Genomic DNA, 72,089 nt, shown 5'->3' with positions numbered 1-72,089 from the left:
CTACTGATAACCAATCCCTACATTAAGTCATTTTTTTTTTTCTCATTTCTACTTGAGTCACTGGCCACCTTATTTAAAAATGATTAAACTCTGTCCACTGACTCAATATATACAACGCTTTTTCTGTGTGACTGGCACGGCTGACACACGCCACAACACGAGTAACCCCTGACCGAGTAACCCCAAACTAACTGAGTGACTCTTAATCGATTGAATAACTAACCCTTGACCAAGTAACCCCTGACCAAGTAATCTCGGCCACACTGTGTAGCCAACCAGATATGAAACTTTGTGAACTCAATATATGCTTGGAAAAATAATTTCTATTATGAAACAACATGATCATTGTATTAATATTGTATTTCGTATATCACAAATAGTGTCATATATTTTTTTTCCTATGGCCACTAAAACACTTGAAATTTAACATGTAACTTCTAAAAATAGGAATTTTTATATTCACATATAGCATGAATATATTCACATCTTTTTATAGACATTTGATATGTTTATCACAATTTTTTGTATGCGGCCGCTATACCGTGCGACAGGGGTTACTCGAGTTACTCGGTCACAGGTTGCTCGAGTTGTCGGGGTTAGTCAAGTTACTCGGTCATGGGTTACTCGAAAAACTCCTGACCGAGTAACTCCTCAAGTAACCCCTGACCGAGTAACTCCTCAAGTAACCCCTCGAGTAATCCATGAGGACCATGACCGAACCCCTCAAGTAACCCCTGACTGAATAACCCCTCACGTTACCCCTAACTCCTTAAATAACCCTTAACCAAATTCCTCGAGTATGTAACCCCTGACTGAACTCCTTAAATAATCCTGACCTAGTAACTCGAGTAACCCCTGACAAGTATATAATAGTGAAAAAAAAAAAATTATATGTACACAGATATAAGAGAAGTAAAAAAAATGCATATTACTCTTACATATCACTCATGACGACATATACAAAATATACAATGCATTTTCTATGCGACTGGCACACCGTGCGGCCGCTTGTAAAAAGAAATAGTAACGCCTATGACACCGCCAAGTTAACCCCTATTTTACTAACAGATTAGAGTAGCCCCCTTATTATACTTATTGAGTAACTCTTAAATAATTAACAAATAAAGTATCTCTTACAACACTCACAGTGTAACCATTATAACACTTACTAATAAGTAAGCCCTATATTTTCCTCAAAAAAAAAAAAAGTAAGCCCTATATCACTAATTGAGTGACCCCTATAACACTAACTGAGTAACCCTATGGTAGCTGCCCACATTGATGAATAACTAACACAATCAAACTTTTTATACATGTCGATGCAATAGTTTGACTTGGTTTTTATGTAATTAAATATCAATAAAAATTATATTCTTTTTAATTATAAAACCTTACATCAATATCTATTTAACAACTTAAAATGATAAAATATGAATTTACTACATTTATAAAAAAAAAAAAGTAAAATAAATAAACTACAATCAATGTTAATATTATATATAGTGAAAAACAAGGCTAACATGTTAGTTACAATAGAAAGAATGGAGTAAAAATTAGTGTCGAACTCTGCATTTAAAAATGAGAATTATAGTTTATATAGAATTATATATCAATCAAGTTTTTTACAATTTGTAGATGTTATGCATGAGTGTGTTGTGACTTTAGTTGTCGAATAAATGATTTGTTCATAGGTTTAGCAAAAGTTTAAAAACTTGTTATAATAATTCAGAGATTTCGCGTTTATGAGTTCTGTAACAAAATATTATAGAAAATGAATTATATATCACATGTATAATTTTTTTTAAAAAAATTAAGTATGATATACCTAAAATCATATGGTAGAAAATCAGTAAAGTCATTATAATTGGGATTTTTTAAAAAATAATACCACAAAAAAGTCACAATTTTAATTATAACACACAAAAAAAAAAAAAAAAAAAAAAAAAAAAAAAAAAAAAAATTATTATAACACCACAAAAAAATACAAAATTTTGATTTCACCACCACTTAACGAATTCCATCCAAGAATCCGTTAATGGGGCCCATAACAGACATGTGTCACTAACCTATTGGTTTAACAAAAAAAAATTAAAAAAAGAAAAATTTAAAAAAAAAAAGAAAAAACCCTAAACAACCAAACAAAACCCAATTCCACCACCACCACCAGCTGTGCCCCACCTCCGACAAACTTACCCAGGTCGCCGGTACCCTTGCCCACCAAAATCGGCGGAACCCTTCCTTCCCCTTCCCCGAAACTACCCCAGCTCCGCCCTACAGCTCCAACAACATCGAATTCGCGTCGAGCTGAGCAACCCTCGCAACCACCACCGCCACTGCAGACATCAAATTCACACCACTTTGAACCCCTTCCGACACTCCTCCAGCCATCAAACCCTCTTCTAACACACCCCCAGCCACCGAAAACCTCCTTCGACACACCCTAGCCACCGAAACTTCCCTCCTTTCCCCACTCAAAACCGATAGCCACCACCATATTTCTTCCACTCTAAAACAAAACTAGCTACTCGCGGTTGAGATCGGCCAATTTAATTAGGGTCGAATTTGACCACTCAGGCCCTAAATCGGCCGATTTCAACCGTTATTGGCCAGTTTTGGTGGTGGCTAAGGTTTAGGTGGTTGGGGGCTAGTGGTGGGCTTGGTGGCTGACTTAGGATTTAGTTTTTTTTTTTTTTTTCCTTTTTTTAAATTTTTTTTTAAACCAATATATAAATGACACGTGTACTTGGCGGGGTCCACAAACGGTTTTTTGGACGGCATCCACCAAGTGGTGGTGAAATCAAATTTTTCCGGTTTTTTTTGTGGTGTTATGATCAAAGTTTTTTTTTGGTGGTGTAATAATCAAAATTGCGACTTTTTTGTGGTGTTATTTTTAAAAAAAATCCTTATAATTGTATCACAATTTACATTTACTTTTTTAGAGCTGAGAAAACACAATCTACATATTTATAAGCTATTTACGATTCACAACATGTCTACATTATTCCTATGGCTACAGTAGACACCCAAATGTGTCTCCCCAAAACCAAACCAGTGATGAATACCTTTCATATCATTTGATAATCGAACGAAGTGAAAGTGTGAAAGGTCATGTGTTGCGGTTAGTTTTTATTAAAAATTCTTTCTTTCTGTTTTCGAAAACAACTCTATTTTATGAAAACAGCCAATCCGATTTAGTTTGGTCCATGACAAGGGTCCAATAATAGTGTAGTTGGATGGGGCTTGCAAAGAGCTTTCCAACGATATATTATAAGCCCAATTCCGATGAATAATGAGGAAGTTATGGCCAAAATACTAACTGGGCCCGGTTTGATCTTTAAATGTGGCCCAATGATCTAGGGGAGGGCCCAATGTTAATTATTATCCCTAAAGTTATTAGAATTGATTATAGTCTTCTAGAATTCTTTAGAAGGTTCTTTTTAATCCTAATAGAATTAGAATTAATAATTAGATTTTGATAAGTTTTACTTGGAATAAAATATTATTTTATGAAAAATACGATTTTAGTTTTCATACGGACTTTACAAATCGATTTTGATTGATAAGTGGACTCCGTGTTTGAAAGCGCGTAGAAATCCAGGCTGTCGCCACGCGACAGACCCTGTCGCCTGGCGACAAGGTCGGTTTTGCAGCGATAGAGTGGAGTTTTATTCCTTATCAAATTCTACCTATTTCCGGACTGTTTTCTTATAAATAGGGTCCTGAACCTCCGTTTTTATTAATCTACAATCAACAATCATCATCTCTCTCTTTCTCTCTCTAAAGCTAGAAGCTTTCTCTCTCTTTTTCTAAACCTTCCCTCTTACAAAATTCTGCATTCACGAGATCTAGAAACACCTAGCCGAGTTCGAAGTTGCCTTCGCCCTAGACGTGAAAGGTTATAATTTCTGAGGGTTTGGTCCCTAGTCTCTATTTCAGTTATTTGATTTAATTGTTTTGATTATTATATTTTCCTTGAAGTTACTAACGCGTGTATTTTGTTATTAGAAAGAGGCACGAGGCATCAAAGTATGTAATCTTATTGCTCTATTCTTGTAGAAAGCATGTTTAAATTTGTTTAATTCCTAGTATCATGTTAGGATGTTATTATTGCTTTCTAGTATCATGTTTAGGGTGCCTTTTCCTCTTTCCTAATATCATGTTAGTATCATGTTAGGGCTAAAGCTTTTATTTTTATTGTTTAGTGACATGTTAGGGTTTGTTATTAATCTTGTTAGTATCATGCCTAGGATCTTGCTATTATTATGCTTTAACACTAACATGAACATGATTATAATTGTTATGATTATAATGATGATTATTATTATGTTGCTTGGTATTTATTATTCATTGTTATTGCTTGATCACGCCTTTTATGCATGTTTAAAGGGAATTTGTACTTGTAATCACGCTTAATAAGATAATTAATAATCTTGTTTAGGGTTAATATGATTATAATTCAAGTGATCGCCAATAATAGTTGTATTTGTGCATTAAATTCAACCAACATAGATAAACAGGTTTAGGGTAAATCTATTGTTTGCATGTTAGTCAGAAAGCGCACATGAATATGAGAAGAATGAAGTAGAGGCCTATTATTAGGGCAGGTTCAATCTCTTTTAGGTTGGATTTGTACCTTCATCCCCGAACCCTATTTGGTTCCAGACCTTTTGGAGTTGACGATCTCATGGATCGTTAAGGGGTGTAATCTTCACCTTGTGAACGGTTTACAAGTTCCTAAAACTTGTTGGCGACTCTTTTGCTCTAGCTTCTTTCCCTTTGGACGCCACCATGCTTAAGTGTATGATCACAGTGGGGTTCAAGCTTGGGGTTAATGGCTTGAAATATTCCCTACAGTTTTTGGCGACTCCACTGGGGAGGATTTCTATTTTAAATCCTGAAATTTATTTCAGCAATGATTTAGAATGAGTGGATGAGACTCGAAAATTTCTAAGTATTTCATGTGCGTAATTTTGATTAGCATTATTGTCATATGCATAAAAAAGGTACTCATTGGATAGACCATCCGAAATGAGTCAAAAACATAGGATTTTTACACGTAGGAAATTTGAGAAATATCTTTCACAACTAGAATTGAAATAATGCTGCGAAATCTGGAAAATTCTAAGAACGTAGATACCTGCTGAGGCATGTAGGAACTAGCGCCTAGAAAACAGGGCTTGTCGCCTGTAAAGTGCTTCTGTCGCCTGGCGACAGGGGTACTTTTGCGGCGACAGTCCCTGTAGTCTGACGCCAAGTTCTTCCAATACCGAGCTAGAACTCTGCCTTCTTGTTTTGACCATTTCTAGCACTGTTGGCTCGATTCTACTTTCTGATTGAGTTTTTCTCTCTTTTCTGAAACCCATATGTGTTCTACATATGGACATAACCGTCTGGGGGTTCACGCTCCATCTACCCAATCGAACGCTCCTGGCAACGACGGGTACATCCGAGTTTGTGAATCCACCAAACCATGGAAGCAAGTTTTTAACTTGCGGGGTCCCATCCACTCGCGCCAACCCTTCCAAAGGTAAGGCTTCCGCGCGATGCATCCGGACTCATAACCATGGACCCTCTTTGACTAACCCATATCCTTGAACTTTAGAGAACTAGAGCCATGGTTAGGTTGCAAACTCATTGCATCATGTTGTGACTATTTGAACTACTTGTGGATTCTTTGCTTGTGCATACCTTATATGTGCTAACCGTTTGTTTGACTTGTGTTTAAGTCTAAATAAACCAATTAATGACTAAAAAGGACTTTGTCTAATTAATTAATTAATTAATTAATTTGACTAATTAAAGACTAATAAAGTAATTAATCTGACTTAGTACGACTGTAGGCATGTCCCCTTAGAGTAAAATTACTGGAAACAGTCCCAGATTAATGTTCCAGAAATGGCGCAGGAGTTTGGGCTGTGGCGCCGCAGTTTACTGTTTGTCGCCTGGCGACAAGCTTTAATCTTTGGCGACAGTTCTGTTGTTCCGGGGACAGTCCAGATTCTTACTCGAGTCATCACGACGAGTCTAATTAAACAGTTTTCTATTCAGTTCGATTATTAAAAAAACAGTACCTTTGTTAAGTCCTTAATTGAGTCTAGTCACATAGTCTAGCCGCATGGTCTTACACAAGAGTCTTAACATGTCACATACACTCACTAGTGTTAGCACACACTTTATATAATCACCATGACCATGTCTTAGGCTCATGCATGAGTCGGTTTTTTCCGTCATTTGAGTTGGGGGTACATTCTAGTCCTAATTTTTTTTTCATATCTCTCCATCTACATCATCTTTCCATTCTCTACATGCTTTCCTCATATCACAATATTCATTCTTCCTACTTTCTCCCATCCATTGCATGTTGAATAGAGTTGAGTCAAATAATTAACAATGAATATCCCTTAATTTTCCTTTCCACAGTACTTGGTCAAAGAGAGAAGAGCACTTAACCAAGACAACACTTTTGATAAATCATCACTTTTTTATAAAACAAAAGGGTTGTAGTAATGGCCGGCGAAAGAGAAATTTTATTAAGTAATATTAGTGAAAGCTCGTCAAGCCTGGAAGAGGATGTTCAGGAACTACGAAATACCGTTGTCGCACTTATGGGTGCAATAGAAGGACTAAAAGATTGGATAATGGTTATCGAACAGCGTTTTCATTATCAACACCATAGAGGCCATGATCACACCACCGAAGTATGTCTCGCTCTCAAAGATCGTGTTCAAGGCCTCATTAATTCAAGCTCCTTCATGTCCCTCCGCGCAACAAGAAGGCCCGGATTAGTAACAATAACAACAGTGGCTGCAAAGGAAAGAAGAGCGACTATCCTTCTTCTTCCGAAAGCACCTACTCTAGCAACAGTGTTGGTACTTTTGACCTTAATGAAATCTTAGCTATGGATAATCGAGGATTTAGAAAACAACTAAGAAAAGATTTCACCCCTATTGGAATTAGCTACGATGATGCTTTCAATCGACTCCATGCAAAGAAACTCATTACTCCTATTGGACCCATTCAAGATCCCCCACTTGAGAAAAGATTGCCTAGTTGGAACCCAAATGTACGCTGCAAGTACCATCAAGGTAGGGGTCATACTACCGAGAGCTGTTGGAAGATAAAGGAAGCAATCCAATATCTAATTGACAATAACAAGCTCCCTATACCTCCAGTCGGCAAGAAGACCGAGTGATGATAAGGCACAAGACAAAAGGCGAGCTTCAATGACAAGATTTCGTGACCTCTTTTTTCTATTTCTTTTTTATTCCTTTCCCCAATAAGTCTAGCATAGACACCGTTTTATTCTCCTTAGATTTATTTTGTAGGATCATTATTTCTTCCCCTTTTTAATAAAATGAGCATTTATTTTCTTGCATATGATCATTGCATTGCATTCATTAAAAAAAAAATAAAAAAAAAATAAATAAATAAAAAAATAATGTCAAACTAAGCACAAGATATACCAATGATTTGAGGCACCCCTTGTAGCCACATCATATCACCTTTCACCCTTCAAATATGCAATCCTTTTTTGATAAACCACTTTGAGCCTCGTCTAACGATAGACCTTTTATTTTTCAACCCATATCTACCTAACCTTGGGATGGGATGGTGTGCAACTTATGCAATTTTCAATTTCATAAAAAGCTTGAGTGACTTCAAAAGAATAGCAAAATAGAAACAATAAAAGTTTACAAAAGGGCAAGTGTTCCAATGTCTTTGATATGAATACGTCTCAGATTGCGTCTCTTATCGAGTGCTCGGTACCGTGCCTGAGAAACATGAATGCCAAGTGAGTGATAGACCGCATGATCGGGATTGCCCACGCTTATAAAAAAGAGATTTGAATTTGAAAAAATGATAAAGCAAAACGAGAGAGCAAAATATAAAGAGTTAAAACACTCAAGCATAAAAATACAAAGATTCAAAAGCAAGGTTGCACACCTCGGGGGCTTACTTAGGGTGTTGACCCTTTATCCCTTTCTTCTTCAAACCTTTAGCCTAACCACGTTACAACCCTTAAAAGACCTTTTTGAGGTATACACACTTGTACAAGGTTCGGCTAGAGCTACGTTTGGCCTGATTCCTAACGGATACGTAGGCAACCTCACATTGGGGTGCGGCCGTAATAAAAATGCATTCATATTTACGTTCATAATTGATCATATCAAGGGATTTCCAATACTCATCCCTAACCATGTAGAGCTAGACTTGAGGGCTTGATCCCTACATTATTAGCCTACCCAGCCTAAGAGTCACCATTATTTGACTCTTTTCAATATATTCTTCCATAACACTTAGCCCTTGCGGCCTAACTTTAGTGTCACTTTCACACACTACACAGATACATGACCAAATAGTCTTTCCCTTAGAAACCATTTGTCATGAAATCTTAACACAACGTTGGAGCATGCCTTGTCATAACAAAATCACTCATCACTCATCATTGCATCACAAAGTATGAAGTACTTAGCCTCCGCGCCTAAGCTACCTAAATACTTTCATCTTTAAGTCAACTAGGATAGTCTAAGATATTACAATCCTAGTACTGTGAGAGACAACGTTAACGGAATAAGCTTATTTAGCATGCACCATCAAAAACTTCGCTTCTTTCCTTTTTCGCGTCTTTCTTTTTCGGGAGAAAGTCGGTACCCTCCACAAAAATGACGGAAATTTTTGCTTTTTTTGCATTTTCGAGTCGCACAATCACATTATAATGCACACACGAGTCATGTACGTTGAGTCATGTCACCTCGAATTGAGTCTAACGCATGTGTCAAAACACATTAAGTCACATAAGAGTCACACACGTGTGAAAACACATTGAGTCAACCTCAAGTCAGTCAATCACCTTAGGTCAACCCTAAGAAAAACACCAGCAAAGTCTTTTGGCAATCTTTTGATTTTTACAGGATACAACCATTCAGCAAAGCTCCTGTTCGCAGCCAACCGAACGATCTCAACAAACATTCAAGTATCAAAGCTCTTTGTTCAGAGACGCGTGGACATAAAAAGCTCTTTGTTTAGAGACGCGTGGACATATCATCAAAGCTCGTTGTTCAGAGACGCGTGGACATAAAAAGCTCTTTGTTCAGAGACGCGTGGACATATCATCAAAGCTCTTTTTCTCAGAGACGCGTGGGCATATCATTTCAAGCTCTTTTGTTCAGAGACGCGTGGACATTTCTTTCAAGCTCTTTTGCTCAGAGACGCGTGGGCATCCTATCAAAGCTCTTTTGCTTAGAGACACGTGGGCATCCTATCAAAGCTCTTTTGTTCAGAGACGCGTGAACATTCCTAAAAAAGAAGCTCTTTTGTTCAAAAAACGAGTGAACATCAACGGCGACAAAGCCTGTCTCTTGGCGACAAGAATAAAAAGCGGCGACAAGCAATTCCGGCTAGCGCTGGAGCGGCGCCAGAGTACAGGGCTCCATAATATGGTTATGTGAACCTCGTGCAGCAATTTTGGGTTCCTTGGTACGCCAGTTAGCCCCTATAAGCAACTTAATTAACATGATTTAATGATCGGCTCGATCACGATTAAATCAAGTGATCGACTTGATGAAAGATCGTCTCACTTAGCTTAAAGCGCCTGAACATTGGCTCACTACAAAGGCACCGACATAATGGTTCATAAGCAGCAGAAGGCCGACATAATGGTTCATAAACAGCAAAAGCGTCGACGTACTGGCGTAGCGGAAGCAAAGTTTAAGCGAACTTTAAAGGATCAACATGCATTGGTCTTCGGTGATATTCTTCGGAGTATTATCACAAACAACTGAAGATGGCTACAAGCAGAGTTATCTTCGATCGTGTTCCCTAGGATGTGGAAGATGGTCACAAAAAAAACCAAAGATGGCTACAAGCAGAGTTGTCTTCGATCGTGTTCCCTAGGATGTAGAAGATGGTCACAAAAAAAACTGAAGATGGCTATAAGCAGAGTTGTCTTCGATCGTGTTTCCTAGGATGTGGAAGATGGTCACAAAAAAATCGAAGATGGCTACAAGCAGAGTTGTCTTCGATCGTGTTCCCTAGGATGTGGAAGATGGTCACAAAAAAACCGAAGATGGCTACAAGCAGAGTTATCTTTGATCGTGTTCCCTAGGATGTGGAAGATGGTCACCAACAACTGAAGATGGCTACAGGCAGAGTTATGTTCGATCGTATTCCCTAGGATGTGGAAGATGGTCACCAACAACTGAAGATGGCTACAAGCAGAGTTATCTTTGATCGTGTTCCCTAGGATGTGGAAGATGGTCACAAGCGGCGGAGAATGACTACAAGTAGAGTCATCTTCGATGAAATAGGAGGCGGCTACAAGCAGAGCGGTCTTCACCAAATGCAACAAATCGGTTACTTCAGAGACGTGTGCTCGACGGTGCAAAATACGCGTTTCTTAACTCTTTTGTCTGTTTAACTAACGCTAGTTTGGAGGTATCGGCGTTACAAGAATGATTTAGGATCACAGAACGTTCTGAATCATTCTCCGTCCCTATCGCTACTTCGACTTTCGTTTTCGAAACTTGCGTTTCTCCAGACTCGGTCAAATTGGGGGCTTCAAAAACTGTAGGGAATATTTCAAGCCATTAACCCCAAGCTTGAACCCCACTGTGATCATACACTTAAGCATGGTGGCGTCCAAAGGGAAAGAAGCTAGAGCAAAAGAGTCGCCAACAAGTTTTAGGAACTTGTAAACCGTTCACAAGGTGAAGATTACACCCCTTAACGATCCATGAGATCGTCAACTCCAAAAGGTCTGGAACCAAATAGGGTTCGGGGATGAAGGTACAAATCCAACCTAAAAGAGATTGAACCTGCCCTAATAATAGGCCTCTACTTCATTCTTCTCATATTCATGTGCGCTTTCTGACTAACATGCAAACAATAGATTTACCCTAAACCTGTTTATCTATGTTGGTTGAATTTAATGCACAAATACAACTATTATTGGCGATCACTTGAATTATAATCATATTAACCCTAAACAAGATTATTAATTATCTTATTAAGCGTGATTACAAGTACAAATTCCCTTTAAACATGCATAAAAGGCGTGATCAAGCAATAACAATGAATAATAAATACCAAGCAACATAATAATAATCATCATTATAATCATAACAATTATAATCATGTTCATGTTAGTGTTAAAGCATAATAATAGCAAGATCCTAGGCATGATACTAACAAGATTAATAACAAACCCTAACATGTCACTAAACAATAAAAATAAAAGCTTTAGCCCTAACATGATACTAACATGATATTAGGAAAGAGGAAAAGGCACCCTAAACATGATACTAGAAAGCAATAATAACATCCTAACATGATACTAGGAATTAAACAAATTTAAACATGCTTTCTACAAGAATAGAGCAATAAGATTACATACTTTGATGCCTCGTGCCTCTTTCTAATAACAAAATACACGCGTTAGTAACTTCAAGGAAAATATAATAATCAAAACAATTAAATCAAATAACTGAAATAGAGACTAGGGACCAAACCCTCAGAAATTATAACCTTTCACGTCTAGGGCGAAGGCAACTTCGAACTCGGCTAGGTGTTTCTAGATCTCGTGAATGCAGAATTTTGTAAGAGGGAAGGTTTAGAAAAAGAGAGAGAAAGCTTCTAGCTTTAGAGAGAGAAAGAGAGAGATGATGATTGTTGATTGTAGATTAATAAAAACGGAGGTTCAGGACCCTATTTATAAGAAAACAGTCCGGAAATAGGTAGAATTTGATAAGGAATAAAACTCCACTCTATCGCTGCAAAACCGACCTTGTCGCCAGGCGACAGGGTCTGTCGCGTGGCGACAGCCTGGATTTCTACGCGCTTTCAAACACGGAGTCCACTTATCAATCAAAATCGATTTGTAAAGTCCGTATGAAAACTAAAATCGTATTTTTCATAAAATAATATTTTATTCCAAGTAAAACTTATCAAAATCTAATTATTAATTCTAATTCTATTAGGATTAAAAAGAACCTTCTAAAGAATTCTAGAAGACTATAATCAATTCTAATAACTTTAGGAATAATAATTAACATTGGGCCCTCCCCTAGATCATTGGGCCACATTTAAAGATCAAACCGGACCCAGTTAGTATTTTGGCCATAACTTCCTCATTATTCATCGGAATTGGGCTTATAATATATCGTTGGAAAGCTCTTTGCAAGCCCCATCCAACTACACTATTATTGGACCCTTGTCGTGGACCAAACTAAATCGGATTGGCTGTTTTCATAAAATAGAGTTGTTTTCGAAAACAGAAAGAAAGAATTTTTAATAAAAACTAACCGCAACACATGACCTTTCACACTTTCACTTCGTTCGATTATCAAATGATATGAAAGGTATTCATCACTGGTTTGGTTTTGGGGAGACACATTTGGGTGTCTATAGCTACTAACACCATTCCTAATGATGTTGAAGCTAATTGTGCTCTGTTCTCAACCTCACTAATATTCTCAAACTCAATTCAACCAATTATTTATCCTGAAAAATTCAACTTGAGACTATACTTGTGGGATATGACATTTTCAAGTTTCTTCACGGATCTCATCCTGGCCTCCTCCATCCATATCTTTTATATTTAAGTCAAGTTTATACTATGGATTAGTAAAAGATATATTTGATTATATATTAAATGTATATTATCACTCAAATATACTAATTGTTTAAATATAAGCTAGAAAGAACATTATTATTAAGTTTGATCTTATTAAATTAAAATTGTTATAACTTTTCAATATATCAACTTTGTATAATTTAAATTAATGCACAATTATATATATATGTGTGTGTGTGTGTGTGTGTGTGTGTGTGTGTGTGTGTGTGTGTGTGTGTGTATGTATATATATATATATATATATATATATATATATATATATATATATATATATATATATATATGTATGTATGTATAAATTAATGGTCAAAATAGTGAATTGGAGATCGTTTAAATGTAACACTTAACAAAGTGGATGTAGTACTCCGTATTATATTTTTTAAATAAGATATACTCCCTCCGTTTCATAATATTATTCCCATATAATATTTTGAGTGTTTCAAAAAGATCTACCCATATGAAATATGTTCCACTTTTAACTTAATCTTTTTGAAATTAATTGGTTGTGGATTGATGACATGATTCTAAGTAAAAAAATCTCTACCTTGAATTATGCATTTACGACTTATGCTTCCCCTCCCCCCCCCCAAAAAAAAAAAATCAAAAAACTTAAATAAGGTAAACTAATTATGAATTATTCTGTACTTTAACGTTAGATTTCAAATACTCTTCTTTTCTTATTTTATGTGATTGATTCCATATGGGACTAACATTATGAAACGGAGGGAGTATAATTTATACACATTAGTATATTTGAGTGATATTATAATCAAATATATCTTTTACTAATCCGTAATATAAACTTGACTTAAATATAAAAGATATGGATGGAGGAGGCCAGGGTGAGATCCGTGAAGAAACTAGAAAAGGTCATATCCCACAAGTATAGTCTCAAGTTGAATTTTTCAGGATAAATAATTGGTTGAATTGAGTTTGAGAATATTAGTGAGGTTGAGAACAAAGCATAATTAGCTTCAACATCATTAGGAATGGTGTTAGTAGCCATAAGAATAATGTAGGGAGAAAAAAAATAGGTTGAAGGAAAACCTGCTCTAATATAGTTGTACGTGTACTAATAAGGAAACCTATGTTGATATTGCTGATTGTAAGCAAAGAGGTCATTCTGTTGCAGTTTATTATGGTGAATTGAATAAATTGCAGAATTTGTTGTCTAATTATGTGAAATTGCATGCTTGTACTTGTTCCGCTGTGAAAGAATATGCTAAGTTGCATGAGAATGAGTTGTTGCATCAGTTTTGTCTTGGTTTGGACCCTAAGAAGTTTAGTTCTATTGTGTCTAATTTGTTGATGAGTGATTATTTGCCTTCTATGAATGTTGCTTATGCTAAGGTTATTGCTGATGAGCGTAAGCAATCTGTGTCTGAGGCACATGAGACCTCTTCTTCTTCTGCGACTGTTGGTTTTAATGCAATAAGTACGGCTTCCGGTCGAACTTCCGAACGGATGGAGTTTACTTATTGTAAGAAGATTGGTCAAGATAAGGACCATTGTTATGAGCTTCATGGCTTCCCGGGTGGGGGGCGTAGAGGTCGTGGTGGTCGATCGTCTAGTAAGGGCAAGGGTAAGTTTGCTGGCTCTGTTGGTAGCTCTCGTGGTAATAATGAGCCGGTTTCTGATTCTGATCGTAGGAGTGTTCCTACGATTTTTGATGCTCAATGGAAGGAACTCATGTCTGCTGTAAAGGGTGCCAAGTTTGGTTCTTCGTCAGATGGAAACAAACTTGGTACGTATAATTCCATTGATTGGCTCATTGACATTGGAGCTTCAAATCAAATGTTTGGTAATATTGATCTTTTCACTGATTTACATGACATCTCTTCGCCTGTTGGTTTGCCCAATGGGAAGAGCACGATGGCAACGAAGGAAGGAAGAGTTTTTTTGTCTGATAATTTAACTCTTGATAATGTTTTATATGTTCCTGCTCTTAAATGCAACTTGTTATCTGTGTCTCAATTGTTAGAAAAACAATGCTATTTTATTATGATCACTGACAAGCTATGCATTATTCAGGACCGCAGTTTGAGGAACCTGATTGGAGCGGGGGTCCAATGTGATGGGGTCTATATTTTTCGTCCGGTTCGTGCTCGGAATCTGCAGCGCGAACAAAGTGGTTATTTCAGATGCAAGTTTGTTGTGGCATAGGCGTCTTGGGCATCCGTTAATGCAAGTTGTGAACTCTCTTCCGGGAGTTTCTAGTAGTCGTAGTACTTATAGTAGTGACTCTGTTTGTTCTTTTGATTATTCTATTTGTTTTATGGGGAAGCAACCCCGAAACTCTTTTTCGTTAAGTATGAATAAAGCACCTGGAATTTTTTATTTAGTTTATTGTGATACTTGGGGTCCGAATAAGATTGTTTCTAGTTGTGATGCTCGTTATTTCCTAACCATTGTTGATGATTTTTCACGTGCAACTTGGGTGTTTTTGATGGTTGGTAAATATCAGGCTTCTCAGTTGGTTCGTAAGTTCTGTGCTATGGATAAGACACAATTTGGCCGGAAAGTGAAGGTGGTTCGTAGTGATAATGGTCAAGAGTTTCTCAGTTGAGGGTCGTTCTTTGCAAAGAAGGGCATCCTGCATCAAACGTTGTATGTTGACACGGCTCAGCAGAATGGTAGAGTTGAACGTAAACATCGTCACATTTTGAATGTGGCTCGTGCTCTTTGATTTCAGGCAAAGTTGCCCAAGTATTTTTAGGATGAGTGTGTTATGACTGCGGTCCATCTCATTTACCGCACTCCTACTCCAGTTTTGAAAGGTAAAACCCCTCATGAGTATTTGTTTGGCCAGTCACCTTCTTATGATAGTCTGCGGGTCTTTGGTTGCCTTGCTTATGCTGCAAATCGTCCTCGGGTTAAGGACAAGTTTGATTCTCGAAGTCGTAAGTGTATTTTTGTTAGTTATCCTCACAGAAAAAAGGGTTGGCGTCTTTATGATTTGGAGACGAATAAGTTTTTTGTGAGTCGGGATGTGCAATTTTTTGAAGATAAATTCCCTTACCTTGAGTCTCTTCCAGATGAACGAAGATTGCAATGGGAGAAGTATTTCTCGACTCCGCCGATTTGGGATGAGGATACCGAATTTTTTGGAGGATCGTTTGATGTGCAAGGAGGAGGAGCCGCGGCCGAAACAGTGCACCCCGTAACCAGGCTGCGGGAGCAGCTGCCCAGCTGCGACCAGGCTGCGGAGCAGTCTGCCTCCAGCCACCCCCCCCCCCCCCCCACGCAGCAGATATGGCAGTAGGACAGCCAGCATCCGCTGGCCAGGCGCTTGCCCAGCAGCAACGAGGCACTGGCCAGTCCGCTTCCCAGCCCGTTGGTTGGACGGTTGGTATATTTGTCGAGTTGAGTTATTCAGTGCATGTCTTGGCACAGTTTTTTAGTGTTCCACAGGTTTCTCATTGGGATGCGGCCATTCGTGTCTTGCGCTACCTTAAGGGTAGTACAAGACAAAGTATTTTGTTGCGACCTATGAAGGATTTACGCTTGATGGCGTTTTGTGACAGTGATTGGGCGGCGTGTCCGTTGACTCGGCGTTCCTTGTCGGGTTATTTTGTTTTCTTAGGTAGTTCCCCTGTTTCTTGGAAGACTAAGAAACAACCTACTGTAGCCATATCCTCGGCTGAAGCTGAATACAGATCTATGGCTCTCACTACTCGTGAGTTGAAATAGTTGAAGCAGTTGTTATTTGTTCTTGGTGTCAATCATTCAAAGCATATGAAGTTGTTTTGTGATAGTCAGTCGGCTTTGCATATAGCGAAAAATCCGGTATTTCATGAACGTACGAAGCATATTGAGGTAGACTGTCATTTTGTTCGTGATGAGTTGATAAACGGTAATATTTCTACCTCCTATGTTTCGACAAGTCATCAGTTGGCAGATATTTTAACCAAGGCTCTTGGACGTCAGAAGTTTGGTTTTTTGTTACGCAAGTTGGGCATTCGCGATTTGCATGCTCCAATTTGAGGGGGAGTATTAGAGTCAGTTTGGTTATATTTGTTAATATTGTATTTATGTTAAGTTTATCTTGTTAGGAGTTTTAGGCAAGTTAAGTTTCCTATTGTATTGTGTATATATATATGTAATTATTATCAATGCAAAGGCTAAGCCGTTTTCTCCAAATATTTCTTGAGTTTAACATATAACATCGTTAATTTCACTTACCTAGGTTTTGGCCTAATCTTGTTTGGTTGATAACATAGGAACTCAAATTTTCTAGGAATTGACTTCCTATGTTTTACTAGTTATTTTGATTAATTTGGAGAGAGTAAGAAAGAGATTAAATTATTAGTGTTAATAATGCTAGTAGTCCCCACAATAATCATGGGAAATGTGACTTATCAAAGGGGGGCTTGGTAAGTGAATTCCCATGATCCATGGGAATTGAAACTTCCCTTGGAAATTCCATTTCCCCCAATTTGATAATTTTGTGTCAATCAAACAACACCCCTATATCTTATTTCCTACTCCCTCAATCCCCAAAACTTCGAGTCTTTTGGGTTGATTTTGTGGTTATTAAGAAACTTAAATAAAAAGAAATAAAAACATATTAGAAAGATAAATTTACATGGGGTTTGTAAAAAAGTAGAGAGATAAAGTATTAAAAATACATGAAAAAACAAAATTTTATATAGGGAAGCTAATTTTGCACAAATTTTGTTGTAAATTGGTGGGTATTTTAATGCAAATGGGTCGATAATTTTAGGAATAAAATTAGGCCAAAATGATCAAAATTTTGGGGACGGAGGGAGTAAGAAATGGAATTTCCCATGTCTTTTACCTCCAACCAAACAACACCTCACATTTTTCATTAAAAAAAAAAAGAAAAAAAAAACAAACTAATTAACCAACATAATTATTATCTTTAGGCCACAAAGAGATTAAAAGCTCAGCTACAACATTCAAGTAGCCTGCATAAACCATACTTGTTTCAAAATAGCTAGATGTCCTAATTTAACTTTCGAATTGTTTATTTATTTATCATTTTAACTTTTATTTGTTCTTTATATGAGTATATATACTTTTTCCGTTTTTTTATTATTACACCATAGGAGTTGGGTATAAATATTTTGGTAGTGGAAAAAAGTAAGAGAGAAAAAGATAAAAATACAAAATTGTCATGTGACATATTGATAAACTAAAAAGTAAGTGTGAAAAAACAAGGGTATGTTGGGTATTTGTAATGTGAACACAAATAATTTCTTTCCTAATGAGGAAATGGTGTAATATTTGTGAAACTTCCTAAAAAGACAAATTGTGCAATAATAAAAGAACGGAGAAAGTATAAAATTAAATATAATTGTATGTATAATTTTTTAACATCGACTTTTCATAATATAAATTTTTGTACCATTAAATATATTATTAGTCAACATTTCGCATCAACAAATATACCAATCAAATACTCCGTAGCACATTTATTTTGAAAAGTCAAGATCAAATAATTGTTACAAATATCAATACCAAGGTCAGATTAGGATAAGACTATAAGATGCGAGTACATTATTATAGTTCAATTTATGATAATGTTTGGTTGATGTGGGATCGGAAATAAATTTGATAGGCACTCACAGTTCATTGGAATATAATTCCTACATCAAAATTCTCCTAGAAATTAGCTAAACATGTTTGGTTGTAATTAAGACATTTGTAAATCTGTGAATTTTGAATTATCAAAACATAATTTTTCAGCTTTTCCTTTTTTTTTTTTTTAGTTTAACCAAAAAATACTACTCCATATGTCATAATTTAAAGAAGGATGGCCTTACCTTTATTTTATTTCAACATAGAGTACGTAACACACGAGTTACAGTTAGCTAGAACAAGCTAGCTAGCTACTCGATCGAACGGCGGAACATACACTAATTATTACATAGTGATTACTACGAGTAATTACTACTAGTATGTAGTAAACTTGGGGTTCATAAAAGTAGTACTGGTACTAGTAAACTTCTTGAACACAAACCCAAAGAAGGGAAGAGGATCATCAATGGGCACCAACTTTAACCATGACCAGTCTGAACCCGGTGGCCCGGGTAACGTAGCATCGAACTGTTGACAGTTTTCACTCCTCTGAGAACTATCAGTAACAGTAGATGTTGCAAAGCAGTAAACTATCTTGTATGATGAAGGTCCAAAAGCTTGCTCGATCTTGAACCAATCGGCCTTATTCGACGCGTTTCCGATAACTCCGTTGGTAGTTAAGTAGAATACTTTACCATTGGTTCCTAGCTGCCACACCCCTTGGTTTCTGCAGACGTAGCTTGGTCCGAAGGCAATGTTGACGTCTTCGCCAAGAGTTAGCTGCGTTTGTGATGGGTCTGCAGGATGAAAACTTACGGGGCTACCTTGTTTAGTCCAGCTAAAATACTGCCCTACATACCAAGGGCAAATGCCCTCGTAAAGATCGGGTTCAGCTGTTAAGCCACCGCGGCCTGCTGCTCCCCTGCCTGAAGTTAGGACGTAGTATTGTGAGCCTGCTTCGAGTGGGTTCCCGTCTGTGTCTAGGACGGGAGAGGCCGCGGTAGCTGTGGGAGGAGAGAGAATGAGGAGGGTAACAAGGATGGTTGATGATGACAGGATAAGGTGATGTCCCATTTTTAGATTTCTTTGGAAGGATAAGGATTAAGGAGGTGTTTTATTATTTGTATCTTGCACGTACTTAGTATATGGAATGATAACCTACCCTCACTCCCACTTTCTTTATAGTTTTACTCCCTCCGTTTTTAAATACTTGTTTTACTTTTTTTTCGATCATTTTGAATACTTACTTCATTTTCTTATTTGAAATTCTTTTACAATATTTAGATTATTTTTCTTATTTAGTGGACCCAACATAAATCATATTTTACTAAGACTAAGTTTAACCCCAAGTCAAATATATGACTTTGATGTGACATTATTTTTGGTGGTTTCCATTGAAAATGATATCATCAAATTCTTGTTAAGCCTCACTAAAACTTGCACAAATTTATCACTTTAATCCTAAGATTCAAATATATGACATATTATATGTAAAAAAGTGTAAATAATAATAATAATAATAAAAAAAATAAAAGTGAGGTGGGTTCCAATCTCAAGTCTTAAATTGAGTCTTGAAATTACAAGACTCAACTTGAGACTTGCTTGAGATTTAAGAAGAAAAATGGAAAAAGTCTTAAACATAAGTCTTAAGACTCAAGATGATGATGTCACCCCATGTCTTAAGACTTGGGGCTAAACTTGCTCTAATGTCATACTTCGTATTAATTTTTTATTATTTTCCCCCTACTTTCATATTTTATTAATTTCTTTAATTTCTCCTATAATTTAGCGTATAGATAAATGGAGCAAGTATTTAAAAATGAAAGGAGTAACTTTTAAGAATGTACGAGTATTACTTATGTATATACATATATTGTATTTTCTACATTCATTATTACTCCCTCCGTCCCCGAAACTTTGACCCTTTTGGCCTAATTTTAATCCTAAAATAATTGACCCATTTGCTTTTCTCAATAACTATTAATATCATGAAATTAATAATATTTCCTCAAATATTTTTATTGGGCATAGGATAAAGATAAAAAATCTAAAGGTTTTTTCTTAGAAAACCAGTGAAGGACAAAAATCAATTTCTCTCTCTAGGTATTAATTACAAATTATTGTAATTTGTGCTTTCTCATATATTTATACTTGCAAATTAAATTTCTTAATACCTGCGAAATCAACCCAAAAGGGTCGAAGTTTTGGAGACGAAGGGAGTAGTTGAACAATTCAGGTAATTAATTAGTTCAATACTCGTCAAGTAATTGTCCTCCACATATATATTTGGTCTCTGTCCAATTTGTCCACACACGTGTACTGTTCAATAATTTCAGAAGACCAAGCTTTATCGGGCAGAAACTTTTAACATGTCCATCTAACACGGATTATCAACCGTCTAAGTATTTTGAAAGTGAGGGGTGGGGTGGGGTGGCGTTAGGGATCAGAATCCCGGGACATACATGCATATATATGTACTTCGTATCATCGTATGTCGTACATGGTTACATCCATTAAATGATTTGTCAGTGCTACCGCTACCACCCATATATTGGTACCACATCTCACAAGAAACAAATTCACAAATCACAATAGGCATAAAGACATTAACATTGTACAAGAAGTAATATGTTTATTTTAATTAATTTTTTTATTTATTTTAATTCAAGATCATTCCATGTAGAAAATTTATTTTTAGTTGACACGTTTCTTTTATGCATTCTATATAATTAAATTTGCAAGTTACAGAATGCAAAAAGACATTAACATTATATTAGCCCCGTTTCTAAAAGTTCGACTCACTTACTATTCATGGGGTCAATATAAAATAACTTTGACTACACATTTTATGTCTTATTCAATATAAATAAATTAGCATATGGGATGTTATTAGATTCTTCTTATTATATATTTTTCAAATATCAACTTTGTATAATTGTCACTTATACATAGCTGAAGATATATATATATATATATATATATATTTATTTATTTATGGTCAAAGATGTTTATTGGAAACCACAAATGCAAACTGAGTCTTTCACGAACGGAGGGAGTACAATATGTTTATTTAAATTTTTTTTTTATTAAAAAGGGAATACAACAAAGGAAAGACTAAGGAGAATGACATGCGACATATTAGTGATTTGTAATGACATCTGGCATATGAATGATTTGTTTTTTGTGTTTTTAAATACTAAGTATAGATTAATACAAATAGATAGATATATTACAATGTCCATTAGATTATTAGACTTATTTTTGTAGAGTAGACCTGGTTATTGGATAGAGTAGCCCAATGATAATAGGGCAAAGGCCAAGCTTATATGACCCTTAACGGACACGTACGGTTTTTTATGGACAAGCTCCTTACTGCGTAGGGTCAATATAGGGCCAAAATATTTGTCCAATTTAAAACATAAAGAAAATATACTATGTTAAAAAAAAATTACATGCATATTTTCGTATTCATATGTATCTAATTATGGCTTAGTCTGATATTTATTTTAATTGATAGTTTTTTACCAGTTTATTATCTGCCCACTTTTGGCTCTATAATATATACCCTCTTTGACCCAACCCGCACTGACTCTAACCCAACCCGCCCAATAACTAGGTCTATTGTAGAGTAATGAAGTGGTAGTACGAATGCTAATGCAGTATTGCCACTTCAATGGTTCGAATGTTCGATTGATGTATGTCGTTCACGTTTTCTACATTTTTACTCAGTATTCTTATACCTTGAAAGGATAAGATAAAGGATGACGACCCTTTTATTTATCATAAAAACAAACAAACAAATAAAATAAATCAATAAATAGGTGGATATAAAAATATATTTCGTATGAAGTATAAAGATCAAGTGACAATAAAGACATCCTTCTTGCTTTTCAGCATGAGATTCAACATTTACTCATTGAAGGAGATAATCTTCTAGTAATCGATTGAAAAATTGATCATATTATTGTTGACATCCTCGTTTTTCTTCAAAAGTTTTAACAATAGGAAATTAATCACGTTTACAAAGAAATAAACAGAGCAGCTGAATGAATCGAAAATGTAAGTTATCTTGTTTTGTGATAACATGAATATTACTCTTTGTACCTCCAAATCTTTGTACCTTATTACCTCCTCTGATGCATTAGAAATTTCTTACCTTTAATAAATAAAAAAACAAATATGCATGACACAATGTTTTGCTAAACAAAACTTCAATCATCAAACCCGCCTTTTTATGGAGAATGAAGCCTATATGTACTGCGATAGCTCAAGCCCACTCCAACAAACTTCATCAAACCCTTTCAAGCCTTTAATGAGTATCAAGCCCGCATACGTTTTGGATATAAAAAAAAACACACACACATATTATGACATTGCATCATCTTTCATTGGCCCGCTTCCTTCAACCATAATTTCATGAATACTCTCCCTTTGATCAAGCATGTAATCATTAATATTCTAATTTTTCTATTAATATATGTATAAATTTTTAAATGTTGATATTATGTAATTATCCGTTGTAAACTTGTAACTAATCTAACAACATATACATGATAATGCATATTTTTTAATCATTTCTACCACAATCAGTACAAATAATCTTAGGTTGAATAAGAACGAACACATAATAATGTCCTTTAAGATTATTTTACATAGTTACAACCATGATTTTACTTATCATATTTACATACAACAAATTGTTAAATAACTAGTTACAACCAATACTAACAGTCAGTCAAACAAGCTAAATTAAACAGTTAGCAGCCAATAGCCAATTGCCATTCAAGTTCTATATCTCTCTAATCTAAAAATTATTTAGGAGCCCATAAATTCAAAAATAATGTTTTTTTTTATTTTTTATTTTTTATTTTTTATTTTTAACCACCTACTATTGTTGTTGTTTTAGTTTTTATCACCTACATTTTTTTATTTTATTTTATTTCATTTTATTTTTTTTGTACCACCTACTATTTTTAAAAACATGAAAATTTCTCACCAGATTTCCCAAGCTCTCATACATGACATCGTCATGCTTTCTTCTTCCTCAATTCTCATGTTCAATGATTTTTTTCAACATAAATTAAAATTAGATTAGGGAAAAACATTTAGTAGTCGATTTAACATAATTCAAGCTTACACGAACATAATTAAGTCACTAATATGTGTCAATTATAATTTATTTATTTATTTTTTTGAGGAAATGTGTCAATTATAATTTGTTGTTCTTCATTTAGGGTTTATCCCAAATTTGGAAAAAATTTCAAACTGAGATAATTTTTCAAATTAAGCATTATTTACATTGATTAACTCTATATAGAGCTAATATACATGCTCAATTTAGGATTGTAAATCATAATTTAGAAACACGTTTGATTTTAAAATATCCCTAAAATACATATGAACCCTAATTTTTCATATCAATAATTAGTAATAATTTCTTAACAATAATTTTTAATCGATGCAAACTAGTCCCAGCGGACATAATACGTTTAATCGATGCAAACTAGTCCCAATTTCATAAATTAATCGCTAAATAACAAACTCCTAATTTCAATTTAAAACCCTAAATGATGAACACCATCTTATATTTAGTCCCAATTTTGTAAATTACGTACCTAATTTAGTGGTTTGTTTGCATAGTTTGGATTTGCAATTCAAAATCGAAGGACAAGGTTAGAATGAGGAATAAAATTGATAAAAATTCGTTGGTAGGGGCCACGTTGACGTCATGTACGCAATCAGCTAGAAAATTTTCATTTTTAAAGATATTATGTGGTAAAATACAAAAAAAAAAAAAAAAAAACTATAAATGGTAATTACTAAGGGTCTGTTCTAATTTACTGAACCGAGCTGAACTGAACTGAATTGAACTGATTGGAGCTGAACTGAATCGAACTAAATTGAGTATTTTATGAGAGGAGGAAATTAGGAATTGAATTGAAATAAAATAATTGGAGCTGACTTGAACTAAACTGAATTGAAAATAAGCTGAAGAGAACCGGCCTTAAAACACCAACAATTATAGGTGATAGTTGTCAAAAAAAATCTTTTAAAAAAAGAGGAAGTATAATCCCATCCAAACTTGAATCAATCACTATGGAGTAGTAAATCTTGATAAAGAAGTCGGCAACTTTATAAATCCTGATAAATTGGACTTGACCCATTATCATTTTCTATAATTACAATCAGAAACTCAAATGCAAGCCAACCAATTACACTTTCATAATTTATAAATAATTCTCTAAAGCCTGACCTCACAATGAAAAATATCATCCAATAATAGCAACAAAAAAAAAACCAAAATGTAACAACAAAACAAAACAAAACAAAAAGAAAACAAATTTGCCCACAATTTGATAATTCCCTCCCATTTTCCAAATATCAAGGTCCTTTTTACTCCTCTAATTTTTTTTTTGCTCTCAAAAATATCTAAATTTGGTATCCCAATATTTGGGCCCCACATTTGGGATCCCTCGCCCCCACACATTTCGCACGTGACTACCTCACCTTTTCCGAGGATCTTTCTCTACGTGGAGCATCTCCACCCTACACGTGTTCTTTTGATCATAAAAAGAGTTAAAACTACGTCGTTTATTTTTCCTATGATTTTATTTTTTAAAAAAAGGAAAAAGAAAAGAATAGAAAAGAAAAGAAAAATACGGAGAAAATCATTGGTCACACTTTTTTCCAGTCACACTTTCTCTCTCCAAAATCAAGTGAATTCCTTACTTGTTGTAAGAGAAAGTTTGCTCAATTCTTAACTTCAATCAAAATCCAATTTTTATAGTAATCAGTTATTTTTTCTGGGTAATTATATACAATAAAAAACACCCTTTTTTTTTTTGTTCATTTAAATTAAGAATTGATTGAAAATTTTATATGATTTTTTCTGGGAAAAATTGAGTGGAATTTAGAATGAGTAATTTGATTGGAAAGAATGTAACTTTGTTGTTGGAGCAGCATCAAAGCAAGGTTAATTCTGGGAATTTTTCTGGAATTCCAATATTCAAAGCTCAAGCAACATCAAAGTTAAGGAATTCTAATACTATATTTAGTAAGCAATTTTATGGGAAGAGCTTAAGATCTTTTACGAATACCCAGAAATTAATGGAAACTCGACGTTTTTCTTTTGTTGCGCGCGCTGTTCTTGCTGCTGATCCTGCTTCTCAGGTATAAATATATAATTCTGATTCTTTTTAATACTATTTTGATCAATAATAATAAGCATTTGATTTTAAAGTGGTCTAACCTTAACGATAAATATATCACATTTGATTAGACGGGTGTATTTTAATGTACCATATTTATTATTATTTTTAATTTTTTTTTTTTTTTTAATTTTTATATTCCGGACCTACCTTGTAGATTTTTATTGGAATTCTGGGTAAAGTGGTAATATTGTTATTTGTTAATGGTGATTTGAGAAAGTTTGAATTCCACTTACTAAGTTTAGAAAGTCGCTTACTTGTATTTTTTTGGGAGGAGCTATTATAGAAATGCTGCATTTATTTATGCTTTCTAAATGATATCATGCATAAATGCATTATTCTGTTAGAAGGTCCTTTTGTAGTTTTAGTATGATCATATGATATACTTCCATTATTGGTCAATATAGTACTTTTAGGTGTTGTAGAAGCAACATTTTCCACTTCACAATGGTGATTTTGATTGACAAAAATGTGCATATTTGGAATGCATATTGCTTGTTAGAAGCAACATTTTCCACTTCACAACGTGAATTAGTACTTTTTCGAGCTCTTCTATTTGATTTAGCCTTCTCTCTTTATTAATGCATTTGTCACTTTATAAAGTGAATGCATCTTACTTGTTAAGTTGAAATTCAAATATAATGTTTTTTTGTATTAAGAGAATAAGCCATATTTGGGGTCAGACTCTGAAGAAAAAGTGGAAGACTTATCTATAAGACTAGCAGACTTTGAACTTGTGTGTGGTTTGACTCTCTTTAGTCTTTACATGTGTGCTTATGTCTATCCAATAAAGATTCACGATGTATTATGCTATTAGAGTAGGTTAAGTTCCTGTCCCAAAAAGGGAGGGTCCATCGATTTGAGGATTGCACGGTTTGAATATTTTTTCTAGAGCAAGAACCCCAAAAATATTGAGTTCCCTAAGTAGGAGCCATTTGACCTCAGACAGGATGCTGCAATATCTCCATATTGAAAGAAAAAATTGGATTAAGGAATGTAAGAGAATTACCCAATGAAGAATTGCTAATATATAAGTCTATTATACTATGGAGTAATATTATTTGATTTATTATCAATTGATTTTAGAATGAAACCTTTGTTTCCCTGTAATATCATTTGTCATTTGCAATACTAATTTGATGTCAATGAAATTCTTAGGATGCATCACATTATTCATATACATGTATAAAGGTATTAACCTTGATGGGTATTTGGAGCAGAAGTCCATTTATCCGGGATAATGAGTTTCAATGGATAAGTTCAGAAGTTAAATGTTGAATTGTTGTACATATTTTATACTTACTCATGTTTAGTATTAGCCTATTAGGCTCGGTGGGGCAGGGTGGGGGTGATTAAGCATGTACATTTTTAGTATATACTTTGCTTAATCTGAATTCATACATATACATAGTACTATATTTGGATGTTCGGAAAAGGTTTCATATTATTTGAAATAGTAATATTTCATGATTGAACTTCCTTAATATCCCTCTACTCAAATGAAGTGTTTGGAGAAGTATACAAATGTCATTTACCATAATAAAACATGTACTAGCTTCTGGACTGCCTCAAATATAAAGCATCTGTTTAGAATCATAAGTCGTGAATCCAAGAAGCTTCTGTGGAAAATAACAGTAAAGCAAAAGAGAGCTTGGATTAAAGAGATATGAGATATCTATAAGCCATTGCCTGTTTTTTACTTTCTAATTCAGGCTGTGTAAGCTCACCATAAGCTAAAATTTGAAGGGTTAGCACTATATCAACCTCCTTGCTTTCTGTGTTAGGCATTGAATTTGCATTTGATGTTGAGCTGATATGTGCTTAACTAAATGAACTTGCTCATTAGGATTGTGTACACCTACTCCTAAGACCAATTTTGAGTCCTATCAATATGTTTGTCTTTCTATTTGATGCTTCTGTTTCTTTATGTGTCCATTATATATGGTAGAAATCTAAATGACTGGGATTCTAGTGAGTTGCTTCTAACACGGTGCTCATATCTATGTTCCTTCATTCTGATGGTCTTTGTCTATTGCAGCAAGCTGGCAGATACAATCTTGATGGAGATATTGAACTGCAGGTATATAGGTCCTGAAAGTCAATTTTATAATCTTAATTTTTTTTTTCATGAGAGGAGTTGATAGTTGGAGACTTGGAGTTTGCTTTTGCTTATTATGCTGAAATTTCACATTGGTTAATCTGAGACATTGTTCTCTCCCATTTGAACAGGTATCAGTGAGCCCTATGTCATCTGGATGCATTTCTAAGATGGAGATAGTGGTGACAAATAGTCATGATGACAATATAGTACTTCATTGGGGTGGGATACGTGATGGAAAAGAGTAATTTCACCAGTTGCCTATTTTTCCTTTTGCTCTACTAATATTCTTATACCACAATTGAGGAGTAACTTTATATTTTCGTTCTGTTAGGAAATGGGTGCTTCCTTCACGCAGACCTGACGGTACTAAAGTGCACAAGGATCGGGCCCTTAGAACCCCATTTAAAAAGGTAAGTTTGGTGCTGTACAGCTAAATGTTGGCAGTTCATTTTCATTAGCATATCCCTTATATATGAGTTTTGCTTTGGGTTAACTTGACACGGTGCTTTCAGAGTATCTTTTGTTAGGCATAATCCTAATGCATGTTTGTGTTTACAGTCAGGTTCTGGTTGTTCTTTGAGTATAGAGGTTGATGATCCTGAAATACACGCTATTGAGTTTCTTATTTATAATGAAGCCCGAGATATATGGTGTGTTAACTTTGTTGCGACTCTCTACTTAATGGTCCCTTTTCTATATTCATCATACACCTGAAAAACTCTTCTGACTTGTATCTCTTTCCAATCTACTATCACAATGGCAGGTATAAGAATAATGGCCTAAACTTTCAAGTGAGATTGCCTAGGAAATCTGAGAATACTCAAAATATATCAGTACCTGAAGATCTTGTTCAGATACAAGCATATCTCAGATGGGAAAGAAAGGGTAAACAGATGTATAATCCTGAACAGGAAAAGGTATGTCATATCTGTAATTACATGAAGCATGTAAACTTTGTATGGGATTTGGAATGAGGAAATCAAGCATGTCTCAATGTGAGGGTTGGGATTAGGTGGCTCTGATCCAATTCCTCTGATCTTTTGTTGAACTTTTTCTGTAACATGCTTCTATTTTCTGCTTTGCTCTCCTTTTCTAGTAATAGTATGACATTTTTTCAAGGAGATTGAAACTTGAATAGCTTACTTCTAGGAGTTTCATGACCTATGAAAGTTGACACCATCATCACATTCACAAGTTAGTTTGCCTTGATAACTGCTTCTGCATGAAAGATAAAACAAAGCTAGGAACAATAATTACTATTTGTTTCTTTATATGGAATTAATCATATCCATGAAGTTCTTCACCAGAAGTAGCAACATTCATCATATCAAACCCTTATCTAGCTACATATATTTGTGCTTTGATATAATGAGCGCTTTATCGTGTTTCATCTTTACCAAATAAGAGCAATTAACTTCAAAGAATTTGTGATTTGTTTGTTCTTTGGCAATGACATGCATACCTATGCTAATCCCCCATGAATCTAATTAAATACCTACAATATATCTTATAGGTGGAATATGAGGCAGCCCGTGCTGAGTTATTAGAAGAAGTAGCCAGAGGTGCTTCTATACAGGACATTCAAGCAAGGTTAAAGAAAGGAAGTAATGCAAGTGAGGTTAAGGAACAGACTCCTTCAAAATCTGAAAGCAAGATCCCAGATGATCTTGTTCAGATTCAGGCTTACTTAAGATGGGAGAAAGCTGGGAAACCAAATTACTCTCCAGATAAGCAAAGTGTAAACTTCGTATCTCTATAGTGTTGTGTGGATAGAGTGTGCTATGTGTTTTAAAATTTAAATTGTGTCAATGAAAGTGTTTTTTTCCTTTATTCCACCCCCCCTTTTCTTTTTTTTTTTTTTTCCCTCTTAGCAAGGAAACTAATTTGAATTTCGTCAACAGAAGGAATTTGAGGAAGCAAGAAAAGAGTTGCAGATGGAACTAGATAAGGGTGCTTCAGTGGATGATGTACGAAAGAAGATTGCCAAAGGAGAGATAAAAACTAAGGTTGCAAAACAGCTAGAGAAAAAAAGCTATTTTTCTGCTGAAAGGATTCAGCGTCAGAATAGGGATCTGATGCAGATTATTAATAAATATGCTGCTGAACCAGTGAATAAAGTATCCACAAAAGTGACAGAACCGAAAGCCTTATCTACACTTGAGCTTTTTGCTGAGGCAAAGGAAGCTCAAGATGGCAGTCTTATTAAAAAAAAGATATTTCAGCTTGCTGACAAGCAACTTCTGGTGAGTGAATGGTTTTATCTCCAAAATTTCCAAGGAACTACTTCTGTTGGAAGTTAATGAAACTGACAAACTCTTTTTCATCCTAAGGTACTTGTGACTAAGGTTGGTGATAAGACAAAGATATGTCTGGCGACAGATTTTAGGGAGCCTCTTACCCTTCACTGGGCTTTGTCGAGTAAAGGAAATGAGTGGCTGGTAAGTGCCAACTTGCTAATGTGGTTATCAACCTGAAATTCAAACTATTTTGGTACCTCTCCCATTTGTCTAATTCTGTATGCTCTACGAATACTTGCAGCAACCACCTCAGAATGTCCTTCCACCAGGTTCAGAATTAGTGGAAAAAGCTGCAGAGACACAGTTTGCCAGTGTCACCTCTGATGATCCACTACTCCAGGTGTGCCCTTGAACTATCTTGGCTGTCATTTATGTGGGAGTTAAAAGTTTTTTGATACAGTCTAGAAGACTGATGTTTTCAGAACAGATAGAACACATGGAAAACTTGGACTTAACACAAGAAAATTTATTTTGCAGAGGGTTCAGTCATTGGAGATAGAAATCAAAGGTGGTGATTTTGTAGGTATGCCATTTGTCCTTGTATCTTCTGGGAACTGGATGAAGGACAACGGTTCAGATTTCTATATTGACATTGGTGTCAGACCCACACAGGTATGCTCTTTACTTATATTTTGCAATTAATGTTGAGTTCTCATGTATATATTCTTTTCTGCTTAATTTCACCTGGCACTGATAATGTACTGCCTGAATTTCATTTCTACAGAAGGATGCAGGTGATGGAAGTGGGACTGCGAAGTCGCTGCTGGAAAAGATAGCTTCACTGGAAAGTGAAGCACAAAAATCTTTTATGCATAGGTTAGTTAAATTGCTACAATCAAATCTATGTGGCAGTTCAAACTTTTACATATATTCTGTTCTGATTACACACATTAGTTTGTTGTTACATTGGTTAATGCCTTCATCTTAACCTGCAACTGTCTCCTCTAAAGAAGCCCTTTCCATTATTCTTTCTGGTTGCTTAATTTGTGTGCACATTAATCATATTTTGGTGTGTCTGAAACTATCCATTTGAGGAAAATTGGAAAAATATTATCTGTTAAGTGAAAAGAGAAAAAAAATGGATGTTGGAAAGGCTGACTTTGATCCCAAAGTCATTTTCTGCTCTTTAACATTTGCAAAATAAGCTTCTAAAAGCAGAGAACATTTAACATGTCATCTAAATCTTATTCCTTTCTTTCCAGATTCAACATTGCAGCAGACTTGCTTGATGAAGCCATGGATGCTGGTGAATTGGGTCTTGCTGGGATGTTAGTATGGATGAGATTTATGGCCACAAGGCAGTTGATATGGAACAAAAACTACAATGTGAAGCCACGGTAAATTTCTTATCTTATAACCTTTGGATGAACTAGTTTTTGCAGTTCTTCGAGGCTTGTCTCTTCAGATTCAGCAATCTTCCTTGTATATCTTATCTTACGTCGGAATTTGTTTACTTAATCCCCTTTCCTATTTTAAAATTTTTTTTATTAATGATTTATGTGGGCACCTTTATGGTAGGTACGTATTTAATCTATCAAAGCTCTGCCTTATTTCTTTTTTGCTTACTATTTGTGTCCTTTTTCTAATCATTCTGCAGTGAGATAAGTAAAGCTCAAGATAGACTTACGGATTCTCTCCAGAACATATTCAGAAGTAAGCCCCAGTACCAGGAACTTCTTCGAATGATAATGTCAACTGTTGGTCGTGGAGGTGAAGGGGATGTTGGACAGAGAATTAGAGATGAAATTTTGGTCATCCAGGTCAGTTATGGGCCTCTGGCATATGTATAGTTTTGTTTTGGTTCCTCTCTGCATATGTGATTGATTAAAAAGCCCACTTGTTGCATAATGTGGTATTTACAGAGAAACAATGATTGCAAGGGTGGACTGATGGAGGAATGGCATCAAAAACTGCATAATAATACAAGTCCTGATGATGTTGTCATCTGTCAGGTATTCTCAAAAGAAATGGTAGAATTTTTTTATCCTCGTAGGGAATTGATTTCTCTTACAGTTTTTCTCTTTCAGGCATTAATTGATTACATCAAAAGTGACTTTGACATAAGCGTTTACTGGAAAACACTAAATGACAATGGGATTACTAAAGAGCGCCTTCTTAGTTATGATCGTGCTATCCACTCTGAACCAAATTTCAGAAGTGACCAGAAAGAAGGGCTTCTGAGGGATCTTGGACATTATATGAGAACACTGAAGGTAGACACCACACTAACTTTTCTTTTCTCCTTTGACAAGAGTCATCACACCATTTTAGTCAAATTTGTTTCTGCATGCCTAGTAACCAAGGCCTGTCTGTTACTTTAGTCCTTACTGTATATTCTACCTTGGGAAGTGTGATAATTCTATAAATAAACTTTTTTTGCAAAGTGCAAACTACAGAAACAGAACTGAGTGTATGCCTTTTCTTTCATTAAATATTAACCGCTGTGCTTATGGTCCAGGCCTTCTTGCATGAATTTTTGACATATATTTGGCTTTATGTGCTTTATTTGATATTTTTTGCATGACTTCATATATTTCCTCGTATTCCAATACCTCCTTGTCTCATCAATACTATATAGTTTCTTTGTTTTTGAACATTATTTCAACTTTGATATTTTGATTATGCAGGCAGTTCATTCAGGAGCAGATCTGGAGGCTGCTATTTCAAATTGCATGGGTTACAAAGCTGAGGTATAGTCAGTCATTTTCATTCTTCAACACTTCCCCATTTTGTTTAGAAGACATGATATATTAAATCATATGTGATGACTTCAGGGTCAAGGCTTCATGGTTGGGGTGAATATTGATCCTGTTCCTGGTTTGCCTGCTGGTTTTCCGGTAAATTATTTACCATTCCCTTTTTCAGAGTTTTTCTGTTTGTTGTTCCTCTTTTGTTTTGAAGTCTGACAGATTCTCGGTACTGTTTTCAAGTAATGTTGTATATCCTTTTGTGCAGAACTTGCTTCAGTTTATCTTGGAACATGTAGAAGATAAGAATGTGGAGCCACTGCTTGAGGTACATAGACCATATATCTTTAATTTATCTCTGGTTCTCTTAATGTCTATACATTTCTCCTAACTCTGACTAAATAATATGCAGGGATTACTAGAGGCACGACAGGAACTCCGACCACTATTGTTTAAGCCTCAAAATCGGCTGAAGGATCTTATATTTTTGGATATTTCTCTCGATTCTTCTGTGAGGACAGTCATTGAAAGAGGTTATGAGGAGCTGAATGACGCTGGACCTGAGGTATACATTGAAAGAATATTCTTTTTACCTTCTTGTGATTGATAATTTTTGGGCCAGCTTCATTTTCTGAGGTCAAATTTGAGGAATGTGGTTCTTTGAGCTATTTTGGTGTTGATGAATTCCACGCTAAATCAATGTGTCTGAATATGTGAGACTACCATGAATTAGTGCTTGCCTTGTATAACTGCTAGAGATATTGAAAGAAGTCTATTTTATATTGAAATTGGGCCTAAGGATATTCAAAAGGAAAATGTGTAGTTTTGATGGCTCAGAAGAAGCCTGCATCTGGATCAAATAGTGAATTCCATATCTTTTCCAAAAATAGCTAGTGAAATGGACCATAACTTCATAAGCATCATTTTTTAAGAATATGCTACAAAATGCATACATATTTGGCGTGCCTTTTCTGCAAAAACTGGTTAATTTATTGGCTGATTTCTTCTTTACTATTTTTACCCGTTGTATACTGATGTAACAGTTTGTTTCCCTGATGTTGGATTGGAATTAAGTCGAAATTTGCATGTCCTTTTTTTTTTTTCTCTTTGTTTATAATATCTGTAATTTATATATGGACTAAATAGGTTGTTTGGGAAGTATCTATTCTCTAACATGTCTTGTTGTTTGTGTGTTTATGCAGAAAATCATGTACTTCATTTCCATGGTTATTGAAAATCTTGCTCTTTCTTCAGATGATAATGAGGATCTTGTCTACTGTTTAAAGGTATTTAGTACACAAAGAGCTTCAATTGATAAAATTTGTTTATCTTTGTCGTCGTTTCTACTATGTTTTATGTAGAAAATTGTTTAGGACTTGATGCATAATTGCAAATTTATTTCTAGATTTTACAAATATATCTTCATTTAATGTACTAAATGTCTACTCACATTTTTGCGAAAACTAAATGTCTACTCACAGTATCTTCCTTTTCTAGTAAAGATTGACCAGTATTGCTCATGGTGGCTTTGAATAATACAACTAGGATATTGTATTGATAGTTCATATCTGTGTGCCTAAAGAACAGCCTGACAAATGCTTGTTTCCTTGAGTTTCTGTTTTAGGATTGTGGACCATTTATTTTTTTTCCCTTTCAATCCTTTCTTTGTTTTTGTTATTGTTTCTTTGTTTTGCTAGGTATTGATATGTGTTGATGTGGAAATCGTTTCCTCTACTTATCCTCTTAAAGAAATCTCTTTCCATTTCCTCACTACACAATTCTTTTAATGTTTCCATTTTGATTCTTATAGGGTTGGAAGTGTGCACTTGATAAAGTAAAGAGTAAGGATGAAAATTGGGCACTGTATGCAAAGTCAGTCCTTGACAGGACACGTCTGTCACTTGCAAGTAAGGCAGAGTATTATCAACAAATATTGCAGCCATCTGCAGATTACCTGGGATCACTTCTTGGAGTTGATCAATGGGCTGTACGTCAATTGATGTCCCTCTACCTAGTGTTTTAGCTGTTTAGTTTCGGAATGCACTGAGTTCACCTATCCTTTTGACCGTACTGCAGGTCAGCATATTCACAGAAGAGATGATTCGTGCTGGATCAGCTGCATCTCTCTCTTCGCTCCTTAATAGACTGGATCCAGTTCTTCGAAAGACTGCCAATCTGGGAAGGTTGATTTTAATTCTTTGACTGCAGACTGATTATTCATGCTGTAGTTTGTATCATCAATATCATCAATTTTTCTGATTTTAAACCTGAACTTTCTCAATCAGTTGGCAGATTATCAGTCCAGTTGAAGCCGTTGGATATGTTGTGGTTGTTAACGAGTTGCTATCTGTCCAAAATAAAACCTATGCACAACCTACTATTTTAATTGCAAATCATGTGAAAGGAGAGGAGGAAATTCCTGATGGCACTGTTGCTCTACTAACACCTGATATGCCAGATGTATTATCACATGTTTCTGTCCGAGCAAGAAATTGCAAGGTTTTTGAGTTTTTCCATTCCCCTTTAATATGTTTGACTTTGAACTCTTGTTTCCATCTCGTTTCTTGATGTTTGAGACTATTTCAAATTTAGGTTTGCTTTGCCACATGCTTTGATAGCAAAATTCTCTCTGACCTCCAAGCAGCTGAAGGGAAGTTATTGCGCCTCCAGCCAACATCAACTGATGTAATCTACAGGTAACATAATGTTTTCACACTTTGTCCTCCTCAGAAATCCTGTTTTTATTGCTCTTATTTATTACTGCTCTCTTTATGTGATTTTCATCTTTTGTTTCTCAGTGAGGTGAGTGAAGGTGAGCTCAATGGGGCTAGCTCAAGTGCGGCGAGCGACAATTCTTTACCATCAATAAGCTTGGTCAAAAAGAAATTTAGTGGTAAATATGCCATAACATCAGAGGAATTTACTGGTGAATTAGTAAGTACTTCTGTTCTATATGAGCTGCTACCATAACACCAACTGCTTACTTTCTCCTTCTTCAAGTATCATATCAGATATTAGAGAAGTTTAAAGTTTGTATCATGATATTTTTCTTTCTGTTCAGGTGGGAGCTAAATCACGTAATATCTCATATTTAAAAGGAAGAGTTCCATCATGGGTTGGAATCCCTACATCTGTGGCCCTCCCATTCGGAGCTTTTGAGGAAGTCCTTTCATATGGCCCCAATAAGGTGTTTTTCTCTTCCCCCTTGTTAATATTATACAGTGTTCCAGAATATTTGGCTAATTACTTAGATGATATGGGAAGCAATTAGCAAAATGAGAGACAAAATGTTCTAAACTTGTGGTGGGAAAGTGCAAGCTCGCCCCTTTTCCTCACACCACCTCCTCTCTATGATAATTAATCGAACACATTGTTTAAGAATGATGACAATTTATAATTTTGTAGTGGATATTCTTGATTTTTAGGAAGTAACTTTTTTATTTTCCTTCTAATTTTCCACTTCTCTCTTATCTCGTAGAATTTTATGTTACATTCCCAAAGAGTTGAAGTGAGTACCTTTAATAGGGGCAAATTTGTTCCTTCACCCCATATGAAATCTTGCGATAATCTTATTACTTGTGAATAGTCCAACTGGGCAAAATTTGAAGAGATGGAAGGTGTATTATCTTTCTCGTTTTTCAAAGTAAGTTTGTGTGTTTTATATTTCCCATACTGGCAGGAAGTGAATGACAAGTTGAAGATCCTGAAGAAGGAACTAGTCGATGGAGATATTGAAGCTCTAGCAAAAATTCGCAGCACAGTTTTAGGACTTGTTGAACCACCTCAGTTGGTAAGGTCCTTTATGCACCCATCCTTTATATAGTTTTTATGTTTCAGATATCTTGCCTTCTATGCTTTCCTATTACATTGCATATGAGCATTTGATTAGTGGATCAGGATAGTATATACAGAGAGAAATCTATTTAAGAATGGGATCCTAGATTGTGGGCCAGCTAAGGGTGAAAAGGGGAATTTCCTTTGGCAAAATAAGATCTGAGTAAAATAGGGAAAAACTTCATGGAGCAGATTAAAATGCAATTCTTAAATTATGCACTATGGAGCATGATGTGGATTAAATTTGCTGGTTAATATTCTTATTATACCTACATATTCTTTATCACACTTTCATGTTCTTTTTTAATGTACTTCCTCTGTTCTTTTTTACTTGACCTGTTTCTTTTATCACGCTTGCCAACGCAAAACTTTAACGATGAATAACTTTAATTCTTCATAAGTAAAAATTATAAAAGTTTTATATTATGATAGTACTTATTGAAACGAATTCAAAAAGATATCATATGAATATATTTTTCCTTACATATCATTCACAAAAGACGGTCAAAGGAACGGAGGAAGTATGTAATTTTTTTTTATTAGCGGTATGTGTGTGCTCTTTTTATGAATAAAGATGAGATAGGTTCTTTTATTTTGCACTAAATTTAAACACAAGCACAGGGTGAATATAATTACCTCTGAAGTTTGGTGTTTTAGGTTTTTATTGTTCATATATATATATTCTATAGAGTGTATGAAAAATGGATCTTATATTAAAGCATAGTTCAATCTTACAATGATCAGAATATTATAAAATTTCGGATTATGTAGAGAATTTTATGGTTATTTTCCATATCATAATCATCATCAGTCATATATTGGAAGAAAAATACTTCGTAGTGAGTACCTAATGTAAATCCGTTCTTTTCAGACTGAAACCTACAATAAATAGGGTAAAAGGAGAAGACATTGAATGCACATGTTTTTAAGCTAAATGAATCTTTTTTATCTTTCTGTAAAATAATAATAAAAAAAAAGGATCTTCAGCTTGAAAACAAAATTACATCCTTCTCATTGTTTCCTTCCCTATGTATGTATAGTTATGTTACTATGTGTGTGTGTGTGTGTGTCTTAATTTGCACTCTACATTCTGGGAGAATGATATACCACCAGATATCACTAATGTCTCAAGTATAGGTAGTAGCCTCACTTTATAGTAAAGGTGGTAGCCTCATGTTGTCTCTTGACATTTTATTCTCTCTTTTTTGTCTGCGTACTTTGTATGAAAAACTCTTTCTAGTCATTTTATTAAGTTATGTATGAAATGATTGTTGAACAAAATTACGATGTAGGTCGAAGAGCTAAAAAGCAAGATGAAGAGCTCTGGAATGCCATGGCCTGGGGATGAAGGTGAGAAGCGCTGGCAACAAGCATGGACAGCAATTAAAAAGGTGAGACACATTTTGTTTTCAGCTGGTGGTTCTGCCCTTTCATTAGAGGATCATCGATTCATCGTCCAATTCTATTTTGGTGCCTTTTCTACTTTGATCGAAAATTTATTGCATGGACCCAAACCTCGTTCCCATCCCTCACAACAATCAATTGCTATTCAAATTTCTTTATACTTCCCATTTTATGTTCATGTTCAATATTCTAAAGGAGGATAAATTTTTTGTCTTGTATGCGAAATCGAAATATGTCTTACAGGTTTGGGCTTCAAAGTGGAACGAGAGAGCATACTTCAGTACAAGAAAAGTTGGGCTGGATCATGAATATCTCTGCATGGCTGTCTTGGTTCAGGAAATTATTAGTGCTGATTACGCGTTTGTTATTCACACAACAAATCCTTCTTCTGGGGATTCATCTGAAATATATGCTGAGGTAATGCAGTTTCTACTTCTTACGTGTATCCATTAGGAATTATTGGACCTTAATAGATAAGAATAATTGTGTTAAAATCTCTTATTTGGTGTAGGTTGTGAAAGGACTTGGTGAAACTTTGGTTGGGGCCTATCCTGGCCGTTCTTTAAGCTTCATCACCAAGAAAAGTGATCTCAACTCGCCAAAGGTTACTTTAAGTACCTTTTTTATTACGTCCTTACAGAGTACACTCTATGAAAGAATGCTAGTTTCTCAGAGAAACTACAGTTGCCTGAATATGTCTTTAATAAGTATACTTTCTACAGGCATGGATATAACATTATTATATAATTAGGGGATACACATTGTTTCCTTATATTAATATCCAATTTGAATGGGGGTATAAGAATTAAAAACTTATCATGCTATCCAATAAATGAAGTATGCATGCTCATCAAAAGAAAGAAATTGGACTGAACACTGATGAGTTTTAATATTGTAGGTTTTGGGATACCCAAGTAAACCTATTGGCCTCTTCATAAAACAATCTATCATTTTCCGATCTGATTCAAATGGTGAAGATCTTGAAGGTTATGCTGGTGCCGGACTCTATGACAGGTATATTGCTAATATAAACTCTGCATTCCTGAATAATCTTCCTGATCATCTTTTATGGACCTTTTAGCTTCAATTGTACTGTTTCCTTCTTAAGCTTTACCCCTGTCGCGTCGTTCGCTTTCATGCGCCGATTAATCGGCGCGCCGATAAATTGGAAAAATTTCCCCTCCCCGCCTTTCTATTCTATAATGGTAGTTTTGTAACCAGTATGGAGCCGCTTCTTCGCCCGACTTTTGTCGGTAGCTTGGGAACCTCCTCCTAGGAGGGGACCGATGATCGGCCACCTGTGGGACCGACTCCCGACCAGGAAGTACCGGCGGCTACTCGGCCATTTTCTGATCAATCTCCGCCTTCTTGTGCCATAACCGGGTTTCTCCCTAAGCTGCTCAACTAAGCCTTGGATCGCGACCCCCCAACCCCACGGGCATAATGCACAAGTTGCTCTTTTCATCACTGCAACCTTCATATTTTGTCTCGGATAATCTGATTCCAATAATTTTCTTGCTAATTTTTTATTTTATTTTATTTTATTTTATTTTATTTTATTTTTTATTTGATTTGTGGCCACTTTTCCAATCTAATTATTCACATTGAACTACTTTTCTTATTTTCTGAGATGATAGGGAGTAATAAGATTATTCAGGGACTGAGGGAGCTCGGTCTTTGAATTTAACACTGAGCACTTCTTGGTTTAATCTCTGTATACTAATAGATCCAGGAATTTAAATTGCGTAAGAGCTTTTGATATGCTTTTTAGGAAGTGGAGCAACTTGTTTAAGTTACTTCAATTGGTATGTCTGTCCATTTTTAAATTACTTTTGATGCTAACATCAGGCAAATCTTATTCCTGAACAGTGTCCCAATGGATGAAGAAGAGAAAGTTGTGCTAGACTACTCAGTCGACAAATTAATGAATGACAGCAACTTCCGTCAATCAGTGCTGTCAGGCATTGCAAAGACAGGAAGTGCAATTGAGGAGTTGTACGGTTCTCCTCAAGACATCGAAGGTGTTGTCAAGGATGGGAAGATATATGTTGTACAAACCAGACCACAGATGTAATTAATCATTTCTTGCCTCTTCTCCCAGAGAATTGCCATCTATACATACTGTGTCTCAGCACCATGAGAAAAATAGTTTGGAATGCAGGGCAACGGAAAAGCTTGCAATTGAAGTTATAATAGAAGAAGAAACTTGTGAGCATACGGTGGAGAACTTTGAAGAAACGAGACAAGTTGGACTAACAAGTGTAAATCATTTACGACGTCTGTTTTCCTTGATCAGAAAATGTGTAGGCTTTTGCTGATGGAAAACAGATCGATTGTCTGTCCAAGAACAGGTAGTAGTATGAATAAATCCAAATTAAAGTGAAAAGGTTAGCAATAAGAAAAAGGCTATTATAACACAACATTATGTATAGCAATAGAAACTTGCCAAAATGGCATTTGATCATCTAATTCATGGTCTTGTTACGATTACGAACAATAATACGAGGGATTGATATTAATAAAACTATTTCTAAAAATTGTAATTACTGACTTGCTGATGTATAACAATATACTATTGCACAGTTATATTTGAGTTTATATATATTAATTGTAAGAATGTACGATCAAATTTAAGGGAATGAATAGCGTAAAAGTCAAACTATTATAAGTATTTTAAAACGGAGGTTGAAAAGAGATGTAAATGTACTTGTCGTTTTTCGCATAAACATGGCTATCTTCCAACAATGACTTTATTATATACAGTCAGCTTTATTAATGATTAATTTTGCGAAAAACTACCCTAAATACAAAATGTTGTAATTAACTATTTTATAAAGTAGGTTGTAATTGACTACCTCTCATAGGAATCTCACATTTGACTTTTTTCCTTGCGTTGACTATGTCAGGTGATGGTAACGTGACCCTTTAATGACTTATTAATTTTCCCCAAATTTGCCCAACTGCATTGATTATTTGACCAAAATTGCAGAAGGCTCTAATCAAAATTAATTGTGAATTGCACTTGGCATTGAAGCATTAACATCAATTAACCTGAATTGGTAAGTTTGGAGTTTGTTATTTCATTTTCAAGTATAACTTGGCACTTCATCTCTGTCAATAACTGAGAAAATTTGCCCCTTTTCTTTGTTTTCTATGGTTAGAGGCTCTTGGGTATTCCACACTTGCACTTGTCGTTGGATGGTGAAGCCATTTGCACCAAATACCAACCATGGTTACAAAAAACCCCAACTCCAAGAACACGCAATTTTTAGAAAAGAAATCAGCAATTTAGGCCTCGTTTGGTTTAATGTAAAACATTTTCAATGAAAAATTAGTTTTCATGAAAAACATATTTTTAAGGAAAAACACAATTGCAAATTAGTTTTCCTTTGTTTGGTTGCGTACAAGAAAAGTTCAAGAAAAATAAAAAATAGGAGTGAAAATGTAAGGATGGGGAAGTAAAAAAAGAGGTAAGGAGGAGAGAGGAAAATGTGGCTTCCCTTGTTTTGGGAAGGAAAATGTTTTTCATCATTAAGGATGAATTTTCCACCCTTAGAAAAATTGTTTTTCACCCCTTAACAAACCAAACAAAGGAAAATGGTAAAAAATAGAAAAATCATTTTCCATGAAAACCTTTTACATCAAACCAAACAGGGCCTTAAAAGGGGATTCGACCGAAAACAATCATATAAACATAACTTGAAGGAATTCTAGTTTGATTACACAAATTGAAGAGGAAATTGGCTCAAAGAAGGAGATACAAAGTGCAATTAGGGATTTGATTGGGGGATTATAAGGGCTGAATTGGTTATGAAATGGCAAAATTTGGGGGAAAAGGGGGGAATTAAGTCATTGAAGGATCACGTGACCCTCATGTGACATGGTGAAATTCGGGAAAAAAAGTCAAACGTGAGATTTCGGTGGGAGGTAGTTAATTACAACATTTTATACTTTATAAGGTAGTTAATCACAACATTTTGTTTTTAGGGTAGTTTTTCGCAAAATATAGGGTTTAAAAGGTAGTTTTTCCAAAAAAAAAAAAAAAAAAAAATCCTTATTATTACTATCTCTAACCATATTTTCAGTTAAATTAACCTCAAATAAATGGAAAACTTGTATATGTACATTAAAAAAAGAAGTCACTTGGCTTGGCTACGTAATTGAGTTGAATCTATCAAATGTGGACGGTTAGTATTTTTAGTTGATATTAGAGTTCATTTTATTTAAGAAGTAATGTAACAAGTAATATAATTAAGAAGTAATGTAACAAGTAATATAATTAACAAAATCTACATTAATATTGTATTGTGACTATTGTCAACTTTCTCTAAATATATTAAAATAATTAGGATTAGCTCAAGTTGCTTAGCTAAACTAACATAGAATGGTGTATAAATACTATCTCCGTTTTATATTATTTGCAACGATTTGAAATAAAGTAGAGAGGAAAATTTCTAATCGTTGCAAATAATATGTAATGGAGGTAGTATGAACATGAATAAGCACAAAGCATTAGACCATCAAATATTAAAGATTATCAAGAAAATAAAAAAAAAAAGCAAGGGAAACCATTCCCTCGGAGAGTTATTCTAAGAGGTACACGATCAAGTACTTTAATACTGCTTTCGGGCAGTGGAAGACCATGTCCATTAAAGACCTCGATCACCATTGGTTGGTTAGCTTTGACCAAGACGGGGTTGATGAAGATACTCGTGAGTTTCGCCCAATCAGGTGGGACGAACCCTATGCTAATATTAGCCTCATTGTGAATGATAACGGCTATAGGACTTATGGTCGCGACTATAAAACTTATCTATCACGGTTAATTTATACTCCCCCGTTCCTATTTGATAGTTATTTTTGGGCAATTTTTACGAGAATTAATAAACATGAATAAGAAGTAGTAAAAGTACATTGAAAAAGTAAATTTACATTGGGTATGCAAAAAAGTAGAGAGAAAGTAATTAAAGTACATGAGAAACCAAATTTACATGGAAAAGTTAAATTTGCATAAATATTATTGCAAATTGGAAAGAATTTTGATAAAAATTTAATATTAATGGTACTTGAAAAAAATAAATATGACTAACGTCTTGAAAAATGGAATTTTGTTTTTTGTTTTCAAATCTGTAAATGTACTGCTGTAAGAGGGAAAATAATGTGTCGTCTCTGTCAATTTATCATGTATTGCAATTGATATTGTTATTTGGTTTCATATTCCACTTTTTACATTTTGTCTAATTTAAGATTAATGGCCTTTCTTAATTACCCATTCATGGACTAAAAATATTACCTTAGGGGTATCCGGTATCATGGCATAGTTACAAACTAGTCTAGTACCTGTGCGATGCACGGCTTACAAATCTTGATACTCATATTCATTTCACAAAATTTTAAAATAAAATAATTTAATGAGTAATAATGAATTTACTTATAAATATGTCTTAATCATATATTTTTTAACCCTCAAAATAATGATATACGAATTACTACTTGAGAACAACCTTTTTTCTACTTCTTAAATTGTGTAGAAAGATTTTAAAAATAATTCTACTCAATGAACTAACAATCAATACCCATCATATTTTTTCCCTCATTTCTACTTGCGCCACTGACCACCTCATTTTTAAATAGGGGGATTTTTCGGTGTGGCTGGTCACACTGTGTGGCCGAGGTTACTCCAGTTACTCGGTCAGGGGTTACTTGAGTTACTTCCAACCGAGTAACCGCTTAAATAACCCCTAACTTAGTAACTCATAACACTTGACCGAGTAACTCGTAACCCCTGACCGAGTAACTCGAGTAATCCCTGATCGAGTAACCTCTCGAGTAACTCATGACCAAGTAACCCTTAACTGAACCCTTTAAGTAGCCCATGATCGAGTAACCCTTTAAGTATAATATGTTTTATACTCTATCAACATATTATGTGCAACTTTTGAATATTTCACAAATAATACCCAAAAGTTGCACATAATACTATGCAACGGAAGTAGTAATTATATAATTCCACCAATCTATTTTTACTTGATCGAGTTGTATGTTGCATTTAATTAATACTCTTGCCAGTGCATAACTTTAACACCATCAATCACTTCAAATCTTAATAAGTACAGTAAAATTAAAATTATAAAAATTACTAGTAGATATTATAATAGTATTTTTGAGACGATTCTAACAAGATTATTTCACATGAATATATTTTTCCTCATATATAACTCACATAAAATGGTTAAAAGATGAAATGTGAATAGTATAAAAGTCTAATTAAAATATGTCAATTAAGAAAGAACAAAGGAAGTATCAACTACTTACAATATACTCCATATATTTTAATAATTTCTCATTCTTATTCTAGCCAAGATTCCAAGAATATACCCTTCCATGTCCGGAGCAATGATGTGAATTGAATCTTGATTGCAGATGAATATACAGTTTAATAAAGTTAAATAAACTAACCTTAGCTTGTTCTAGTGTTCTACTGTTGAATAAATTAGAGTATGAACATATAAGATCAAGATTCATCAGATCTTATTTAGATGTTAGTGTTGTAAACCACAACATATGTGTAGTTTAAATTGTTGATAAAAATTCAATTGAGTTTTACAACTACTCAACTAGGATTGGCTTAAGTTATATACAAAGCATAAAAAAAGACTAGATTATTATTCTATCTAGATTTTCTTAGTAATATATAATAAAATAGATAGGGTTTAGATCAAGTTGCTTAACTAAAAACACATAAAAGGGTGTATAAATATGAACATGATTACATGAATATATATGCACAAACAAAGCTAAGCATTACTATTTACAATCATCTTAATTTGAAGTTTGTAATATACTTTTTCTCCCCAAAAAAAAAAAAAAAAACATAGTAACAGGCTAAGCTATGTCAATCCAAGAGGATAATAGAGTGGCCGATTTGAGGTACAAAGAAGATGAACTCCCACAAAGTTTAAGCGAAAATCCCTCCGAGGACGCGCTCAAGGCATGGTTTTTTAACTACGGGTGGGTGCAAATTTGCGAACTTAAAAACAACACTAGCCACACCGTCACCTTCTACAACCCGTACAACGACGACGCTAGGGGTGATATCGCCCCCGGCGCCACAGAAGGTGTAAAGAGCAAGGGCTACCTTCCCTTGGAGAAATATTCTAAGAGGTACGAGATCAAGTACTTTAATACATATTTCAACGAGTGGACGATCATGTCTATTAAAGACCTCGATCGTGACTGGTTGATAACGTTTGAGCAACCTAGGGTCGATGATGACTCTCGCCAGCTTCGCCCTTATCAGTGGTTGGATTGGGCTAGAATTAGCCTCATCATCCACGATACCGGCTATCGGATTTATAATTGTACACTTAATGCCGATCAAGGAAGCATGAAATTCAGGGATCGTCAATTAACTAATAAGTAATTAATTATTGAACTAAACATAACATCATATATCATATAGGTCATATATGTTGTATGTTTATTTGAATGGGTTGTAATTTAATAATCTTGTTTAATTTTTTGTTTTCTGCTTAATTTCAAATCTGTAATTGTTGTAAGATTCTAAGAAAAATAATATGATGTCCTTGTCATCTGTTCATAATCATGTATTACAAATATTATTGCAATTGATATGAGTATAATTGTTGTATACTTGTATGGTTTCATTATTACACATTTTATGTTTATTGTTTGTTTTTTTTGAAGACTAATTACCTAAGTCAATTTATCTTGTCGATCTTTAGGTTTCCATTGATTTTCTTATCGTGAGATTTTCATAAGATGAGTGTTTGGAATTTTCATTTGCAAATACTCCTTATTTTTGTAAACGTACAATTCAATAGTAGGGGAGATTAAAAAAAAAAAATTGCTTATGTTGTGTATATATATATTTAGCTTATCTTTTAATTAGAGAAGCAAAATACACTTCCTCGTGCATAAAATATGTATTCAATGTGGGGAAAAAACTTTAAAAGAAAAAAAGAAAAAAGAAAAAGAAGACTATGCCCGATACAGTAAAAAGAAACATGAAGATTTTTCAAAAAAAAAAAAAAAAAAAAAAAAAAAAATAATAATAAAATAGAAAAACAATATGAGATGGAGATGGAGAGAGTATTACCAATGTATATAAAATATATATGCTTTCATAGTTTCGTGTTAACTCAAATGCATCTAAATTAGATCCGTGGCCTCGCAGGCTCGCACAACTTTTGAAAATACACTGCCCCATTCGTACTCTTTTTTTTTTTTTTTTTTTTTGAAAACATATGTACTCCTATTTTAATACTCCATATTTAAAAATTTAGATACGAAGTATTTATTAATAAATACTTATATGCAACCTTTAACACTAGACTTCATACATCTGTCAATTTATTAATCAATACATCGTTACTTCAATTTTTACAAGTTTACAACTAAGGGCCTGTTCTGATTTACTGAACTAAGCTAAACTGAACTGATTAGAGTTGAACTGAACTGAACTGAATATTTTATGAGAGATGGAAATTAGGAACTGAACTGAATTGAACTGATTGGAGCTGAACTGAACTAAACTGAATATTTTATGAGAGATGGAAATTAGAAACTGAACTGAACTGAACTGATTGAAGCTGAACTGAACTGAAATTAAGCTGAAGAGAACATGCTCTAACTGAGTAAAATCATGCATGTATATATAGCTTATATGATAAGAACCTATATATGTAAGTAATAGCAGTAATTATTAACAAACCATTTTACTTCAATTATTACAAGTTTACGACTAATGCCAGAGTCTCATGTGTAATTTTAATATTTTTTGTACTCGTATATATCTTTTAGTTGCAAGGATAGTTATTGACTTGTTGATAAGTACTTTGTACCTAATTCCCAGCCGGCCAGCTGATAATTGAAAATTTAATTTAAAACGACTTCTATGTCAAAAAAAAAAAAAAATCTCCTATAACTAAAAATGAAAATAATAGACCAAGTTAATATAATTTCTAACCTCTTAAAATTAATTAATTAGTTAATTAATTAAATAATTAGCTAAAATATGGAAGTCATAAATATTATGAGTATAGGTTAAACGAAATTTCATAATTGATGCAAAGCTTAATAAAATACTCTTAACTTTTGATTATTATGTCCTTATATATAATCAACCACTTCAATGTCAACGAATTTAATGGATTAATTCTTTTTCTTCTTTTTTTAATAAATAACATGCTTTTTGGAAATGATCAAGATAGCAACAACAAGAGGGAGATTAATTAAGAATTATTGATCCACAAAAGTCATTGACTTTAAAGTCATAAGTATATTATATGAAGCCTTTCATGTTTCATCATTTAAGAAAGTTTTATCATTGAATATATTATTATTGATATATTTATTGAAAGGGATGATTTACTCATTATTAATAGTTCGAATATTGCACGGTTAGGATCGTATATATGTATGTAGTTTGTGGAAAATCTAGCTTCGATCTCATGGACATCATACGATGTTAAGAGTTTGCTGAGTCATTTCACCAGCCAAGATTTCTTCTTGCTAAAACTATAAGGAAACTAACGTACTTCACAATAAATTATGTTGCAGGGTTAGGTCATGTTCATTAGACCGGTCAAAATATACAAACTATATAGAACAATTTTTTTTTAAAAAATCTCTCGATAAGATAGGGTTGTTTTGACTTTTGAAAGAGGATGCTCCTCTTAGGGTGTGTTATTATATTCACCTGATTTTGACTTAACCGAATTTATAAACTTAACTGAAATCAATTATCAAAATTTTTTAAAACTTATTTTAGTTCATTATAATTTAAAAATGGATAACCCATATACTAAACAATAATCATGGAAGTTTTTTAATACATATAAAAAATACTCAATGTAATGAAATAAAATCATACAGAAAAATAATGAGAAATTAAAAGCAAGTAATAGTCCTAATATATGTCACAATTTTTTTTTTATTTTAAATCGTATTCAATATTCTTTAAAAGAAATAGAAAAAAAAAACAAAAAAAAAGAAAAAAGAAAAAAGATTTGTATATATAAAGTAATGTAAGTTGTCTAGTTTAGCATTTTTTTAGGAATGAAGAGATTAATGTATCACAAATTACTTTTTAGTTTACATTAGACTATTCAATGACTACAATATATATGTAGCCATTGTAATTGTTATTAATCTCAACCATTAAAATTTTTCATTTATTTGTTTGACTATAAAATAATTAAGGAAAAAAAAATTAACTGTTTTATTTAAAAAAACAACTGTTTGTTTTTTCTATTAAAAAAAAAAACTCCTATTTTCGTCGCCAACACAAGCAGTTTATTACTTTCTTTGATCTACCCAGCAAATCTCACAATCTCCTTTAGTTGTTAAGTAGATTATTAACATGGTTAACTAGGCATTTTCATTAAGAATATGAATATTAGAAATGTTATCCAAAATATTCGTACTATCTCCCAACACCATTATCCAAAGTATCTTCTTTCGCGTGAAACAAAATATCACCCAACACCATTGTTATACAAAATACATCATCATACTAAGTCGAAATTCGGAATCAAACATATCAATGGAGGAAAGGATTGGGGAAAATACTTTAAGGCTTTTCTTAAAAGTAATCGATCAATTCTAATTTTGTTTGAAGAAAAAAACTACAGTAAATTTTATTTATTATTAAAAAAAGAAAAAAATTAAAAAAATAAAATAAAATTGGTCAACTCAATGAATGGTTAAGATTTAATATCAAATTTTAAAGGTTGAGATTGAAAGATTACAATGGCTATAAAATTATTGTATTTGGGAACAATTTTTTTCTTTCAAGTGTTTGATTAGTGAACATGAATATATTCTTTAACATACATTATTATTTGATGAAATTAATTTTCAGAATTTGGAGGTATTGTTGTGGCATAGATATTAAATAATCAACTTCTACAATTAATTCACACACACCACATGCAATCGTGTATATAGGACTAGTACAAATATATCAGGAGACGAGAGAAATCAGGATAAGGTCACATGATGACCTAAAAAGTGATCTTATTATGGTAAGCCAGTCTTAAATCACATAAATATTTAATTATATAGCATATTCGAAATAAAATGATTGAATTTGTAAAAAAAAAAAAAAAAAAAAAAAAAAATGATTGAAGCTTTTTAATTGCCATTTTATGTTTAGCAAAAAAATTATGCGAGAAGACGTCAATATTAATTTTGAAGCCAAAAAAAAAAAAATGTAAATAAAATAATTAAAATTATATTTGTACTCAGTATTTTTTAATACGTTATAGTCATTGCAACTATCATAAATTAACACCATTAGAGTTCCTTAACGATGAACGAGTAGTATATAAACATGTATGTATATATAGCTTAGCTAGGCATGAACAATTATATATAAATTCAAATAAATAAACTACTCGTACATAATTAATAAGTATCCTCTTAATTAACTATAGTAACTCAAACCAAAATTTAGAAGATTATACTGTAATAATTATGTCGACCAGAGAGACGATACTAGCTGAAAGGATGTGCGAAGGACGTGAACTTCCCGCAGGTTTCAGCGAAGATCTCTCTGATGACGCGCTTAAGTCGATATTTTCTGACTACGGGTGGGTGTAATTGTGCAAACTCACCAACAACACTAGTCGTAATATTAAATTTTACAACCCTTATTATGACAAAACCGGGGAGATCGAAGCAGGTCAATCGAATTCCTCGGGCTGCACGGGGTATTTACCCCTATGGAGCCACTCTAGGCGGTACGAGGTCACGTACTACTCGGATACTTTCGAGGATTGGAAGATGATGAAAGTCAAGGATCTTGATAACAACTGGTTGATATCGTTTGAGCATGGTGGGATTGATGAAGATATTCGTGCATTTTATCCGGCTATTGCTATCAGGACTTTGATCAACCTTGTTATCAAAGATAATGGGTATGAAGTTTATTGTGCAGAAGAAAACTGCCTTATTGCCAACTTTGTATTTCAACACAGATACTAATTCTTGATTTCTTGGGATTTGGCCTGCCTTTCAAGTGTTTGTGTGTTTGACTGTTTGTTGTTGTTATTGTTATTGTTGTTGAATAAAGTTCCTAAGAATATGTTGTAATTTTTTTTTTACAGGAGAATATATATGTTGTAATTTTAGTACTGTTTTTAAATTACTGTAGATCGTAAACTTTTTTTCTCTACTACAGAAGCATTATATTACCAACTTTATTGTGGAGATACACAATGCCGTATAGCCAATTTTGTATTTCAACATAGGTGCTAATTCTTGGGATTTGGCCTGCTTTATTTTCATAAATCAAATGTTTTTGTGTGTGATTTTTTTTTCGCTGTTCTTATTGTTGTTGTATAAAGTTCTATAAGTACAGTGTAATATTTTTTTTTCCCGGGTACTACTATGACTGTATGAGGAGTTCCCACCGCCTTTGTCAAGTGGACTAATCTCTCGTGGTAATTTACATGGGTATCTCGATAAATAGCATCCCCCACCTGGGATTTTTTCCATACCCAAGGCTCGAACTCAAGACATTGGTTAAGAAGCAAGAGACCCTTTAGGGAATAATTCAAGCATTCCACACTTGAGCCCCATTGTAATCATACACTTAAGCATGGTGGCGTCTAAAGAGAAGGAAGCTAGAGCAAAAGAGTAACCAACAAGTTTTAGGAACTTGTAAATCGTTCACAGAGTGAAGGCTGCACTCCTTCACGATCCATGAGATCACTAACTCTATAGTGGTCTTGACCATGACTGGATACTCGGGATGAAGGTACAAATCCAACCTAAAAGAGATTGAACCTGCTCTAAAAATAGGCCTCTACTTTACTCTTCTCATATTCATGTGCGTTTTCTAACTAACATACAATCAATATATTAATCCTAAACCTGTTTAATTTATATTGGTTGATTATTAATGCACAAACAAATCTATTATTGGAAAAAATCATATTAGCCTAAATAAAATTATTAATTATCTTATTAAGCGTGATTTCAAGTACAAATTCCCTTTAAACCTGCAAGAGAGGGCGTGATAAAGCAATAACAATAATATCAAACAACATAAAAATATTGATACAACAAATCGTCATCATCATAATAATATTCTCATCAAAGCATAATAATATTAGTAATAAGATCCTAGGCATGATACTAACAAGATTAATAACAAATCCTAACATGTCGCTAAACAATAAAAATCAAAGTTTTATTCCTAACATGATACTAGTATGATAAAAGAAAATAGGAAGCAACCTCAACATGATATTAGAAACATACATGATATTAGAAATATTAGTTAATACTCTAAACATGATACTAGGAATCATAAAGATATCCTAACGTGATACTAGGAATTAATATAATCTAAGCATGATTCCTAAAGAAATATAGTAATAAAACTACTTACTTTGTTGTTTCGTATCTCTTTCTATCAAAACAATACACACGTTAGTAACTTCAATAAAAGTATTAAATCAAATGATTAATTTAAATAATTGAAATAGGAAGTTGGGACCAAACTCTCAGAAATTATCAACCTTTCACGTCTAAGGCGAAGGCAACTTCGAGCTTGGTTAGATGCGTCTAAGTCTCGTGATGGACGAATGGTGTTTTTGAAAAGGGAAGGCTTAGAAATCAAGAGAGAAAGAATAAGATTCTAGCTTTGAGAGAGAAGAGAATAGATGATTGTTGATGATTGAAAACGAAGAAATACAACTCTATTTATAGAGAAAAACATCCGAAACAATAGAAAAGAGTTAGAATTCAAATCGGAGTAAAACTACACCCATCGCGGCGCGACAAGACCATCGCGACGCGATAGCTTCATCGCGGCGTGATAGCTATCGCGTCGCGATAGTGCTGCTGGATAATTTTTACCCGTACGGAATCCTTTTGAATATAATTCGATAATTAAAGTCCATATTTTATCTTTCAAGATCAGATTAAATCCTTTAAAACATTGTTTTATTCCAACTAAAATTCTTTACCTTTTCTAAAATATAATTATTAATCCTAATCTCTTTAGAAGTTAAAATAACCTTCTAGATTATTCTAGAAAATTAAAATAATTCCTAATGACTTTAGGAATGATAATTAAATGGACCCTCTACTTGATCATCGGGTCACCCATAAAACTCATTTAATATCTAATTTAATATTTGGGCCATAACTTCCTCACTATTCATCGGAATTGGACTTATAATATATCGTTGGAAAGCTCTTTTCGAGCCCCATCCAACTACACTATTATTGGACCCTAATTATGGACCAAATTAAATTGGATTGGACATTTTCATAAATAAGGTACAAAAAGGAATATTTTTTATCAAAAACAGAATAATCACGAGACTCTTTTACATTTCACCTCGTTCGATAATTAAATGACATGAAAAGTACTCATCACTGAGTTTGGTTTTGGGGAGACACAATTTGGTGTCTACAGGCCCTTAACCACTCACGCCAACCCCAGTTAAGTAAAGCTCCAAAGCTTGAAACAATATTTGGCATGTGAAAGGAATTGAAAGTTTTATACCCCCTCCGTCCCATAATACTTGACACGTTTTCCATTTTTGTCTATTACAAAATACTTGACATGCTACTAAATATGGAATTTGAGCAATAATAAAAAAAAATATTTTCATATACTCTCTTTGGACCACAAACCCCAAAATCCAATTAAGGGCTTGTTCACATTTACTTAATTTCAGTTCAGTTCAGCTCCAATCAACTTAGTTCAGTTCCTAATTTCCCTTTCTCATAAAATATTCATTTCAGCTCAGTTCAGTTCAGTTCAGCTCCAATCACTTCAGTTCATCTCCAATCGGTTCAGTTCAGCTCAGTTCAGTAAATGTGAACAGGCCCTAAATCTTACATTTTCTCTTTCCTCACTACCATCACTTCCCCCACCTTTTGTTTTCTTACAATATAAAAATACAAAAGAGAATTCTTTATATAATAAACAAATTAAATGTTATAAATGGATCCACTTGTATTTTTCTTAAACTACGTGTCCACTCCAACGTCTCAAATATTATGGGACGGGGGGGTAATTAATACTCCCTCCGTTCCTTAATTATATGCCTATTTCTTTTATTTATTACTCACATAATAGAGAGAATTAGACATATAATTAAGAGATAGAGGGAGTAGAACAAATGGAATTGGAAATGAAAATGAAAATGAAAATGAAAAGTCTTAAAAATGAAGTGCAACACTTTAAAAATTATACTTTAAAATTTAATACAATCCCAAATTCCCAAATTTTTTCCATTTGCTTTTAATAATTCAAACTTTCGAGTATTATTTAATAATCCAAACTTTAGGAGAAATTTATTTTTATTGACTCAATCGGTCGCCCAACTTGTTAAAACAGGTTCTTGAAAACATGGCAACACATGATTAATAAAAAGTAATGAAAAAAAAAATTTTAAACCTAACAACTATAGATTTCTTCCTCCACCACCGCTGGCCACTCCACAACCACAATCAAACACTCCCCACCCCTTTTCTCCACCATCATAGACCACCTCACTCCTTAAAACTACCACCTCCATCCCCCACCCCACTTCCCACAACAACCAGCAAAACCCTACCCCCTCCCCTTCCCTAGCTCGAAACCTTTCCCCCTCACCTTGAAACCATCCCCTCCCTTTCCCTAGCTTAGCCCTAAAACCCTTCCCCCTCTCCTTCCCATCCTCGAAACCAACCCCCTTACCTCATCCCCAATATATACCCATACCTCCAAAACCACATGTAGTTAGAACAAGGGTTGCCGGCCATAAAGGGGAAAAAGCAAGGGGGTCGTCAGCCGAAAAAATTAAAGGGAGGGAATTGAAAGGGTTGCCGAAAAGGGAGGAAAGGGGTGGTTGACCGGTCAAAACCCTAACCCTAATATATATATATATATATATATATATATATATATATATATATATAGCTTACCTTTTTAACTGGTCATTCGTCATCTCGACCAATCCCAACAGATACCCATAAAATTCGGATTATTATATTATAATCGAAAAATGAGATTATTAAAATCAACTTTTCCTAATATTAATAATAGATGAACATAAAAAAGCTCTTGTTGATAATGTATTTTCTACTATTAAGGTACATCCTCCGTCACACAATATAGTCCATATTTTTCTATTTTGGAGATCCAAAATGTTGTTTTTGTTCCTATTTTTGGATAGTATGTAAATACCATTATACCCTTATTTTTTCAACTTTATTAATTGAATTTCCTTATTTACCCTTAAATTATCCACTTACATTGTACTTTTTTACTTTATCTCTCTAACTTTTGTCTAAAATTGTACTTTTCACCTTTTTTCTCTTAAATCATCCACTTGCCTTATACTTTTGTCTAACTTTTTCCTAGCTTTTTTTTCCACTTTTAATGTATTTTTTTCACTTCTCTCATTTCTTAAATACTGTGAAAAAAACACAATGAAAACTATATCATGGGACGAAAAGAGTACAAATATAATAAGTGTCCAATCAAGTCAAAAAGTTAAATCAAATCATAATACTCCCTTTTTTTCATAATAATAGACATATTAATTTAGATCGCAGTAGAAAAGTTCAGACCATGCTATAAACCATTTAGATCATACGAGTGTCACCTAATTATAATAAGTGAACCAATAAAGATAACATAGGTTGAAAAAATACAAAAGTCTTAGCTAGTGTATCTTTATGGACTAATATAAAAGCCGCCTTATCTTTATGACCTGAATCTTACTAGGATGCACTGTGACAAAATCCTGCACTTCTTCAAAACTTAACACAGAAGCAAATTAACCAAGTAGACTGATTGATTTAATAATATTACTAGTCCATCCAAACATATATATACACCCTTTTTTCTTAACAACTATTTCAATCAAATCTACAACACAAAAATTTTATATCATTTTTATCTAATTTCTTACAATTATGTCAACAACCTATAACGATATCTGGATTGAGCATAGGCTAGATATGTACTGGAAACATCAAGACTTAGTAGGCTCGACTGATCGCCGTCCTTACAGGACAGAAATCTCGAACTTTGGGTATATATGGCTAAACAAAATCATCAACAAAACAAGCAAGAATATAAGCTTCTACAATCCATGGAAGGATGACATTGCGGATATAGCAGCCGGGCATTCGGAATCCAACAGGTGCAGGGGATATATTCCCCTGCAGGACAGTTGCTCGAGGCGATACGAGATCAAGTATTGTGATAAAGAATTGGAGGAGAAAAGCATGGAAATTGGGGATGATAACTTTAAGGGAGATTGGTTGATTTGCATCCAACAAAATGATGGAATTAAAAGAGATATTTGGGACATTCGACCACCTGAGGGACGAGCGTTCTCTGAAGTTGAGCTTACTATTGCTGATTCTGGTTATGAGATTTTTAGTATTCATGGTAACTTGTGGGTTAAAGGATACATGTGATATGATAAAAGACGACAAATTACTCGTTCTGTCCCAGATTACTTGCATCTATTGCGTACGATTTTCTCATTTTTTAGAATGATAGTTAGATGTAACTTGAGATCGTAATGGATTCTATGTCAATTTGTGTTGCATAACTTGCATTGCAAGTTTGTATGATGTCCATCTATCCTGGACAAATTATAATTGTTGTTAGATGTAATTTAACTTTTTGGTTAGAAATTGAAAGCTTTTTTTTTTTTTTTTTTTTTTTTTTTTTTTGTGTGTGTGTGTGTGTTCCACCCGGTTGACCCTTTGAGTTAATCTGAATTCGAGGATCAGTATTGGGTGGTTAGGTTTCAATCCCCTCCCAATTGCTGTTGTGGGGGATCAAACACACAATCCTCCCTAGTCCCTACTAAGTGTAGTCCCAATTACCACTACACCAACAACTAATTGGTTAAATTGGAAGCTATTGTAATCAAATCTATAAATGGTTTGTTTTAGAATGATGGATTACTGATATAAAATGGGTCACTTATTTATATATACAAGTGGCCTTATGATTCAGCCTAATATTATTCTATTTACATGGCCTGGGCTATATAGTCGGCTGGGTCGTCAGTTTTATTTGCAATTGGGTTATGTTTTGGGAGAGCTAGGTCCATAAAACCCACTAAGCTATCTCCCTTCTACTTTCATGATTTCACCTATTTTCATATTTCATCTACTGAACCAAAACATAAGTGGTAAATTGTTTATTTCATATCAGTATATCACCTGTCCTCTTATTTTATTTTATTTTTTTTTTGAGAATTTTCATATTTCATGTACTTAACCAAAATAAGTGGCAAATTGTTTATTGCATATCACCGGTTCTTAAATTATCTTTACGGTTGCTGTTTACACACAAATTAAAATAAAATAGTGTGATAAATTTAAGTAGTGTATGAACAAAATTAGTATGTGATTACACCATGGATCATGTACAAAAATGTGTAAAGATCAAAATGGATAGGTATCCCTACCTTATAAAAAGTGGGAGAATACTCTTATGAATAGTGTTAGGACATATATAACCCCGAAAATGTTTATTTACCTTTATACCCCTATTAATATTTTGTTAGTTTGTCTTTCTATTCATTTTCCCTAATGTGATTCGGTAATGCTTTTCCTATGTCTTCCTCATAACTCATAATTGCGCCCTTTTCTCCTTCCCCTCTACCTCTATCCTCAATTGAAGCAAACTATTAGTTCTCTATTGAAGAACCTACCGAGTTTTGTCTTCTCCATTGAAGTAGTTTCTGCGGTGAGGTATTTTTTTTATTGTTAATCTTGGTTTATCGTTAATTTAATTGTTTACTTGTTAGTATATTCAATTTAGGATTGCTTTGCTTGCCTTTCCACCTTTCGAATGGTGCCCGCTTCTGATAGAAATTCATTCTCACCCCGACTGAAACTTTTTTCTCTCCTATTATAATGATTTCGATTGAAATTTGTGTTCAATTTTAATCTATCTTGTTCTGCTTCTTTAATTTCTTTGTCATTAATTTATAGGTTTTAATCTCATACATCCTTATCGGAGTTTTTTTTTTTTTTTTTTTTTTAAATTTGACATTTCGCTTGAATTTTTAATTTCCTTTGTAACCTAAAATTTTTGGCCTAACTATTCGTCTTTTCGTCTAAATCGAACTCTCAAATATTAACCGCTTTTCGTAAATTTAAGAATATGTTTCAAAATTTCTTTCAATTACATATAGAGCCTCTTCGCATTTTTGCTAAATTTTTGGTACCATGATGCTGATATATGTATATGTGTGTTTTTGTTTACAGATGTGATTGAGAGGCTTAACAATCTTAGAGGGAGAGACATGGCTTCAATGTGTTTGTGGTCTTCTAAAAGGTAGTCATGCATTGTCACTTTTGCGCTTGTTGACTGTCTGAAAATCAAACAATTTAATTGGTTTCTTGGATATCTGCATCGAAATTTAACTAAAATCAATGTCTTTGTGACTTTTACTTGCAATCATGTGTTCTGAACCTTAGGTAAGTTTATCGATACTATTGACTTCAACCCTATACTTCTAGCTTTATTAATTTTCCAGTCTAATTATGTTATTTGCATGCACAATTGTATAGAGAACTAATTCAAGGATAAGATGCTTACACATTATTCACAAATAGACGCTACTATAGCTTTTGCCATAGGAATCATGTGTTCTGATTCTTTAGAAGCTTAGATGAAACTATTGACACTATCGACTCTAGACCGACTCTCGAATGAATCCAGACCACTATGATAACCTGATAAATGCACATTCTTTATTTTTTAGCTTTATTTATTCTAGGATTTTTTTAACCTTTATAAGTATTCAATTTTACATTATTTTCTATATGAAGCACAAGGAACTATGGAAGCAAGCATTTGTCCAATTTAGTTCAAAAGCAACCGTGTTACAGGGAGATGTGAAGAGGAAAAGCAAGTTGGTCATCTTTAGTCCGAATCTGAAATTGATACGAGAAATCAGGCTCAAGTGCGGGTTAGAGAATCGGTTGGATTTCGGAGACTATAGTAAGAGAAAACTGATGTCCATGCTTTTGATATTAAGTTTACAAGGGTATTGGTTTATTAAAATTTGTGAAAGTGAAATCCGAAAGATCATATGAGTAGAAGCTAAGACAAGGTTGGTCAAATAAAGTAACCAGAACTCGTGTATATCCATCCAGGTGCAAAAGCCACATTTGTTGATGCATTGGAGGTGCTTGCAGGACACAAAAGAAGTCACTTTTGCAGTTCTTCACAATTACTGGTACTGTATTGTCACGAACCTATAATTGAAAGTTAATTTAATTGTAATTATTAGATTATACATCTATACAAAAAATTAAACAGGTTCCTTTCTTTGATACTTGTTCGATATAATCCAAGCTTATTTTTGTCAATAATTCTATTTTTTTAAAAAAAAAAATTTGGAGGGGGGAGGGATAACTCTAAACTACAAATAGACTCGGCAAAATTTGATTTCAAATATGATTACCTTGAAACATGCATAAGGTATTAAGATTAATTGCAATAAGTCAACTTGAAACACTATCTATACCGTTCGCATCGCGCGCGTAGGATCCCCTAGTAAAGTAAAAATTAAAATTTCATCGTAAATATAAGCACATCTTTTATATTGTGTAATTAAAAATATTTTCACATTAGATATCATCGAGTATATAAAAGCCCTTATATATACGACAAGATAAGACATCAATGTAGGAAGTATATCCAAAAACTACTGGTTTAAAAAAAATTAAAAATATATGAAATTAAATGTTAGGAGTACATGATTTTGCAAGTATATGAGATTTTTATTTCAAGGATTGGTCATAATTATTGATAGCTATAAACAACAATAAATGTGAATGAAGGCGCACAAGAGAATGATGATGTTTGTGAGAAAAGCCATGATGAAAAAATAACGTAGAGAACGTAACCATGTTCATGTCATGTACATAAAATAAGTAACAACAATCATGATCACAATTGATCATTTTACCTTTAATTTGGCATGGCACCTCATTTTATCATATGTTGCCTAAAGCGTGCATGCCACACATAAACCCCATAAAATTAATTAAAATTTACAAGCACTATTAGCATCTTTTCACCTCGATTAATTATGTGTTTGTACTATTAACCAGGTTGATTTCTTCTTGGATTTTGTGATAATGATTGTAACAAACTGGATTTCAATAGTAGTATTACGACAATGCATGCTGGCTAATAGATTAATTACACACGTCATTATTATTTTTTTCTTTTTTTGGCAGGTTTTATTATATTTTTCTTGTATTACTTATATACTCTTTCAGTCTAGATTCTAGAATAGATTGTCATATTGTTCCAACCACTATTAATATTTCGAGTAACTACTATGGTTTCATTAAAAATAGTGTCTTTTGTAATTGCTAGTTGTCTTCTTTTCATACCCTTTCCACCACTTCATAAATCAACGCATAAGTATGTTTACCAAATATAACGATATTTATTCTTGTTAATTATCAGAATTCTATGCCATTTACAAAATATACATCTACATAAATAACGTAATTTTATTTGCAAACGAAGAGAGTACAAACGTATAATGTGGATTGTTACTGAATATATGTCATGCCCCAACCAAAAAAAGTTACAGTTAAATATTAAATTCGATAAAAATATACGAAACAATATTAGTGTAAAAATATAAGGTTTACTCATTACTACAATATTTTATGTTAGATAAATAAAAGGAAATTGATTGTAATTATTATACAAGTATTATTTAAGAGCACAAGAAGAAAATAAATAAATGGGTTTTGCTATACATAGCCCTAAGGGCTATGCATAAAAAACAGCAATTTCATAGATTTAATGTTTGTTTTCTTATTCCAATGGAATCTAACATTATTATTGAATTAAAAAAAATAATCATTTAATGTAGTGTTGTTGATAGAATAAATTGTCATGACACTACATTTAATAATGCATTGAAACTAAGTATTTTTGGAAGACAATAAAAAACCACTAACATAATATTGTAAAACTGATTATAAACTCCACATAATTTGTTTTCCACTTTCTTAAAAAAAAAAAAACAAATCTGGTTTAATCCCCGGCTACAACCGTCCAAAAAAACAATATAAAAAACAAAGTTCCGTCTTCATGACACATCTTGATGTCCAAAATTTTTGTAGACGTCTTTTGTCATAATTTTTCAATGAGACCACCTGTCAAAGAACAAAAGAGAAATCTCTACATTATAAAAGAAGAATAATAGGTAAAAAACAATCTGAAAATTTTTAAAAGTAAAGAAATATGGCATACCTAAAACTTCAAAGTAAAAATAGGATTTAATCCTAAATCAGCTGCCATCTTCTTTTGTTTTTTTTGTGTTGCAGAAGAAGTACCTTCATTCGTATCATTCAAAGAAAATATATTTTCCTTATTAGGACAGGTTGGTTTAGTATGACCGGGTTGCTTGCATATAGAACAACATTTAGTTTTCTTCTTTCCGGACTCTTTTCCACCCCTCTCACGCTTCTTTGGTGGACGTCCCTTTGTTTTGGATTTAGGGGGACACAGTACATCATCTCCACCGACTCCAATGTCATTGTGTAAAGTTTCGGATTCTTCCTCCAATATCATGGCTTCACTTATTATTTCTTGATTTTCAACTGTAGGTTGCAACCTATCACAATGCCATCGTAGAGGTAGGTAGGAGGAAGGGATCTTGAAACAATCATTATGCAACAACACTCGAAATATATGACGACAAATTATACCCCAAAATTCGAAATTTTTGCAACTGCATGACATTGTTATTCCATCCAAAAAAACTCTACGATTTATACCCTTTTCCCCTTCATAATATCTTACGGTACATACATTACCTTCTATTTGGATTATAGAATATTGACTTGCTTTTATTAATTCATCTTGGAACTTTTTGAAAGCAAATGAAGTGAAGACTTCAAAAGCCTGACCTTCCAATGGTGACTTTGTTTTCATGCTAATGGGTCTGAGAGTAGCAACCATATTGTTATGTGATTGTCCTTGGCAAATTTCTTGAACAGCAAGGGCTACCTAAAAATGACAAGTTGTAACATGAACATTAGAAATAGTTAAAATAGTATTGAAATATAATTTAAAGAAGAAGAATATGAACCTGTTTCACAAAGTCTGTCAAAGATACATGAGAGGAAACAAATCTCTTAATAAAAGCGTTTATGCTCTCTGATCTTCCGGTGGTTATCATGCCTCCAAAAAAATAATCTCTAAGATAAGTCGGGGCCCAAAAATATCTCACATTATACAAGCCTTGAACATGTTTATTCTCTTGCAAATTATACTTCGCAATCATCAAAGTCCAACTACGCTCAAATTCTTCCGTGATAGTCATCTTATAAAGATTGTAAAAATCAGCACACCATTTTTGATAATTCTCTCGTAAAAGTGTTGCAAACCAACAACTGAATTTCGATGTGATATGCCATATACAATAACTATGTTTTGTGGTTGCCATTTCATTTTCAATTGCTTTAGACATCCAAGGATCTTGATCAGTGATGATAGTCTTTGGGGCACTCTTCATTATACGAACAAAAGTCTATTTTACACATGATAAAAAATATAATTGAAGTCAAATAAGTAATACTATTTGTCAATATGAACTACAGAGTATAAGATAGACATTGGCAAAATAATACATAGATAGACATTATTATCTTTAAGCAATTATACATGCAAATAATATATACAGATAAATCCAAGTTATTATACCAGCTTAACAATAATAATTAAGATTGTAAGCTAATTAAACTACATATATTAAGTTCATACCTTCATTAACCATGAAAAAGTAGAAGTTGTTTCATTGCGGAGGAGTGCACACCCAAATAAAATAGTGCTTCCATGATTATCCACTCCAACAAAAATTCCACAAGGCATGTCATATGCATTAACTTTGTAAGTGGTGTCAAACACGACTACATCACCATATTTTTGATACCAATCAAAACTTTCAGCCGAACACCAAAATATGTTTTCTAACCTCCTTTCTCCATCAACTGTATAAGCATATTGAAACTTATTATTTTCCTCATTGGCATATTTCATATACTCTAAAAGACTCTTGGAATCATTAGCTCCAAGCAACCTCTTAACTCGACCAAACAAATTGCGAACATCTTTCTGAATAAATGGTAGTTCACCATGTCCAACATTTTTTTCTAGCTCCAAGACTCGTATTATCTGTCTAACTGATAGTCCTACCTCTTTTAATAACAAAATTTTCTTCTCATCTTCACCACTAATGTTCCTGTTTGACGGGAGAAAACGCATCGCTTCGGGTGGCAACATTACATGATTGTGTTGCTTGGAATACTTAGTGACATGCCATTCTTCTGGAAATATATCAAAGCATTTTTTCAATGTAATTCGCATATGAGCTTTGCAATCACATTTTGATGATTCCTTATTTCTTTGAGGTTTAGAAAAATCAACTACCTTCAAAGGTTTTTTCCCTCCACAATGACAGTAAAAATCACGTCTGATAGTCCTACCATGCCTAGTGTCCGAACGATCTTTACGAACAACAAAACCATGTTGTTTAGCATACTTGTTATAAAAGATGTATGCCTCTTCTTGACTCTCAAAGGTTTGGCCAATAAAAGGTTCATCATCATTATTTTCCTCTTCAATCAAAGGTTCGTTCAAATCAACATCAAGCATTGTAAATTCTGTAAACATGAAAATAAGTAGTCTTTTATTAAAAAAAAAGCTTATTGCATATTAATTAGAAAAATCTCAAACAAAAGCTACAGAATCTTCTTAAAAATCATCACAATAGCATACATAGTATATAGGAAAGTATATATTACTACCCAAAATTTTACAGTACTACCCAAATTGATAAACCTTATAAAATTCGTCAAAAAAATTAGGGCAAATTTCATGTTATCACATGGGTATTATTCAATATGGCAGAAGTTAATTCAATGTGTATTTTCATTAAAATTCAACTCTCAAATCAATCACTTCTCATCCAAACCTCATAATATGGATTTCATTGAATTGGGATTATACAGAAACAAATTCAAACAAATTCTATAACCTTGAGTTATACAATTATGCAAAAGAAGATTAAAAAAAATAAAAAAAAATTAGACTTTTGGCAAAAGTAATACCTTGAATTGAAGGGGAAACACGAGCAGTTGTCGAAACACCATAGATAAAATGTTATGCGGTATTGTTTTGTACATAATATAACTGTTCTGGGAAGCTAAACTGAGGCAGGATGATTGAGTTTTTTTTATTGGGAACATGTATTTTCATTGTAATTATTAGTATTGTTGTGAATAGCATTTATTATGTAATTGGGTAAATCAATTGATCAGTAATATTAAGTATTTTCTAGAAACTATAAGAGAATCAAATATGTAATTAATGCTTATATATAGCCCTTAGGGCTATATATAGCATTTGCCTAAATAAATTAATATGAAAGTCACACAAATGATGGCTTTGAGTTTAATTAGGCTGAAGCATATAACTAAAAAGCTGAAAATGCTTTGTTTGACACAATTATGGTTTCACATTGCCATATTCTCTGTTCCATTCCTTGAATGAAGCTACTTTTTGCCATATCTCTCTTTTTTTTATACCTTCTTTCTCATTGCCTTTACAATAGATTCTTTGTGATTTTACTATATGGTACACACATAAAGTTATAATTTAGTTGATGATCCCAGTTTTTGAAGCACAAGATTGATTCACTAAAATTAAAAACACTCCAAGAAAAAAGTTTCTAATAAAAGTGTGAAAGGATAATCTTGGTTAGGGCCTGTTCTCTTCCGTTGAAATTCAGTTCAGTTCAGTTCAGTTCAGCTCAGTTCAGTTCAGTTCAGTTCAGTTCAGTTCAGTTCAACTCTTATGTCTAATGATATTGCTAATGATATAAAGCCAAATTTCATTCTTTTAAGCTCTTATTACAACGACGCAACAAATAATAATAATAATAATTATTATTATTATTATTATTATCAATAAATAATAATAATAATCATGAATAAATAATAATAATAATAACAATAATAATAATAATAATCAATAATTAATTATAATAATAATAATAACAATAATTAATATTAATAATAATAATAATAATAATAATATCGATACAATTCATTGTTCAAATGGTTCTATTTTTTTGATACACATTTCTATTGTTAATCTTATTGAGAAAATTAGAGTACTACACAACTTAAACTAATTTTCATAGTCAGTTAGTTCTTCGTCTTCTTCTTGTCCACCAAGCTCCTCCATTACCTCGGCATTCCTCTGAACTGACTCCCATATCTGATCAGTTATTTCTTGTCGGACAATATCCATAGCTGCTTTTCTGCTACATGTAAGTGTTTTGTGTTCTTTTGTCATAATACTATTTTATTTTAAAATTAAATAGTATATGTGTTTAAAATATTTAGAGGTTTCAAGTTTTTAATATATTTTCCATAAATATATAATTATATTATAAATTTTATAATTATGTCATATGAAATAGTACATTTGTATATACACATAGGTATAGTAATATATAATCAAAGACCACTAATCCGTAGTTAAAAATCACTAATTAATAAGTTCAGTTCAGTTCAGTTCAGTTCAGTTCAGTTCAGTTCAGTTGATTTCAGTCAATCAGAACAGGCCCTTAGTATCACTATTATTAAGATTCAACGATAAATTTTGGCATGGTGCATTTGCAATCGTTTTAGTGGAACACAAAGAATAGATATATGTAAATATAACTCTTTTTTTTCTTTTTTTTTTTTTTTTTTTTTTTTTTTTGTCAATGATTGGCACGACCTGACACTTTATTACTCCGTATATCTATAATAAAACACAGATACACCATATTTCCCCTCTATGTTTTACCGATAGATTATGATCATTAAGCTTTTCATTTGCATTGGTGTGCTTATAGTGGATACTAATGATAGACTTTTCACTACATTGGTGAAATAAGAAGTAAATAAAGTCATTTATATATCTATAGATTGGTGTTAATTAGTTTATATTTTCTTCTATGCGTTGCCCTTTTTTTAACCTTTGAAAGGTTTTAGTGATGATCGGATAAAAAGATGTTGATAAACTAATTAACTAGAAGGCTTTTTAGAGGACACCAAGAACCGAGTAAAAGGACAATGATGTTTGTGATTGTAACTAGGAATTTGTCTCTAATACTTAATCAAGATGTTGGCCAACAAACTACAAGCTAAGTTTTATTGTTCAACTATATGTGGTTTAAAAGACAAGTATATGATGACTATCTAGCTAGCTTATGACATCTTTGAAATGTGCATGTCAAATTTTAAGGAACAAGCTAAGTCAACTTGAGAAAAATTGACTTTATGGAATACTACCCAAAGATAGTAGCCGACATCAAGCATAATGAGCCAACAAGGACTTGGTGTTCTTAATCCTTAGGCCCGTTTAGTAAATCGTGAAGATAAATTAAGGTAAATGGAGATAAATTTACATCTAAATTTAAAGGAGAAACTTTGTTCAAAAAAAAAAAAAAAAAAAACAATCAATGTTAAATCTTGTACGTGGTAGTCATAGTTAACCCTAGGGCCAAATTATTCTGAAGTCTCTTTTTCTTTACAGTTTTATTTTCAGTACTCCGTATTATCTATTGTTGTTTGGAAGTTCATATTTGATCGATGGCCGAGAATGATATTGTATTAATATAGACATAATACATTAGAATATAACTTTGCTTATCAAAATTTTAATTATTTTCCTTATTGCTATTTATAAAATCGGCTACCTTATAGATTGTTGGTGTCATGGTGTGTATAATATTAATTGTGTTAGAATTTTAATAAGGGATTGACCTAATAAGTCGTTAGAAACTAGACCTCAAAATTTGGATGTGAGAAAATATAACATTTCTCTATTGATTGGATGTGAAGAGCACAATTGAAACTCCGAAAATTAAAAAGAAATTATTAACCTTCCCTCAAGATTATGTGCTTTTTATCTTCTTGTGGTTTGAAAGTAAAATCATCTTTAGTGATCTTTATTTCTAAATAGTGGAGTCCTTTTTTTCCACTTGATGGTTCATGTTTGAAACTTTCCCTATCTAGTTAGTCAAAGAATTACTCGATGACTAAGTGACTATATAAAATCTATTGGATGGTACGTAGTACTTCAACCCCTTCATTTAGATCGATTTAGTTGCACCATAATACTAGTGTAAAATACTTCGTAACAAATAGAGGTAGTGTATATAACAGATTAATAATTAAGGAGTAATAGGTAAATTGTCCTTGTAAAATGTATCGATGATAATTATAAGATTGTTACGAGTAATATCATAAAATAATTACAATAAAAATTTGTTTTCAAGTGACTTCTGCTTATTTTACATTACTTTACAAAATTTATATTCAGTAAAAATAATTTCTGAAAAATTTCATTTCAATAAAAATAATGTCAGTTCAGCAAAAATAATTTCACTTCAGTTAAATTAATCATGTTAGCAAAAATAAGGTAAAGGAAACAGGACTTTTTATAAGGCTTTAGTCAAAGAGGAAACAAATTAGAATTAATTTTAGTTCACCAAAAATAAGGTGAAGTGATCAAGATTTTATAAGGCTTTAATCAAAGAGAAAACAAATTAGTGTGTGTCTCAAGCAATACTGCATGTCCAAATATTCACATAAATACTGATTAATTAGAACAATGAGTCTAATATTTAGACAGCATGCAGCCACTAAATATTTGGTAGACACAATCAAACAACAGCAGAATATCCGTTAGTAAATGGGCATGAAACAATATTTGTTACCCAAAACCTTCCTTTGTGGGATCATTTGTAATGATGAATGAGTTTGTGTGACCAAATTCTTTTTTGACTTTGAATTGATTTCCAATTGACTAGTTTTCTTTATAGTCATCTCACTCGCAAGTCACTACTCACTAATGTCTAAATCAAGTTAAAAATGCTAAAATTGTTGTAGTTGCTAAATCAAATCATAGAACATGGGTGTTCCATTTTTGCTTCTTGTTTGTGGGACTCTCTTTATCACGCTCCAAGGAGAGAGAACCTATTCATAACCATAACTAGTCTTGCCTAGACAAGTTTTAATATCTCATGATGTTTATTTTAATTTTGTGCTTGAATTAACAAGCTAATTACTATGTTGTTAAAGTTAGATACTCATGCTAGAATTATCAATAAATACGAAGTTAACGAGAGACTACACACACTTTGTAAGATTGAACTATAAAATCGTTCATTCATCATTTGGATATAGTTTATTGTAGTTGAATTGGAATGAACTAAATTCAATTTGTAAATATGACTCATCTTTTACTTCACCTTTACTTATACTTTCGAGTGGAATGAGTACATTAGTGAAATGAAATTAGGTTATCTAACATGTCATGAATTTTCATATAAAATAAGTTTTAATTTGAGCAATCATCAAATCCATTTCCAGGCAAAAGTTTATAAATTTAAATAAATAACAATCAATTTTGATCATTATTGAATCATCAAAGATCGAACCTGTTTCGGGGTTTTTTGTGAACTCCTCGAATACTGGTCACGTTCTTCTGGCAACGAGACGTGGACACCTGCAAAACAACGAATATTCCGTTTGTCGGAATATTCGCCTCCGACGATCAAGTTAGAGATCAGAAATCGGAAAAGCTAGAGAGAGAAAGTAGAGAGAAGTTGTAGCTCTTTAATGCTCTATATTTATGTTATGTCACCATCCATCCCTCCCATCATAAATGATTGGGGTATTTATAGGGGTGGGAACATGTACCCCTCTAGGGTTTATGCCCTAGAATTTCGTGACATGATTGGCTGCGCAATCAGAGGTTGCCACGTGTCATGGGGGGCGCCGTTTTACGGCTCTCAAGGGTTTCTCGGGATTTGGGCCTGAGGTCATCAGGGCCTTTTTCTCTTTCTGATGTTGTATTAGGGCGTTTAGAGATGGCTGACATGTGTCACCCTGACAGGTGGACACGTGTCTCACTCTCATAGGGCCACGTGTCGCCTTTTTATTGGGCCACGTACCTGGGGTATTTTTACCCTAAACATTTGCCCCTCAGAGGGGGTGGCTCGTACACTTACTGGCCGCCTCCTCTGAACTTGCATTCTGGACGTCCTGGTACTCTAGGTTAGGTTTGCCTCCCATCTGCCCTGGACGTCCATATACTCTTGATTCAAGGCTCTTTTTGCTACATGGACGTCCATATATTTTGCTCTGGACGTCCTCGTAGTCTGGAATGATCTTGGCTTCTTGCTCATTTGGACGTCCATACTTTGTACTGGACGTTCTCGTACTCTGAGAGAGGCTTAACCTCTGAGTTCATTTGGACGTCCACTTACTTCGGGCTGGACGTCCTCATACTCTGGGAGGAGTTGATCTCCTAACTACCCAGAGCGGCCACAGCAATGAGGCTGGACGTTCTGATACTCTGGGAGGAGCTTATCTCCTAACCACCCAGAGCGGCCACAGCAATGAGGCTGGACGTTCTGATACTCTAGGAGGAGCTTATCTCCTAACCACCCAGAGCGGCCACAGCAATGAGGCTGGACGTTCTGATACTCTAGGAGGAGCCTATCTCCTAACTACCCAGAGCGGCCACATCAATGAGGCTGGACGTTCTGATACTTTGGGAGGAGCTTATCTCCTAACCACCCAGAGCGGCCACAACAATGAGGCTGGACGTTCTGATACTCTGGGAGGAGCTTATCTCCTAACCACCCAGAGCGGCCACATATTTTCTTTGAGATAAACTGGGCTTCCATGAGTTCAAACGTACTCTCTGGCTCTTTAATCGTGCTTCGTACGTCTGAATTTTTCCTTTTGGACTAAACGTCTGAGAATTGGGCGGACGTTTTTTCCTCTTAGATATTCTCGAGTTTTGGTGACTAAGTGTTGAAGGTGTAAAACTCCTGAATTTGTCACTTAACTCATTTCAACTCACTTTGACGTGCCGTCATTTGTTCGTCTGGTCCTTTTCACACGTTAACAGAACCCTAACGTCGTTCTGTCCCTTTCTTCGAGTAATTTCTCAAGAAATTACCGTTTGAATGTTTAGGAGGGAAAGATGGTTTTACCACTTTGCCCTCATGAATTCATTCTATAAATATGGGAGGTGAATTCTCATTTTCACACTTTACGCAATTGTGAATTCTAGAGAGAAGTCAGAGCGTTCTAGTGAGAGAAAGTTATTTTTCCCTTAATCTTCAAGAGCGCCGTTGTGAGTTTGAGTTTTCCGGGCATTTTTTGAGTTTTCCGGTCAATCTTCAAGAACTTCACCACCACCTTCAGAGCTTTCAGAACGTACAGAGGTAGGCCGTCTACATTTTCTCTTTTACTTTTACTTGTTTTCTTTTTCTTTTACTTCAATTCTGGATCCATACTCGGCTTCGTCTGACTCTCCTCATGAGGCCGGCCGTTCACCTGGGACTGAGGAGTCTAGAGTGGACGGAGAAGAGTTGTCTCCTCCTTGGAGTGAGTCTATGTCTAGTGCGTACGTACTCACCCCCACTTATTCTTCTCTGCCCCAACAGGCAATGGCTTGAACAATGCGTACGCGCGAGCTTCACGCGGCCAGGAACCCAGACGGAAGTCTGGTTCATCCTAGGGTCCCTTATGACCCTAGTAACCCAAGTACAATGGTGGATACTGACTCCACCACCCAAACAACGACCGCCTACACTGGCTCTCATCACTTGGCCGTGGAGGTCACTTCTTCCTTCGAGGAACGCCTGCAAGCTGAAGGCGCCTCGTCCGCACCTGCTCCGGAACTTAGGTTCCCTCAATTTTCCAGTTCAGTCATGGATGGGGCCGAACTGGTAGCCTGCAAAGACAACCCTTCCAATCCTGGGGCGGACGCTTCTGGTTCGTCCGTCCCCTCTTCTTCTCAACCCCTGCTTTAACTGGGCGGGGCGGACAGACCCTTGACGGGAATCTCAATCAGAGAACCGTCCGTCCTGCCTATTCGCAGCGCCCCTCCTTCGGGAAATCAGGCGGACACTGCCAAGGACAACGGCAAGCGTCCATTAGTTGAGGAGGGCGTTCCTTCTTCCATGGGCGTACAAAGCTCAAGAGGCCGAAGCTCGGCCGAGGCAGCAGACCTGGACAAGGTGCTGTCTTCAGAGTTTGGGAGTGCTCCTTCTCACCAAATGGAAGAAGAGGAAGTTGAGAAAGAGGCCGTGGGTGAGACGGCCGAAGGTGAGGCGGCGGCCGAGGAAAACGTCGCCAACATTGACAACTTCAGGGACCCGTACGCCTGTACGGTTGGGGAGACGGCCTTGAAGTTCCTAAACAAGGATTTTGAGAAGTACAAGGAGTCCCTCCATTTGGGGGAGGGATTCGAAATACAAGTCCCCAGGAAAGCCATTGTTGTGGCTACCTGGGATGAGGAGAAGCCGCGCAAACGGGCGTTTTGCGTTTACAGGGCCGCCTTGGATGTGGGCCTTCGCTTCCCTCTTCATCCATTCGTCCGGACAATTCTGGACGAATACGACATTGGCCTCTTCCAACTGACGCCAAACAGTTGGTTGAATATTTTTGGGTACTTAGTAACGTGCATCTGCAAGGGTTTCACGCCAGACTTTGCAGTCTTCTGTGAGATGCACTCACTCACTCGGCTGGAGAAGGATGTGGATGGTTGGCTCATCTTGAGTGCGACCAGGGATTACATGGTTGTGGTCGACCGTGTCAGCAAATGGAGGGACTGGAAGCACCGATTTTACCGCATCAAAACTCAAGATGCGGAGTTCAACCTTCGCATGAACAAGTGACGTCCGGATCCCATTCAGCTCGGACGCGGGGACCTTAAACCTGACAAGCCGCCCATCCATCCAAGCCACGAGCACCAGCTTGAGTACTTCAAGGTCAACCGAGTCAGGCGGGGTAACAAAACTGAACGTGTCCCTAGCCATTGGGTTCCTCTTGCCAACTAGCTTAGGGACACTACCTTCATGTCTGCGTACGCCCTGTACCAGAACATGCCCCAAGGTGGACACTTAGATATATAACTTTTTGTACGCACGTAGAGTTTTTAGAAAAATATTCTAACACTTTTGCTTTTTTCTCTTTGCAGTGGAGGCGTACGCTATGCTGGACTCGGCCCAAAAAGGGAAAGTGGAGATGTCCGAGGTGGACTTGGCTCGATACAAAACTCGTTTTAAGATGTACGAGCAACTGAAAGAGGTAAACACTTAGTTTATTTTTGGAGTTTCTCTTTCCCATTGTCCGTTCTGCTATATTGGGAGGAGCCTGCTTCCCAAGTTTGTACGGACGCTTTACGTCCGTTCAGGCATGCTGGAAGGGAGCTCCTTCCCCAATTCACACGGACGCAAGCATATGTTTTGCCTTGTAAAATTTTTCAAACTTTGGTTGTATTTTTGCAGTCCTCCTCTACTCCAAAGGCTAGGAGGAAGCAGCCGGCCACGCCCACTCCTGATGCGAACGCATCCAAAAGGAGGAAGACGGTTGCTTCCAAGACGTCTTCACAAACCGCGGCCAAGGCGAAGTCGCAGACTGCTACAACGCAGTCTCAAGGAGAACAACCCCGGCTGACACAAAGCGGGGCCTCCAAGCCCGTGGAACCTGTTGCTGATCAGGTCCACGATGAGTCCGTCCCTTCGGATGGTGGGGATAAGTCAACCCCAGAAAAAATGACCGGCCGCTTCACGGTTGCGGGGATCGAGATAGTCAAAAAATCTGACTGGCTAAATTCTAGACAGTCGGCCAGCGATGCTGATGCTGGTCGTCCAGAAAACGACGGGGAGGCCTCTTTGCCGCCTCCTCCCGTCAATCTCTCTCCTCCAAGCTTCTCCACTGGTTAGCCGTTCTTCTTTCTTTATTTTTGTACAACTTTATTTACTTGTACTTGTAAATTCTAGCTAACTCTTCTTGCACGGTCGTCCGCAGATATATCAGAGGAGATGCAACTGAGGATGCCCGGCCAGTCACTGACTGGTGCGGACAGGAAGGCCATGCGCGAGGCCATGGTTCGCGCGGTCCCCCAAGCACAGCGTGACAAGCTGCGGGGGATCAATGAGGGGTTCCTCGGCCCCATGCTTAACTGTAGTGCCGAGGTACGCTTCTATTTTATCACATTCTCCTTTCCAACACTTAGCGTATTTTCTTGTTATTTGACTAATTTTCCTTCTACTGTCCGCAGCTTTTCCTCCGCTTGAACGCCTTCCTTGACTGGAAGGATAAAGAGAACGAGCGGTTGAAGCAAGCTTGGCTCGAAATCAAGAAAGCCGAGGATGCTGTAACCGGGACGGCCGCCGTCCAAAGGGTACATTTTGAGACCCAAATAACCGCGCTGTCTGACAAAGCGGCGCGGCAAACAGAGGACCTGGTCAAACTGGG

The 72,089-nt window shown here is 34.6% G+C and overlaps 5 protein-coding genes across 5 annotated transcripts; 3 read left to right on the top strand and 2 right to left on the bottom strand.

Annotated features, from left to right (window-relative positions):
- Positions 1 to 13,454: 13,454 nt before the first annotated feature.
- LOC145580672 (uncharacterized) lies at positions 13,455 to 15,197 on the top strand. Its single transcript, XM_081637799.1, has 3 exons — positions 13,455 to 13,514; positions 13,712 to 14,762; positions 14,974 to 15,197. Exons 1-3 carry the CDS (start codon positions 13,455 to 13,457, stop codon positions 15,195 to 15,197), a joined length of 1,335 nt encoding a protein of 444 aa, XP_081493925.1.
- Positions 15,198 to 15,359: 162 nt separating this feature from the next.
- LOC145580671 (uncharacterized) lies at positions 15,360 to 16,781 on the top strand. The gene is made up of 4 exons (XM_081637798.1): positions 15,360 to 15,791; positions 16,025 to 16,204; positions 16,322 to 16,565; positions 16,684 to 16,781. The coding sequence occupies exons 1-4, from the start codon at positions 15,360 to 15,362 to the stop codon at positions 16,779 to 16,781; spliced, it is 954 nt and encodes a 317-aa protein (XP_081493924.1).
- A 1,609-nt stretch (positions 16,782 to 18,390) lies between these two features.
- On the bottom strand, positions 18,391 to 19,327 carry LOC145581721 (21 kDa seed protein-like). Its single transcript, XM_081638749.1, has one exon. It carries the CDS (start codon positions 19,244 to 19,246, stop codon positions 18,548 to 18,550), a length of 699 nt encoding a protein of 232 aa, XP_081494875.1. The 5' UTR covers positions 19,247 to 19,327; the 3' UTR covers positions 18,391 to 18,547.
- Positions 19,328 to 24,810: 5,483 nt separating this feature from the next.
- On the top strand, positions 24,811 to 40,240 carry LOC145582806 (alpha-glucan water dikinase, chloroplastic-like). The gene is made up of 33 exons (XM_081639829.1): positions 24,811 to 25,342; positions 27,419 to 27,460; positions 27,610 to 27,722; positions 27,813 to 27,891; positions 28,040 to 28,131; positions 28,245 to 28,398; positions 28,995 to 29,219; positions 29,383 to 29,724; positions 29,812 to 29,919; positions 30,020 to 30,118; positions 30,256 to 30,390; positions 30,503 to 30,594; positions 30,981 to 31,115; positions 31,376 to 31,538; positions 31,641 to 31,730; positions 31,806 to 31,991; positions 32,406 to 32,468; positions 32,553 to 32,615; positions 32,734 to 32,793; positions 32,878 to 33,030; positions 33,668 to 33,751; positions 34,276 to 34,452; positions 34,542 to 34,648; positions 34,751 to 34,964; positions 35,058 to 35,161; positions 35,264 to 35,399; positions 35,527 to 35,652; positions 36,145 to 36,255; positions 37,592 to 37,690; positions 37,947 to 38,120; positions 38,215 to 38,307; positions 38,602 to 38,717; positions 39,573 to 40,240. The coding sequence occupies exons 1-33, from the start codon at positions 25,088 to 25,090 to the stop codon at positions 39,775 to 39,777; spliced, it is 4,395 nt and encodes a 1,464-aa protein (XP_081495955.1). The 5' UTR covers positions 24,811 to 25,087; the 3' UTR covers positions 39,778 to 40,240.
- Positions 40,241 to 59,531: 19,291 nt separating this feature from the next.
- LOC145580670 (protein FAR1-RELATED SEQUENCE 11-like) lies at positions 59,532 to 62,403 on the bottom strand. The gene is made up of 5 exons (XM_081637796.1): positions 61,513 to 62,403; positions 60,839 to 61,279; positions 60,362 to 60,756; positions 59,998 to 60,325; positions 59,532 to 59,900 (listed from the first exon to the last, which is right to left on the bottom strand). The coding sequence occupies exons 1-4, from the start codon at positions 62,401 to 62,403 to the stop codon at positions 59,998 to 60,000; spliced, it is 2,055 nt and encodes a 684-aa protein (XP_081493922.1). The 3' UTR covers positions 59,532 to 59,900.
- Positions 62,404 to 72,089: the final 9,686 nt, after the last annotated feature.

Source organism: Chenopodium album, chromosome 15 (genome assembly GCF_948465745.1).
Source record: "Chenopodium album chromosome 15, dcCheAlbu1.1, whole genome shotgun sequence".
Lineage (NCBI taxonomy): Eukaryota > Viridiplantae > Streptophyta > Magnoliopsida > Caryophyllales > Amaranthaceae > Chenopodium > Chenopodium album.
Note: the sequence above shows the minus strand (reverse complement) of the source record. Positions and strands in the feature narration are given on the sequence as shown.

What these genes read in the sequence shown, in the direction of transcription:
- LOC145580672 (XM_081637799.1), top strand. Translation starts at nt 13,455, where the DNA reads ATGGATGGAGGAGGCCAGGGTGAGATCCGTGAAGAAACTAGAAAAGGT. An exon ending in GAAAAGGTCATATCCCACAA is followed by an intron (nt 13,515 to 13,711) that starts GTATAGTCTCAA and finishes TGTACTAATAAG; the next exon opens with GAAACCTATGTTGATATTGC. An exon ending in TCTGCAGCGCGAACAAAGTG is followed by an intron (nt 14,763 to 14,973) that starts GTTATTTCAGAT and finishes TTTTTTATTTAG; the next exon opens with TTTATTGTGATACTTGGGGT.
- LOC145580671 (XM_081637798.1), top strand. Translation starts at nt 15,360, where the DNA reads ATGACTGCGGTCCATCTCATTTACCGCACTCCTACTCCAGTTTTGAAA. An exon ending in CGGCCGAAACAGTGCACCCC is followed by an intron (nt 15,792 to 16,024) that starts GTAACCAGGCTG and finishes GTCTTGGCACAG; the next exon opens with TTTTTTAGTGTTCCACAGGT. An exon ending in GTTCCTTGTCGGGTTATTTT is followed by an intron (nt 16,205 to 16,321) that starts GTTTTCTTAGGT and finishes GAGTTGAAATAG; the next exon opens with TTGAAGCAGTTGTTATTTGT.
- LOC145581721 (XM_081638749.1), bottom strand. Translation starts at nt 19,246, where the DNA reads ATGGGACATCACCTTATCCTGTCATCATCAACCATCCTTGTTACCCTC.
- LOC145582806 (XM_081639829.1), top strand. Translation starts at nt 25,088, where the DNA reads ATGAGTAATTTGATTGGAAAGAATGTAACTTTGTTGTTGGAGCAGCAT. An exon ending in ATGATGTTGTCATCTGTCAG is followed by an intron (nt 31,731 to 31,805) that starts GTATTCTCAAAA and finishes TTTCTCTTTCAG; the next exon opens with GCATTAATTGATTACATCAA. An exon ending in GGTGCCGGACTCTATGACAG is followed by an intron (nt 38,718 to 39,572) that starts GTATATTGCTAA and finishes ATTCCTGAACAG; the next exon opens with TGTCCCAATGGATGAAGAAG.
- LOC145580670 (XM_081637796.1), bottom strand. Translation starts at nt 62,403, where the DNA reads ATGCTTGATGTTGATTTGAACGAACCTTTGATTGAAGAGGAAAATAAT. An exon ending in TGACAGACTTTGTGAAACAG is followed by an intron (nt 60,757 to 60,838) that starts GTTCATATTCTT and finishes TGTCATTTTTAG; the next exon opens with GTAGCCCTTGCTGTTCAAGA. An exon ending in CTACGATGGCATTGTGATAG is followed by an intron (nt 60,326 to 60,361) that starts GTTGCAACCTAC and finishes AGAAATAATAAG; the next exon opens with TGAAGCCATGATATTGGAGG.